Source organism: Vigna angularis, chromosome 3, assembly GCF_016808095.1.
Source record: "Vigna angularis cultivar LongXiaoDou No.4 chromosome 3, ASM1680809v1, whole genome shotgun sequence".
Classification (NCBI taxonomy): Eukaryota; Viridiplantae; Streptophyta; class Magnoliopsida; order Fabales; family Fabaceae; genus Vigna; species Vigna angularis.
The window spans coordinates 37,672,881-37,743,963 of NC_068972.1; the positions used below are offsets into that span (position 1 = coordinate 37,672,881).

General features: G+C 32.9%; 8 protein-coding genes across 11 annotated transcripts in view; 6 read left to right on the forward strand and 2 right to left on the reverse strand.

Moving 5' to 3' along the window:
- The first annotated feature begins 4,384 nt into the window (after positions 1 to 4,384).
- On the forward strand, positions 4,385 to 9,532 carry LOC108325410 (probable inactive purple acid phosphatase 16). 2 transcript variants are annotated; one of them, XM_052874705.1, is made up of 6 exons: positions 4,385 to 4,537; positions 4,645 to 4,789; positions 7,579 to 7,803; positions 7,935 to 8,208; positions 8,305 to 8,473; positions 9,221 to 9,532. In XM_052874705.1, exons 1-6 carry the CDS (start codon positions 4,418 to 4,420, stop codon positions 9,431 to 9,433), a joined length of 1,146 nt encoding a protein of 381 aa, XP_052730665.1. In that variant the 5' UTR covers positions 4,385 to 4,417; the 3' UTR covers positions 9,434 to 9,532. The 2 variants fall into 2 exon arrangements, with proteins under 2 accessions (XP_052730665.1, XP_017413967.1); XM_017558478.2 differs by having other exon boundaries at positions 4,453 to 4,789.
- Positions 9,533 to 13,347: 3,815 nt separating this feature from the next.
- On the forward strand, positions 13,348 to 16,961 carry LOC108325642 (protein IQ-DOMAIN 12). 2 transcript variants are annotated; one of them, XM_017558737.2, is made up of 6 exons: positions 13,348 to 13,529; positions 13,999 to 14,136; positions 14,225 to 14,509; positions 14,996 to 15,208; positions 15,453 to 15,584; positions 16,259 to 16,961. In XM_017558737.2, exons 2-6 carry the CDS (start codon positions 14,068 to 14,070, stop codon positions 16,715 to 16,717), a joined length of 1,158 nt encoding a protein of 385 aa, XP_017414226.1. In that variant the 5' UTR covers positions 13,348 to 13,529; positions 13,999 to 14,067; the 3' UTR covers positions 16,718 to 16,961. The 2 variants fall into 2 exon arrangements, with proteins under 2 accessions (XP_017414226.1, XP_017414227.1); XM_017558738.2 differs by having other exon boundaries at positions 14,004 to 14,136.
- Positions 16,962 to 18,935: 1,974 nt separating this feature from the next.
- On the forward strand, positions 18,936 to 20,499 carry LOC108325270 (probable glutathione S-transferase). The gene is made up of 2 exons (XM_017558316.2): positions 18,936 to 19,301; positions 19,945 to 20,499. Exons 1-2 carry the CDS (start codon positions 18,990 to 18,992, stop codon positions 20,311 to 20,313), a joined length of 681 nt encoding a protein of 226 aa, XP_017413805.1. The 5' UTR covers positions 18,936 to 18,989; the 3' UTR covers positions 20,314 to 20,499.
- Positions 20,500 to 24,541: 4,042 nt separating this feature from the next.
- On the reverse strand, positions 24,542 to 28,068 carry LOC108326516 (eukaryotic translation initiation factor 3 subunit E). Of its 2 annotated transcripts, none has more exons than XM_017560067.2 (8): positions 27,912 to 28,068; positions 27,360 to 27,764; positions 26,390 to 26,617; positions 26,174 to 26,295; positions 25,791 to 26,010; positions 25,490 to 25,632; positions 25,032 to 25,169; positions 24,542 to 24,883 (listed from the first exon to the last, which is right to left on the reverse strand). In XM_017560067.2, the coding sequence occupies exons 2-8, from the start codon at positions 27,720 to 27,722 to the stop codon at positions 24,784 to 24,786; spliced, it is 1,314 nt and encodes a 437-aa protein (XP_017415556.1). In that variant the 5' UTR covers positions 27,723 to 27,764; positions 27,912 to 28,068; the 3' UTR covers positions 24,542 to 24,783. The 2 variants fall into 2 exon arrangements, with proteins under 2 accessions (XP_017415556.1, XP_017415557.1); XM_017560068.2 differs by having other exon boundaries at positions 27,360 to 27,767; positions 27,912 to 28,051.
- Positions 28,069 to 38,974: 10,906 nt separating this feature from the next.
- LOC108324443 (disease resistance protein RGA2) lies at positions 38,975 to 41,960 on the forward strand. Its single transcript, XM_017557392.2, has 2 exons — positions 38,975 to 41,613; positions 41,724 to 41,960. Exon 1 carries the CDS (start codon positions 39,010 to 39,012, stop codon positions 41,593 to 41,595), a length of 2,586 nt encoding a protein of 861 aa, XP_017412881.1. The 5' UTR covers positions 38,975 to 39,009; the 3' UTR covers positions 41,596 to 41,613; positions 41,724 to 41,960.
- Positions 41,961 to 45,623: 3,663 nt separating this feature from the next.
- LOC108324442 (uncharacterized) lies at positions 45,624 to 46,722 on the forward strand. Its single transcript, XM_052874578.1, has 3 exons — positions 45,624 to 45,753; positions 45,853 to 46,110; positions 46,209 to 46,722. The coding sequence occupies exons 1-3, from the start codon at positions 45,644 to 45,646 to the stop codon at positions 46,720 to 46,722; spliced, it is 882 nt and encodes a 293-aa protein (XP_052730538.1). The 5' UTR covers positions 45,624 to 45,643.
- A 9,649-nt stretch (positions 46,723 to 56,371) lies between these two features.
- LOC108326590 (calcium-binding protein CBP) lies at positions 56,372 to 60,468 on the reverse strand. Its single transcript, XM_017560176.2, has 5 exons — positions 59,685 to 60,468; positions 58,098 to 58,144; positions 57,803 to 57,978; positions 57,223 to 57,241; positions 56,372 to 56,693 (listed from the first exon to the last, which is right to left on the reverse strand). Exons 1-5 carry the CDS (start codon positions 60,205 to 60,207, stop codon positions 56,589 to 56,591), a joined length of 870 nt encoding a protein of 289 aa, XP_017415665.1. The 5' UTR covers positions 60,208 to 60,468; the 3' UTR covers positions 56,372 to 56,588.
- Positions 60,469 to 69,883: 9,415 nt separating this feature from the next.
- LOC108324441 (uncharacterized) overlaps positions 69,884 to 71,083 on the forward strand; it is a 2,142-nt gene continuing 942 nt past the window's right edge. Inside the window, exon 1 of the mRNA XM_017557390.2 lies at positions 69,884 to 71,083. This exon is cut by the window's right edge and continues 942 nt beyond it. Within this exon, the coding sequence (XP_017412879.1) occupies positions 69,884 to 71,083 (1,200 nt within the window).

Genomic DNA, 71,083 nt, shown 5'->3' on the forward strand with positions numbered 1-71,083 from the left:
CTTACTTGAGATAGTTTGTGTGACATCTACAGGGTTGACCATCTCAACAACATTTGCATTCTTATCAAGTGAACTAAAAAATAATTTCACTTGGACTATGGAAAGGCTAAGTGGTTTATTTCTAACAAATGAGGGCGATCCATAAGTCCTTGTTAGTGACAAAGACTTGGTTTTGATTAATGTCATTGTCAATGGATTCCTTTAGTCTTATCAATTGTTGTCTAAAAAATCTCAAAGCCAAGTGTAAAGTGTCATGGATTGTGAACAGGAGTCCATATTTAGTGACTATGTGAATCGTCTTCAGTACGCCTACAGTTCATGGCCTTTATTATTTGAATATGTGAATCATACTTGGATTATTCCATATAAGTCATACTTTGTAAAAGTCTGAACAAACAGAGTTATGCATTTAGGGAACACAACAACAAACATGTATGTTTTAATGTTATTTTACTTAGTTGTTTTTGTTAAATATTTTGTGATATTGTTGACGTCATATTTTTCAATGTTGAGTCTGTCACTGAAGCCTCGAGAAAGTTTATGGAACAGTATAAGTGATCTTTGTTCTTGTTGGGATGTTATTCATAACGTCACTATCCTCTAACATAATAAGATAACAACATCCTTTGAAAAAAGTCTAAATCTTATGAGTGAGGCTTTTAAAGGAATGAGGTATAGAAGACTTGTTGGACGTGTATTCATATATGCTTTGAGACTCATTGCTAAAGAATTTGAATGAGTAAAGCATATAAAATTAGATAGTGGAAGATATGGATGAATATTGAGATGAACATACATTTGTCATGTGCTTATGAATTGACACAATATGACCCTAAGGTGATTCCTTTGGCTGAAATTCATATCTTGTGAACTAGATTTAGTTTTTCAAATATTGTATCAAACAAATCTCAATTAGAGTTATTCATTGAACGTAAACTTGATATGGCTCAAGAAATATTCAAAGAGATTGACATTTGAGGTAAAGTCAACATCAATCAAAAGTTACTTGAAATTGTTATTCCTACAATGACATTTATGGTACCTCTATTACATAACGTTAAGACAAAGGATACACAAAAGAGTAAACTTCAACGAACTGAAAGGTCTACAAAGAGTGAGTCGTCATATTTTGAGCACGTAGAATTCTTGCACTCAACAAATGAATCTTCATATGTGATAAAACAATAACAATCTAAGGCAAAATTTATGCAATGAAGGAGAGTACACATGATAAAGCAGTTTCATCCTATTTGTTACTCATACATTCTTGATGTTGTTGATGTCATGATTGATGGCCATTATGGCTATAAATGAATTACTACATCATTGGGGTTGGGGGAAGAGTAATAGCCCTTTATCCGACATGATCTCTACAAAGAACTTGGCCAGTAGTGTGATGAATACGTAATATTAGTGGGAAGTTATGAGCGACTCGAAGAACTAAGGAAGTCTTTGCTAATAGAGTCACAATCAGCAATACACTTTCGTATATTTCACAGTGTATTAATTGTTTGTTTCATTTTTCTTTCATAACAGTTTGTTTCATTTTTCTTTCATAACAGTTTGTTTCATTCTTTACACGCTAATGCGAACAAGTCGATGACTATGCCCGACATTGACTATGTAAGTACTAATCGATATAATGTCATCTTAGTATGTTTGTCATATGGTTCAAATTATACTATCTTTCCACTACATATCATACCGTTTTTTGATACAACATCAATTAATATGTATAGGACACATTCATGTATGTCATTTTATGCAGGTAATGTTATTATTTTTTGCTTGCATTTCAAAATAAGACACGAATATGGTCATCTTTTTCTACAAGGATGCAAAGATTTACACATTTCATAAGTGTTACTACCTTTTATATTGACATAATTAAACTATGATATTTGTGTAATGTGAAGAGATATATAATTAAATATTGATAGTTGTTGTTAATTTATTATAAAGTGTTCCACTCATGCATATAAATCTCACATTTTCTCCACTGTCAAATAAAGTATATATAAATGAACAAGTACGTACATATGTACTAAAATGATTAATTATATAAATAAAATGTTATTTCAGTCAAAATATTACATAAAAATTCATAATAAAATAAATACATAATAGAAAGTATCATTATCGAGATGAAGATGATCGATTGTCACATATATTTCGACGACTTCTACTGTTCGCTGTATGTTTTTCAGTCGATAAAAGATCATTGTCAGTAAAATTTTGGCCACGTTACTCAAATAATCATATTCACGATGACAAAAAAGTTAATAAACATTCCCAAATAAATTTTATAACAAACATTATAGAATTACATACTAACAAACCTTCATATGTAAGCAATATATGACCGATAAACATGTCATTTGGAATATGTTGTCAGAGTTAAGAAACAAGATTGAGTCAATCCTCATCTTCAGCAAGAATAACTAAATTGATCCATTAAAAATATCATTAATTTATAAAAATTAAAATACAAAATTTCGGAAAAAATTAAAAAAAACTTCAAAATATAATGAAGGCCAAAAACAAATTTACAACCGATTTTAAAATTCATTAATACTTCAATTCAACGGTTCCCACAATCCGTTTAACATTTAGAAATTGATTGGCCTCACATTTTGCTTAAAGCATACAACCCATTCTCTCTCTCTATATATAGTGTTCCGTTCACTCAATGAAAACAGACACACAACTAGAGCTGTTAAAACAGACACACGGATTGGTCACTTAGTGAGCCAATCCAACCCGACTCATTTATCAGTGAGCTAGAAAAATTCGAACCCGGCTCGACCCACCACGGGTTGGTGGGTAAACGGGTTGGTGGGTAAACGGGTTGGCTCACTGACTCACTTAATTACAACTTTTTTTAAATAAAAAAAATTATAAACTTTGTATAATATAAATCTAAACAAATTTCATTCTCAGATTTCACTCCCCAACATGTGTGTTTTATTAATTTTGAAAATAAGGAAATTAAATAATTTTTTCAAGCAAAAACAAAATAATAAATACTTTTTTATTTTATTAAAATTAAATTTTAATAAAATTAAATTAGGTAGGTGGGTTGGTGGGTCAACCTGACCCACCACAGGTTCAACCCGCATGAGTCAGATTTAAATGATCCGGATTGAAATCTGATCCACATAAAAAAAATATAATTTTTTCTAACCCAATCCAACTCAAACTCATAGTAGACCGGATTGACTCGCGGATTATGATCAATTTTGACAACTCTACAAATAACGAGCTCACAAAGGAAGGAAAGACGAAGAAGTCAAAACAAAAATCGAATAGATCTGTCCATTTATCGAGGGACTACTGGGTGCACTGACCATTTATTAACATGGTCAAACAGTGAAATGTAATAAAATATTTACCTTCAGTTAAAAGATTTTCACCCAAAGTCACTTTTGTCATTTTAAAAAAAATTAAGGATATAAAGAGAAAGACTTGGATGTGCAGAAAAAAACACTCTTATTTTTTTTTCCATGTTCTTGATTGTTAGAATTGGGCCAATACAATCTTATTTGCATTATTGCTCTCTCCTTTATTTGGGTTTTGTGACAGTCTCTACATTCGAGTGTTTCAAATCTCAAATATTTACATTGTTCTTTCATTTTCATCAACTTCAATGTAACCAATATTTTCAAATTTCTTTAAGTTTTTTAAATACATTAAAGATATTGTCAATAAGAGATAAATATTAAAACTACATCAAAATATCTTATTTATGACTCACACGATTGGCACTGCAATCACCACATAGATGATCATAAATAAAATTTTGTGTTTACATTTTTATTTAGTATGTGTTTATAGTAAAGATAAGAGTATTTATAAGTAATCTACAAATGAACTTTTTTAATAAAATACTTAAATGAAACTAATGTTTTATATTCTTAATAGTTTATATTTTTCGTCATGAAATTTTAAATTTTTTAATACTGTACAAGTTATGTGAAGTCATACTTATATATTTATGTCATTCTTCGTTCTAATTGCACCGTTCTTGAAGACAACATGGAATATGCTAAGATAAGGTTCGTAAACATGGAATATGCCAACCTAAGGTTTTGTTCTTGTTACCAACTTATCGGTAACCATAGAAACACAGTACGAACTTCTACAAAATAACAAAACTTCGTATCTTTCATTAATAAAAAAATATCGGTATATTTCTTTTTTCTACTGTCTCCTTTTATTTTTATTTTCCGAATATTGTGCTATGAATTAGGTAACTGTTTTCAAATTTTACTGACTCATAAAAGAATGTTTTATTTTTTTTTTTATTCAGTAAGCAACAGAGACGTGGCTGGGTGCAAGAAAGCGAGACAGTGGTGACAAACAATTGCCAAAGGGTGTTCCCGTCATTTCGTACAATGCCATCAAGTAATCTGTCCACATGCATTATAATGCACTCAGAAAAGTGCAACGAACCGTATTTCTATTATCTGAAGAGGTTTCATTTGAGACGCTCTTTGAGGTTTTCTCTCTCACACAGCAATGGAAAGTCACGGAGGAGGTAAGTGGAAGATACTGTTGCCCTTACTTTTTCTCTCTCTGATCTCCACCGTCCGATCATCATCCGCCTTACGATTCCGACCGGTGTGCGGTGTGTCGGAGAGACAGGTTCGGATGCCGGAGGGTGCAGCCTTCAAGATTGGGCTCTTCGCGGACCTTCATTTTGGGGAGGACGCGTGGACGGAGTGGGGCCCACGCCAAGACCTGAACTCCATCAACGTCATGAACTCGGTGCTCCACCATGAAAATCCAGGTGACGTCACGTTACCCGTTACTGCATTCACTCTTCACCTCACACACTCTGTCCTGATTACTCACTGTTTTAGAAATGACAACCGGTGGATGCGAGTTTCACTGTTTGCACTTCATATTTCATCTTTGTCAAGGAATACGTAAACATCTATTAATATTAATTTTCAAAATAAAAACTTAATAATTTTTTATAAAGTAATTTCTTTTATAATATATATATATATATATATATATATATATTATATTATAAAAATATATATTTAATGACATACTTTTTACAACAAAAATGTCATAATAACATCGATTTTTGAAATAAAATATTAAATTAATGAAGAGTTTTCTATAATATAAAATAGTAAAGAATGTAAAAATGGGAATTAGATAAATATAGAGGTTTAATAAGAAATGTTATACTTACTATCATATTGAACGATCTTAATATTTAACAGTAATCATGTTTAATATCAGAACAAGTTCGAAAAATATTTACAAATTCAAGTTTATTTAGTATTCAGTAAATTTTCATAAATAGAATTATATTCTATAACCCTTTTGTTATATTAAACTAAGGGTGATGGATTAATATCTTGGATCCAAGATGGAATAAGCACCGTGAAATTAGATTGTTGACTAAATTAATTGTTATTCAGAATTTGTTTACTTCACGGGAATATTGATTTGTGTAAGAGAAAATATTGAAATTGGGGATCTATTCTTATAAAAGAATATTGCAACAAAAAAAACGTATAATTCATTAAAATATTTTTTTACAACTGCGTTCGGTAATAAATCTTTACGTGCACCAAAGGAACCATGGCATGAAGTTGCAATTTTAACGATGAATATTATTGTAAGGTTGGATAGTTTTCATCGCTAGCTTTATCCGTGTGTATACACACTCTTTTGGCTATTGTTTCTTTTAATACCAAAATATGTTTTATTTTTATTTTTTATGGAAATGGTGTAATTTGTTAAAAGTGTCATATTTTGAAAATTTTATAACTTCTTGATAAGTCCGTGATTAGGAATGATAATCAATAGAAAAAGTCGTCTTTCACTTGAAAATTTTATCATATTTTTTTATTTATTTTAAATTGGTTTATTCATTTCATTATGAAAACTAGTGGTTGATCTTTATGATGCGAGGGTCTGATATGAATTGGTCCGGTATAAGTTGTCCAAAAATCTTGATTTCTTTTAATTGGATGAAATTAGACTTGATAAACCTGGTGTGTGAGTGAGTTGTAGATATGATCTGATAAATGTTGTTAGTTGTAAATAACAAAATAAACAACCGACTATAAGATGATAACAAAGGAGTTAAAAAGTTAAAAGATGTTCACAATTACATTATCAATTTTCTCGTTATGTTAGAAGTGAACTTTAAGTCTACAAATATTACTAGGATAAGCTCTAATCATGGCTCTGATACCATGTTAGAAGTGAACTTTAAGCCTAACTCAATCTCACAAAACCGGCTTGTAACTTATAAACTATGAATTAGCTTTATCTTTAGTCGATATGTGACTTTCAACACGTTGAAGTAGTGATATCTTTAGGAAATCGATGATCTAGTCGTAACATGGACTCTCTTTTTAACACTTGTAAAAAATAATTAGTGAAGTAGTGATATCTTTAGGGTTGAATCCCAATTTTCGTGATCATAAAAAATAACGGTTGACAAATAAGCTTTATTAAAACAAGCTTGTATACACCATTGACATCCATTGTTATAATGCATGCTTTGTGTGACATACTGTCTATCTTGGATTCCACCACCACAAATTCGTAGCCATTATCTATTCAAGGAATCTCTAAATTAAGTCCATTTAACTTTTAGGAATCAATGCACCAATGCAAAGACATGCATGGAATCAATGCATAAACAATGAGCACATACATGTGAACAAAGAGGAGATCCACTTCAAAAGTAGTGAGGGTTTGGAACACCTTCATGTAGATTGAAGTCATGTGGGATATTAATGAACTCGAAAAACTATTCTGATTAAAGGTTTAATTATGATTAGCCATGAATTGTAATTAGACTTATTTTAATTAAAAAAAGTTTATAAATAGAAATTCGAAGTAAGGTATATTACACATTTATTGACTTTATTATCTAAACTGAACTAGTTATACTGACAATGTTGATGAACAAGAATTGGATTTATAGTTTTGTTATAGGAATTTATTTAAGATTTCAAAGGATTTATTGTAATTGAAAAATAATTAACTATGATAGTTTGTAGTCACGAATAAAGACTTATTTAAAATGATTTGAAACCATGATAATTTCCTTAAAAAATTTAAACTTTAAGAAACAAGTTAAAAATATTTAAAATTTGAATAGCAGAACAATTCAACAAGATAATATAAAAATATCTGTTGCTTTGGAATAAATGATCAAGCATCAGTACAGATGCTTAGATCAGTACATATGCTTAGAGATAGTTACATAATAGTGAGGAAATTAGAATGCAAGAGAACTTTTTCAAAAGTTGAATAACATATAATAAAGAAATTAAGATTTTAAATAGAAGGAGACATCAATATCTTATATCTTATATGATTAGGCTCATCTTTAATTTGTGTTGTTTTTGTCTAATAAATTCTTCCTTAAGAACTCAAAAATGGTATCAGAGCCATCTTGATAAGGAACATAATTCATTTCCTTGAGATTTTGGATTTAAGGACTTATGTCTCAATTTCTAAATATCCATCATTTTGTAGTGCCATGAACTTCAAATTTTATTAAAACCAAGTTCTAATGAAGTTAACTCTGGATGACAGATTTGGTGATATATCTTGGTGATGTCATCACGGCAAACAACATAATGATTGCGAATGCAAGCTTGTATTGGAATCAGGCAATCTCCCCAACAAGAAACAGGGGCATACCATGGGTTAGTGTATTTGGAAACCATGATGATGCTGCATTTCAGTGGCCATTGGAGTGGTTCTCTCCGCCTGGCATTCCTCCAATTCACTGCCCTCTAACCACAACTTCATATTCAGGTACCAAGTATTAAGTAATAGATAATGGAGAATAGAAGATACCTGATTTTGTTTCATTGTATCTCTCATGCTCCTCATAAGATTAAGTTTTTGAGATATTTTCAGTGAAGGGCATATTGGATAAATTTCAGGAGACGATGAATGTAGCTTCAAAGGAACAGGACGATTGGAGCTGATGTCAAATGAGATGAAGCACAATGGATCATTTTCTAGCTATGGCCCAAGAAATCTTTGGCCAAGTGTATCCAACTATGTCCTTCAAGTTTCATCGCCTGATTATCCACCATCACCAGTGGCTTTCCTTTACTTTCTTGATTCTGGTGGTGGTTCCTATCCAGAACTCATATCTAATGACCAGGTAGAATGGTTCCGCCGAAAAGCTGAAGAAATTAACCCTGACAAAAGGTAGAATCAAAGTGCACGAAACCACAACTTATTTTGATTTAAATAACTTGTTTAAGCGTTGTTCAATTAATTCAAATAACACATATTGCGTGACAGAGTTCCGGAGATTGTTTTCTGGCATATTCCAAGTACGGCTTATAAGGTGGTGGCTCCCAAGTTTGAGATACGAAAACCTTGTGTAGGATCGATCAACAAGGAAAGTGTCGCTGCTCAAGAAGTTGAAACGGGTATCATGGATCTTCTTCTCAACAGAACTTCTGTCAAGGTAATGTCTGTATGCTATACTTGTCAAATTCTCCAGAGCTATCTGTATACAACAAAAATCAAATCCTCAAAGATGCTAGTTGTTAGGTTTGAACCAGCATATGTGTTTGTTTAATGATTAATTTGTTGATATATGTTGAGATTGAGGTTATCAGTTCACTCTGTCCGAAGTGTCCAAATGTAAAATCATTCTTAAAGTTGACCGTTTTTATAAGTTAGAGTTGTTAAGAAGTAGATTTTAAGTCTATCTCAATTCTACAAAACTGTAAGTTGAGGTTTGCATCCATTTATATACTCTAAATTGATTTTATTTCTAGCCAGGACTTTCAATATACCATCTTACGCCATGTATATACATTTCATGTATGAAACTAGACATTAGTAGATGGTCTGATAAACAGTCTAAGAGTGGATGAAATGATATATCCAACAAATATAAATTTTGTTAGGATAAATTCTAACTCATCACTTTTATATCATGTTAAAAAATAAACTTTAACTCTAATTACAATCGTTTGATGTTTGAATGGTCCTTATGATCACTCTTGTATTCCCGAGTGTATGGACCATCTGATCAATAGTTAGCCAGACTTACAATTTCTATGATTGCAATGATATTTTTTGGTTGTCAAATAAGTCTTTTGGGGTTTACTGAGGAATTGTCTCAAGTATATGGGTTTTGAGATGTTCATTTTTCATCATCATCATGATAATTTTTGTTTGCAACTTTTTGTTTTGACAACCTCAGGCAATTTTTGTTGGACACAACCATGGATTGGACTGGTGCTGCCCATACAATAATCTATGGTTATGCTATGCTAGGCACACTGGTTACGGTGGCTATGGAGATTGGCCCAGAGGAGCACGAATTTTACAGATCAACCAAACACCATTTTCTCTTCATTCTTGGATAAGGATGGAGGATGGTCAAGTGCACAGTAAAGTTATCTTGAGTTCATAATTATGATATATGGATCTGATATACGTTTATGTGCTTATTTTAAAATATTAAAATATGATATGCAATATATGCATACTAAAATGTACAAATTTATTAAAAATATGATAAATATATAATTATTATTGTACATTCAAATTAAAATTAAATAAATTATATTTTATTAAAATAAAATTTATAAATTATTAAAATCGTAAAAATATTATTGTTTTTATAAATTAGATATTTATTATTAAAGTATCTGATACAGATACAAGATCAGTTACACAAATTAAAATACGTAACATCACAAGTTAACCAGCAAATATAGAGAAAAAAGTGTAGCTATAAATTGTAAATGAACATATGGCAATTATCTACATTCTAACATATCAGATTATTGGTATCTGATTGATGGAGAAATTGGATTTGTTTGTTTTTTTTTTTTCTTTCTGAAAGTATGTTTAGAGGAAGAAAAGAGAAGTATGTATAAACTAATTTGAACTTACAAAAAAGATTATTCTTTTTTTTTCTTAAAAGTTTAGGGAGAAAACTTGTTTAATCTTTCTCTTATCATGAAAAATGTTTAACACTGTGAGAGTCCAAATCAAAGAAAAAATGGAGAAAGTTCAAACTAGTCCATTGTGATTGATGTAGATTTTCTTTAATTAAAATTAAGAATAGTTTCTTCAAACTTAAAAACAATAATATGAATATCCAAATGAATAATCAACAATCAATATTTAACAAGTATCTGTAGGTAAGAATTTATTCAGTTTTTTTTACTGAATAATAACGAAGGGACATTTTCTATTTTTTTTTCCATGAATTGTCACATTTATTTTTCATGTATTCATGATTATAAAAAGACTAAGAAAAAAATTAATATATTGTATATAACCGTATGATTTTTTTTTTAATTTCAAAACCACAATTACTCCAAATATTTCACACCATCAAGGAGAAGTATATGTTTTGCCAACAACTATATATACTTCCTCCAGTCTTAAATATAAACAAAATAAAAACGTTTTGGATCAGTTTTAAATATAAGCAAATCTCAAGTAATTTTACTTCATTTAATGAGTTTATTTCCAAACTATATCTTTCATTTAATTGATATTTTTTTTAAAATAATTCTATTTTATTCTTAATACCAAGTTTGTAGTAAAGGAATGCTTGTTTTCATTTGACAAACCTATGCTTATAATTGCTTAGAAAATCCAATCTATATTAATAGATATCATAGAGGCTAACAAAGACATGTTATGAAAATTTTAAAATATTCTCACATACTTTTTTTTTCTTTTTTTTATTACGTTCGAGGAAGAGAAGTTGCTAGAATGTATGGCTATTGATTTTATTATCCAACATATTTATGTTGTCATTTTTCTTTTGACCAAAGAAGATGATTGGTTGACCATAATTTGATGTTTTTTATTGCATACTTTCATGATGAGAGATGAAGCAAAGTTCATTGCCATGATCTATAAGCTTATAAAGCAAAAGCAGTGTTGTATTAAACTGATAAACCTTGATGGCCAAATGATCTTTAGCCAAACCATAATATAATTTAGAGAGTTCAATGAACTTTACTTGATAATCATAGTCTAAAATAAGGTGCCAAGTTACTAGATATTATTGTTATTAGAAAAAGGGTATATATAATTCATCAACTTTAACTAAGAAATAAGGCACAACATTAATGAGGGATTGCTTTTCTGGTTCAATTAACATGTTTTTTTGCTATGTCCCAGTACAAAGAAACTCACAACTCATGTAACTACATAAAGCAAAGTTTCCTCAACTTTTCTCATTAGAACACCTTGTTGGGACAATGAAACAACACCAAAGTCACCTTTTTTTTTCTCTCATTTTGTTCGATAACTCGTGGAAAAGCATTCATGACTTTTATTTCCTTGCATGGACCACCATCAATCACCCTTTTAAATTCTTTCTCAAGTCAAAAACGTGCTTACATCAAGTACACTGGGGCCAAATTTCTATATAAAAATTAGACCAAGTTATATGGACATATATCATTCTTCTGAGAATGACTCTTCCGAATAGTATGCATGAAAGTTTCACATTCAGTAAAAACAAAACAAAAAATTGAATAATATCTTTTAAAAAGAAAAAAATAAAATCTACAATAATAAATTTTAAAGTTTTATCTTGAAAATGGTTCTTGGTATCTTGTATAGACAATTTATATCTTGTTGATTATAAATTTGGCAATGTATCTCACTAAAATAATTCCAACACTCTTAATATTATACTCACCTCCAATTTTTGACCCTGAAATATAGTTATTTAGTTGAACATAAGAGGGTGATATAAGGTGAACATGTCTATTTAATGCATTTTCATGTCTAAAGTGTTTGTTTAATGTATTTTCATAAAACTATTCATAGCTTATTTGAATAAGTTATAAGTTATTAAAATCTTTTAATATAGTTATAATATAAAATTAAAATGATACGAGGTAATATAGTTACAACATTGTGGATTAAAAAAATATAATTGTAGAGAATTTTTTTTTGAAAAAGATGCAAGTTTAATATTGGCCAAAAGAGAAAAAAAATGTAAATGTGCTATTAAATATTAAAGGATTTGTCATGAAATTTTTTGAAAAGTCAATGCAACAATCAAAATTTGACTATGTTAAATGAGGCAGTGATTATGATAAATTGATTGATGTGCCAATTCTATGTTTGCATTGCATGGTATTTTGGTGAATTTGTTATTATTGTATATGATATGTCACTCTCACTTGCTATTATTTCTGAAATATAACACATGAAGAATTTAACCCCATCCATACATTAATGGGAAGAGATAAATGCCACCTCAACCTAAAGCATTCCTTATGATATCAAAGCCTATGATTGAAAGTAAAAAACTTACAAACAAAACTCCAAATAGTGTTCATATTCTGAGCTAGCTCATAATGACCATGAATTGATAAACATATTGTACAAAGAAATTTCAATGTTTGAGTTACAAGAAAGTGAGACTTTTAGTTGTGTTACAATTAATTCGACTATGACAAAAAAAATCACTTCAATAAAGGTGGTTAAATAAAGATGACATTTTTCATTAAAACAAACTAATGGGAACTCGTGTTGGCCCTATAACCACACATTTAAAAGAAAACCATTTAGTTGTCATATTTTACCAATATGTTTTCATGCTTGATTTGGTTGTGACCACCACCATCATTTTCTTTATGAAGAAGAAATAAAGAAAACTATTCTCTTTTTCACAACACATTGGCCTAAGAATTATATATCTATAACTTTTTGTTCAATTAATGCTAAAATTTGAATGAGAGATTGATGTTTGAAGGAGTTCGATTGTTATACATGTTGCACAATATTACTCAAACACAACTAAAATTACTATATATATACATATGGTTAGATACTTTATCATATATACAAGATTGTTTGCACAAAATACAACCCACTATAGAAATAAAATAGTGATTAACTTTTGTATTTATAAAGAAAAATAAAAAAAGAAAAATAAAAAAAAGTAAAAGATAATGAAAGGTAATGTGATAACAATAAAAAAAAATTAGATGTGAAAATATGATTTGTCCATAAGATTATTATAATGTAAAGCATATCTTTATTTATTGAACAACTCAAATTGTCCCCTTTCATTTTCAATTCTAACTGCCATGGCCAGTTCCCTGTCCCCATGCTCCTTCCGGAGGGAATGGAAGGTAGAAAACCAAATACTCATTTTACTGACTTTGACTAAACCAAACATTTGATAGATGAAATTGACAGTAGCAACAGCAGAGGGACAAGAGAGACCCCATGGAGTTCAATGGAGTTTGCCTTTTCAGCAACCACAAGTCATCCAAGTAGGCTAACTCCATTTTCCACATCATTACAACAATACTCATCCTTATGGCTTTCCCAATGCAAACTTCTCTCACACTATTATCACCATGTATTATATATACAACAAAAGAATCAAAACATATGGTGCTCAGTGTCAAAACACATTGATATCAAGCAAAGAATTTTGAGGCACCCCCCACCCAAAGGACAAAAAACCTCACTTGGGGAATCATCAACTTGCTTAAAAGTTTGGAATATCCAAAAGGGTATGTATGGATTTCATCTCTTTTCAATCACCAAGCCATTCTGTTTCTTCATGCAACATAAGTCACTAGGTGTAGCATGCTTTACGAAAAGGGTAATTTCTTGAAGTGGCCTAACTTTTAGCATTGATATGACCATGCTTGAGAAATATTCTTGTGTGCACTTTACATGTGGTTTTTTTTCTTTCTTTTACCTTTTTTATGATTGAAAAGCATTACTGTTCATGGTATATTTCAGTTCTATTGGGCCAATAAATGATTGTTACTGAAAATGAAAGTTGATCAGTGGCAGTTTTGGTCCTTATTGGGGGTAGGTTTCTTTTATGTTGACAAATGAATAGAACAGCTAGGTGAGAAAATAAAATAGAATGATGACTAAAGCATCTTAATTGTTTAGTAGGAACAATGAAATTTGTATTTTAAATCTCTAAATTTGACTCTTTGCTTTCCCCCCTTTTTCTTCAATATCAAGAGCAGAAATGTGCTTCAAGAACAGAAATGTTGTGTGAAGAATTCGGTTTGAATGATGCCATAAATCTTCATGGCAAAGAGAAAGAGCTGGTTTGGATGGGTGAAAAGGCTATTTACTTCTGAGCCAAAGGGCAACAAAGTAAGGCTATTCACATTTACAAACTTAACAATTGTCTAACAATGGTGAAGTACTCATTTTGGTTAAAAATTTTCCTTCTGTACTTCAGAAGCCAAACAAGTGGGGGTGGAGTTTTGGAAGGATCAAGCAGAGACAGTATCCTACAATTACAGCTCCAAATAAGACATTGATTGAAGCAAGTGCAGAACAGAGAAAACATGCTTTAACTGTGGCTATTGCAACTGCAGCAGCTGCTGAAGCTGCAGTTGCTGCTGCACATGCTGCTGCTGAGGTTGTCAAGCTCACAGGTGCTTCTCGTTCTTATTCATATCTTTCCAAGGGAGACAGAAGTTTAGCTGCCATCAAGATCCAAAGCGCATACCGTGCACATCTTGTGAGTTTTCTCAAAACCCTCTACTTCATCTTCTGCAATCTTCACTGAATTGTCAATATGCTTCAAAGTTTAGGTTTGTTGTTTGGAAGAGATTTATGTAGACATAAGTAAACTGATTCCAAATTGAACAAAGTCTTCTTTTCTCTTCCTTTTAGTAGCATACTTGTCAATTTTATTGGGAAGAAATGGATGAACCGAATGAAAAAGGGTAATCGCGTCTGGTATACTGTTAGAAGTATGAGTCTAACTTTCATATCAATAGAAATAAGTTAAACACCATATAAAAAAGAAACTCATAAATCTAATCTTTCGAGATTTCGAGTTAAAAGTTGTGTCAATTCCGTATGTGGATTGAAGTAATGTCACGCGTATATAAACTCCCTTCAAAAAAGACCATCATTTACTTTTTCTTTTTCTACAAAGAATTTGAGTTGAGTTTCAGTTTTGATCATTTTGATTCTCTTTAAGAAGCTGGAAATGTAACAGGCTAGGAAAGCATTAAGAGCATTGAAGGGAGTCATAAGACTGCAAGCCATAATTCGTGGACAAGCTGTGAGACGTCAAGTGTCAAACACTATACAGAATTTTCACTCCAATGCAAGAAATCAAGTGGAAATTCTGGAAAAAAGTAGCCATATGGCTGAACATACCAAGCAAAATCCTAAGCAAAAGAAAAAGTTAGAAGATAAGGAACTGAAGGTAAAGTTTGTGACATTTGTTTTAGTAGAAGAGAAACCATGAGAAACAACCAAAAAGAATGAAGGAAATGTATAAAAAAATTAACTGAACATTGATTTCTCTGGCTTACTTTGTGTCAGTGGTTCAATTCATTTGACTTGGTGCATATGTTAGTTAGGTGGAATAGCTTTTTCTTTTGATATCAGAGTTTCTACTAAGTTTGAACAATTCCATTTGATTAATCCACTAAAGAATTTTGGTGCAGTCTGAATGCGATAGTCAAAGAACATGGGATTGTAGCTTGCTATCTAGAGAAGACATTGAAGCTATATGGTACAGAAAACAAGATGCCATGGTCAAAAGAGAGCGTATGAAACAGTACTCTTCTTCACAAAGGGTAACACTGATCACAGTTGAATTTTATTTTACTTTTGCCATTGATACAGTACTCTCTACACAGAATTCCAAAACTAATAACTAATGAGTAGTTTATGCTTGCTTGATGTAACTTTCACCCCACAAACATTATTTAAATGTTACGGAACCTCAATGTGATTTGATATTTATCTCATTCTTTAGAAAAAGTTGGAGAGAGAAAGAAAGAATTTTAAGATAAAAGAAAAGGTCAAGCCATTTGAAAAATGAACCTACCTTTTCAAACATTGCTACTAGTGATCTTTGCACATAGGAGCTTTAAGTATTTTAAGAAAAAAAAGTTGACATGGAAAAAACTTATATACATAGTCAATTAATTTCATTTATCTTTCTTCTAAAAGTGGTTGGCAAAGAGTTTGTTCAAACATTCCATGAGTATTTCTTATTGTATATAATATGTTAAAATAATCAAAACGTGAATCTAGGATGGTAGAAATGACAAAGTTAAACACCATAAAAAAAAAAACTTATAAAATCCATTGTCTTAATGTTATAGGTTAAAAGTACTGATAATTCTTTATCTGGGTTGAACTGATGTCACATACATATAATATCTCTCTAATAAATTCTCTTCAAAAATATGAATCAGCAATATCAGAGCTAATAACATAATGATGATGCATTAATCCTTTTCAGGAGAGAAAAAATCCAGAAATGGTGGAAGAATGTATGCAGAACATGAAGTTTGGAAGAGAGAGCTGTCGTACACTTGGAGAGTGGCTGCATAAAGAAACATGCGATTTGAATATGATGTATAAGCCAATAACTCTTCCTACAAACTTGATGACAGCAAAACAAGAATGGCAAGAAGGATTGAGTCCACAGATTTCAATCCCAAGGAAATCATTTTCTGTTGTAAAAAGAAGTTTAAATGGGGATGAAAATTCAATGTCAAATTCTCCAGTTTTTCCTACATACATGGCTGTTACTGAATCCAGCAAAGCAAAAATGAGGTCTGTTAGCACACCAAAGCAAAGAACAGGAATTCTTGACATATGCTCCAATCACAATGAAGGAATTTCCTTTTACTCTTCTTGTTATGGTGAAACTAGCAGCACCAATGAAAACCATGCAAGTTACCAACAAAGATGCTAAAGTGAAAATAGCCTTTTGTTATCACTGTAAGATGTAAAATCTGCTTCAATGCATCATCTGCTGAAGTCTCATCACAAGGGAAAACTAAGGTTATTTGATGTTTGGTCTTTCACATACATGTATGGAGTGCTTTGTCTGACTGTTACATTTTTTTTTTCTGGTTTTGAAGATGAGAAATTGTCACTACTTACTTACTATTGAAAATGGTGTATACATGTTTTATTTTTCATTTTTCTAGTGTTATGGTGGGATTATTTGAGATTTAAAAAATATAAGATATAAAAAATATGTTATATGAATGAACTTTATTTTATTCTTATATTAATATAATACTAAATATTTATCACATTTCAATCTTCATTTTTAATCTAAATAATAATTAAACGATTCTCTAAAAGCTAATTTGAATAAAAAAGATATTAAAAAAATATAACAGATAAGTCAAAATTCTGTATTATTATAATAATAATTTTTTAGTATATATGTTTTGCTGATAAAAAAAAAATTATAATCCGATTTTTTCTTCTTCAAAATATATTAACTTTTTTGTTGTCCCCTGGATAGCTACATCTTGCTGAAAATTTTTACTTCTGCATTTGAGTTTCAAGGGTGTGGGACACTCACAATTAATCAACTAACAAAAATTGCAGGTGATATATTTCTACATTATTTGACTTTTGGAAAATTTTACAAAAGATTGAATTGATGAAATAAAATTAAATGTTGATTTAAAAGTATTTTAATTAAGTTTGATATTTGAGCCTTTTGAAGTTATTTTACATAGTGAACTTTGAATTTCAGATACGTATATAAAGTATAATTAATAAGCCCACTTAAACGATGGTTTAAGAATTTTACCAATGAGTTTTGATAAATTAAAGTTAAATATTGATTTTGAGTGATTTTATTAATCAAATTTCATGTTTGAATTTTTTTTAAGTTATTGTTTGTATTCAACATTGAATTTAAGATATATATACTTTATTTATAATTTAGTTTTATTTAAATTTTTTATATGTTATGATAATAACTATGATTATAATAAAAAAATTGTATCTTACAACTAAATGAGTTGAACTGGTTACACCAACATATCTAATTTATATATAAATTTGTTTGAACCTTTAATTACCGAATCTAACATATCTTTGGATTAGATAAACACATGAGAGACCAAGTTTGTAATGATTAGGTATTTAACTAATATCTTCAATTGTCTAATCAAACATGTACGCACGTATTTCTTTTTTATTTAGCAAAAAATACATTATTTTCTTAATTTAGTCAAATTAAAAAAAAAAAACATATTCACACCTGGTCAAATTTGGACAAATGCTTATTTTCCATATATTCTTCTAAAACAACACAGGAATAATATATACAAAATTTTTGAGTGAACATTTTCACCCTTTAAAGGTGCTTACGTTTCAAGTCTTTTGTAGATTTAGTACTTTTATCTGAGATTTTATTAAATATTTTTTATATCGAATAATAAGTCTTTGTTATTTAATATTTTTACATGATTTTTATTTTATGTCATCATTTTATTTATTTTTCTAAGAAATATAAGCTATGTGGACAATATTAGGTTAATATAAGATAATGAGTGATTTTTATTATTCGGACCAAAAATATATTATATAACAACATCATATTCAATCACTTTCGTATTTACACCCTGATGAGACCTAGTTTTTATTACGTTTCCTAATAGATAAAGATAAATAATCAAAATAACAAATCAATATATCCTATCACCTTCTTAATATAATAATTAAACCTATTTAATATAATAATTAAATGACATTAAATAAACTAAAACTATAAAAAATTAAACACTTAATAGATTAAAATAAATTTAAATAAAAAAAATCTAAACAAATTGAAATAAACTTGAAAGACTACCTGCTACCAAGTCCCAGTTTTTCAAGTTCATCTATGATCAAACAAATTTCTCTATAAACAATTTTAGAAGGAAAAAAAAGGGCAAGAAGAAAAACATAAAATAAGTTTAATTTAATGTAAAATCTAAAAATAAAAATTTAACAAACATATCTTATGAAAAAACCTAACTTTTTTTTTCTGGTTTTACTATGGTAAAATGGCTTAGGGAAAAGTTTGTTTATTGATGTGATAATTTGGTTTGACTTGGCTTGTGAGTGAATGTGAATATTGAATTTTGGAAGGAAATAAAATAAAAGAATGGTGATGAGTATAAAAGGGTGAAAAAGATGAGATTTGAAGCGAAGGGTTTTGAAGATTTGGCAAAAGAATGGGAGAAGAAGTGAAGCTGATTGCTACCCATGAAAGCTTCCCCTGTGCAAGGATTGAGTGGGCATTAAGGATAAAGGGTGTGGAATATGAATACTTGAAAGAAGATTTGGCAAATAAGAGTCCTTTGCTTCTTCAATCTAACCCTGTTCATAAGAAAGTTCCAGTCTTTCTTCACAATGAGAAAACAATTGCCGAATCACTTGTGATCCTTGAATACATAGATGAGACCTGGAAGAACAACCCTCTGCTACCTCTTGATCCTTATCAGAGAGCACATGCTCGCTTCTGGGCCAGGTTTATTGATGAGAAGGTACAATATCATTCAACCTTTTCATTACCCTTTTCCTTATTTCATTTCATTTCACCATATAACTTACAACGTATGAGAGTTGATTCTGAGACTGAAGTGAGTTTCAATTTGTTCAAGATCTGGTCTAAATTTATAGTTTCATTTTGGTTATGGTATCTCTGAAACAGGGTGAATTTGTTCTCTGACTGTTCTTTGTTTTTGACTTTATTGAAAACTGAAGTTTTAATTTTATAAGGTTAAATGTGATGTGAAAATGTAATTTTTACAATAAATGAATGAATGAAATGGTGTAAACTGTTCCAACTTTAGTCTTGAGTAGAGTATAACACATCAAAATTATACTAGTTGGTTTAGAAGAATTATATTTAATTTTTAAAAAATTTGAAGATCAAATGGTATAAAATTTTGATGAATGTTTTAAGACTTTATAAACTAAAACTAGTTTTAATGAAGACATCACATAGTTAAAGATCTGCTGTGAAAAACACAGTTTCATAGACTTTCTTGCATTTGTTTAGTGCTATGTATGTGTAATTTAGAAGTTGGAGAAAATTTGAGATTATAAATGATAGGATTTAGATTGATTGTGATGCTGAGAAGATGATGAAAAAGTGTGTGATGAAGGTAGTTTTTTTGGAAACAGTGTTTGTATGGTGTGTGGGGAGCAGCTGTGGCTGAAGGAGAAGAGAAGGAAAAGGCTGTGGAGGGTGCATTGGAGTCACTGAGATTTCTTGAAAAAGAAATTGAAGGGAAGAAGTATTTTGGAGGAGAGAAGATTGGTTATCTTGATATAGCAGCTGGATGGTTGTCTCATTGGCTCAGTGTTCTTGAAGAGCTTGGAGAGATGGAACTTCTCAATGCACAGAGATTCCCTTCTCTTCATCAATGGACTCAAAACTTCATTCAGACTTCACCTGTCAAAGATTGCATTCCATCTAGACAAAGTGTTGTTGAATATTTCAGCTTTGGCATCAACTATACTCGTTCCTTGGCATCCAATAAATCTTCTTAGTTTATAATTCGTTCATGTTGTTTGTATTGGAATTCAGTTTTTCTTTATATGGGGTTGCTTCTGTTATCATATGTAATTGTCTGTCATCAATACTTAATAAGTTTTATGTGCAGTGAGGTTTCATGTAATAATGCAATTGTTGGTGATTTACTACTGATTTCTCAAGAGAGAATCTTTGTTTTCTTTAGAATTGTTTATCATCAAAGATATATAGTATTCAAATTTATTATATTTAAGTGAACAAATTTATATAAGAGATCAATACATTATATTTAATTTAAAATTTTGAGATAATATATTATATAGTATATATTATTTATTTGGTTTAATATCATTTTTTTTCTAAGTTTCGCTTGAAAATGTCAAATTAGTCTATCTTTTAAAAAATGCGCCAATTATGTCCTCATTTAATAAAATTTATGTCCTCATTTAATAAAATTTGCATCAATGAAATCCCTCCCGTTAAATCCATACAAACGGCGTTAACTATTTTTCTCTCTCTTCTACTTTTCTTCTATTTTTTTCTGTGCAATGCAGGTTTTTGTCAGTTTTTTTTTCTCTTCTACTTTTCTTCTACTTTAAATACTCTCTCTTCTACTTTTATTCTATTTTTTTGCATACTCTTCTTTACTTTCCATTGGCAATTATTTTGTATCAAAATGTTCTTCTACTTTTCTTCTATTTTTTTGCATACTCTTCTTTACTTTCTATTGGCAATTATTTTGTATCAAAATGTTGTTTGTCCCTTTCGTACACAAAAATTAATGTGGCCCGTTTATTTACTTGCACATATTTATTTCTTGTAATGTCTATTGCATTGTGATAGAAATTGTTTTTATATATTTTGGTTTCAAACGGTAAAAAAATTATTTTAGGAGACGTTTAAGAGACGTTTGACTTAAGTTAATTTGTTGCTATTAAATGTTTTGAAAGAAAAAATAATTTTTTTAAATAAATATAAGTTGAAGTTAGAATTCATCATTTAATTTCATATTTAAAAAAATAAATTTACATTACTAGATGTATGTAATGAAGACTTAAATAATTAAAATTAATTTTATTTATAATCATTAGTATTACTTTTTTTATGACTTTATTATTAAGTAATATTTTACCAACTTATTTTATGTGTAATTCAAAGTTGTTTTTATAAATATAATAAAAAACCACTCTAATAAAATAGTATAATTTTTTCTCTTACACATTTTTCTTCTTCTAATACATTAAATACATGTCTAAATTAAATAAATAAATTTATTATAAGGGTAGCAGGACAAAAAGTAATAAATATGTTTGAAAAGAGAAAGAACAATTTAAAATCAAGAACAGGAATAATAAACAAAATCTTTTTTTTATCTGATTTTAATAACATTCATTATCTTTTTTATTATTAATTAAAATAAGAGTTAAATATGTTTTTAGTTCCTAAACTATTGGCCGTTTCTGGTTTTCGTCCCTCTTTCAAAATAAGGTACAATTTGGTTCTCATTCTTTTAGAAACTTTGGTTTTAGTCCTCGAAACTTTGGTTTTAGTCCTCGAAACTTTGGTTTTAGTAAAAATTTGGTCCTCAATTAGTCAACAAAATGAGGACTAAAACCAAAGCTTCGAGGACTAAAACCAAAGTTTCGAAAAGAATAAGAATCAAATTGTACCTTATTTTGAAAGAGGAAGGAAAACCAGAAACAACCAATAGTTTAGGGACTAAAAACATATTTAACCCTTAAAATAATATATATTTACAAAAAGATTAAATTATTTAATATTATGAACGATAAATATTTAATAAAAGCAAAAGTTATTGGAGAAATGAGTTATTGGGAAGTGAAATTAGAATAGTATGAGAAGTATAAATGGTCCAAAGTGGCACACTATTCCACGCACCTAGGAATTTGTATTAAGGAAAATGAATGAGAGAAATATATTTATAAAATAATGTTACCATTGTTTACTGCCAAATAATCAAATCCTTAACGCCGTTGGTTTATATTTAACGGAAGAAGGGACTAATTTGACTCAAAATTTTAAAAATGAGAATTTATTTCAAAACACTTTTAAAACGACTAAATTGAGATTTTTCAACGAAACTAAGGAAAAAATTGACTATTAAACCTATTTATTTTATTTATTCTTATTTAATATGAGATTTTCAAGTCGTTTTAAATTTCTAAGGATATTTTTTCAAGTGTTAGTTTTTTTTTTATATTAGAACACATCTCTTTTGAGGTGAATTTTTTTTTAACCACAAATATGATTTTTCTTTTGTACTATCATTTTATAATGAGACACATTTGGAAAACTTTTGCTAGGAGAAATCTTCAAATTATATAAATTTTCACCTACTTTATAATATGATTAAGATAGTCGTTAAAATAAATTGTTCGTTCTACCGTTTATGAGTTCTTTGAAAAGAGATTCTAAAGAGATTGAGTACTAAAAAATTTAAAAAAAAAACTATTAAGGTAATAAACATATTGACATTTATACTTATAAATTGTACATTTTACTCTTTGTTACTCAAATAATATTGAGTTTCTAATTTATGTTTAATTTCCAATTGTACAATCTTTTATGGACATCAATTTTAATTGAAACCATGAATATGAAAGTATTTTAATTCTAAAAGTATCACAATTTAAATACTTTATAATACAATTCACTTGTGAACAAAATAATCATTGAAATGTCTAAATAAATGTGCATGAAATTTAGTCATAAAAGTAAAACCAAATAAAATAAAGTAAAATAAAACATGAAATTCAATCACAAAAATAAAGTCAAATAAAAGAAGGTAATCAAGCATCATCAACCACATATTTTCTGAAACAAAGAAAAGTTATGTGAGGGAATAATATCATATTGTGTTATATATATATATATATATATATATATATATATATATATATATACATACATATATATATATATACATACATACATATATATATATACATACATATATATATATACATACATATATATATATATACATATATATATATATATATACATATATATATATATATACATATATATATATATATATGTATGTATGTATATGAAGGATATCTTGTAAAACTCAAGAGGCAATAACAAAACGTCTTTGTGTATTATTCAATGTTTTCTTTCAAAATAAAATTTGCTAGTTGTCCTTGAATGCATGATATTTACATAATATCAGAAATATGAATTGGTCATCTGAGAGAAAGGTTCAGAAACTATTTTGAATGAGATGATTCTGAATAAATTAGATTCATTATCATTAAATTTCATATCTTTATTCTATATTTAAACATTTAATTTTGTTTTAAAACTTTCCTTTCAAATATATTTTCAATTTATTATTTTAATTAGTTTAACAATTAGAATTTTACGGCATGTTTCTCTAGTATTGAATCTATCTATATGCTATATCTTTTAATTATTAACACTTTTAATTTATCTTTTCATCTTTATTTCTAAATTAAATTTGAATAATTTAAACAATATCAAATAGTTAAAAATAACGTTATATCACAAAGTAAACCATTTTTCATAAATATAAAATATTGTATATTTAACATCTTTATTCATTTAAAGTTGTTATATGAATATTATAATTTTGTGCATATATCATGCTATTTCTTTGAACTTCATAGGAATCCCAACAAAACACAAATGTAAAACATTTATCTTTTGTCTTAGAGCACCCATTTCAAACTAAACAGCAAGAAAAATGTTTGCAAAGCCGAAGTTATATATAAAGTTTAATTATCTATTTAAACTCAATTTTCATCATTCAACGTAATTTACCAATTCTATTTAGTGATAATATAATATATGAAAAATATAAATACAAAACAAGTTAACAAAAAACAACGTTGATCTTTTCTACACAACATCCTCTCATACAAATTTAATGGATTCATAATATTTACAAAATTTGAAAAATAAAGATGATGAGGAATAAAATATGAAAGTTAGCTAATACACGTAATCAACAATCAATTTGATCCCTCAAGTATTACTCTGCTTCTACAGTGTCTAAAGTACTAGAATTACACATGTAATCCATGAAATATTCAATATCCATCAATTTAGTCACTACGTCCATTTTTTAAACATTTGAACAATGCACATGATTTCTAATATTTTTGGATCTGCTTATATAATTTCACATGTTTAAGATTGACTTCGTGAAACATTAGGGAGATGGTTTACTCAGCAGATATTAGGAAGAGACAAATGAAATGAAAAGGAAAAACTGACTTCTGCAGCTGCGATGATAAGTGAGGAAGTTAATGGCAAACGTTTTAACCAAAATGGTTATCAATACTAGTTGTTTGGATCCACAAGTAACATCAGGAGAACCTACTCCAAGAGGTATATAGCCCACAAATTTGAATTCTAAATCCAAAATAAATAAAACCAAAAACAAAATGATGCATCCGGAAAGATAAAACAAATACTCTCTCATCGATCTACCTACAGAGTTATCGGGCTGCTTGACCTTGTGCATGCTCCAGAAGTTGACTAACCAATTTGTAGGTGCGCCCGTTAAGGGCCTTGGTATGGTCTATCAGTTGCTCATACCTGCGGAGGTAGTAATTAAAGATCAATGGCCATAAAAACTGACACACATGTAGATAAAAGAGTCAACATGACTGAGGCAGAAAAGTATAATACATGAATAACCAAGAAAAGCCCTTGTCTCTCAAATTAGTGATCAATGTTAACTTACACGTTTGGATGATTAGGCTCCATGATAACGGTTCCAGTGTGAGAGTCAATTTTCGCATCAAGCTTTGAGCTACGGATGAGATTAACAATCCATCTCTCAGCCTCCTCATAATTCAGATTTAACTTCTCAGCAAGCACTCTGAAAAATATCACAAGTGAGCAACCCTATCTTATAATTTTGGTTACAGATCCCCAATATGTCATTTAGGTGCGTAACATGAAAAGTAGACCACAGGAAACCGTATATAATAAAACATAACATCATATAACAAAAAAGATATAAATTTGGGAAATACAGTCAAGACCTAGAGTAAAACCTTTCAAGGCCACAAAATAAGAGGAACAAAAGATCAATGGCAGAGCTACATTGTGTTTTCACAGGTGCAAAGTTATTGCATATTGGAAAAATTATAAAGCCAGATAGATAGCTATGACTTCTTATACTAGAAAAGTGCATACCCCATGTCAATACGTTGATGTATTCTACAGTATGTCTCAAAGATAAATAGCCTAGCATTTTCAAGGAACTCATCCCTCAGTGGTACAGTTGAAAAGTTGCTTTCTTCAACCCTTTTCCCAAGGAAGGGATCATTGAGAATTACCTGCAATTTAAAAATGAGTAAGTATAATATAATCAAGCCACATGAATACAGGTATCATGGACATATATGAAAAAAGGGAAACTGAACAAGCCACTTGAGTTACATCATTCCTATAGTTGATATATGTTATCTAGCAAAAGAAAAAAAAACAAGCTTACTTCTTCACATTCCCTCATCTTCTTCTGTGCCCCATCAAAGTCATAGTTGACGTAAACACAAGCCAAAAACTCAGTGATGGGATCTTTATATGAATGCTGCTCTTGTTGAATAACTTTAATAAAGTCTTTGAATTGTGGCCTCCTTCTCTTGTTAACAATGAATGCTGTGGCCAAGTATCGTAAAAGGTGTGGGGCACTAGTTTGGATAGCATTTAGATACCTGAAAATTATATCATATTTAGATGAAGCAACACCGCAAATACTAAGCCCAGAAGAGACAGCCATAAACCATCCCCAAAGAAAGGAAATAATTGATCAGTTTGACAAGGATTAACAATAAAAGTAAATCTACAGTATCCTAAGAAAGGATAGGTGTGACATACTTGTCCTGATTGAACAGATCAATTATTTGTGTTCTTCCATTGTCATGATTAAAAAAGATGAATAGACTCCAATGCATCAGCCATATTCTGCTCTGCACCTGGTTCAAAGGCGATGCAAAACTCTGCAACAAAGTTCTCGAATTTGTATTAATATAATAAGCATAACAAACAAGTACATGTATCCACTTCAAAAATCAACTGACAAAAGAGAACAACCTTTGAGTCAATGATTTCCTTCAAGCGATTGAGCTCTTCAAGAGCAATGTCCCAGTTCTGCATCAAAATTTCAGCTGCCAGCTTCCCCCACAATGCACTCAAGCTCCTCTCACTATTTGTGCACAAAGCTCTGTACTGATAAAGATAGTCAGCAGCACCAGAGTAGTTCCCACACTCAAACTGAAACTTGGCATATTGGTAAAGTGCCTCTATTTGTGCAGGACCAATCTGTTCCAACAAACACATAATTTAAGCAGTCAGCAAAACAACAAAATTCAAACTTCAAAACTGAAACAAATCTTTTAAGAACCACTAAATATAACAGCAAACAACTAAGAAAACAAAATGCTTAAATAAGATTAGGAAACAATCAAAGCAATCACATTACCAATATACAATCTCTATCAAAAGCTTATAAGAGAGAAATTATTAAAAAAAGTGTAGTCAGTTACCTTAAATAATTTTCTAAAGCTTAGTAGTCTAAAGAACCTTTTGGGTATCTAGTACTCCTATCCCACCATCCAAAGCTGCTAAAAATAACCTTATAATTCTTGTACAAAGACTCCAGTCCTAGTATACCAAACCCGACAAGCAATAAAATCCTTCAAAAAAAATCAACACATTTTATCCAAACTCTATGTAATCAAAGGCATGTCAATTGTTATAAAAAAAATATTCGACTGTTTCGCGACAGCTTCGTATCCTCATTAACAAGGGGCAATTCTAAACCTTACTAGCATAATAAAATCACTAAAAACCTTTAGAGCAACTATTATATCCTATCCTACCACTACCAGCCAAAGCTTACCTAAAGTTATCAATTTGTTCTCAACATTCCAATCCTAATCCACCAACTCCAATTCTTTTCCAAACACCACTAACTAAAGCGACGTTTAAAACCCAATTGCCATGCAACACTCTCATAGGAATATCTAGCCATGTGAGGACTGATTATTATTTTGCTTCAAACCTGATATCGCTCATTGAGCATCTGGAGGTTATACTGCTTGTCAGCACGAAGCTCCTGCACGGCGGCAGCGTTCTGGAGGAAGGAGACGAGGGGCGCGGCGGCCTCCTCGAGGGACTTGAGGCGGGCGACAACCTCGGCTCGGCGCTCAACCATGTCATGAGGAACATCCTCGGTGTGGTAGAGACTCTTGTGGATGTCCATGGCGTAATCAACCATGTTGGTGTTGTTGAGGAGGTCGATCTTCGCCTTCAGGATGAGGTCATCGTCGTATAGCTGGCGCTCCTGCAGAAACTCCAGGAGAGGGAACACCAAATGCCTGTCGAGGTTCGGCGCCATCCGAGGGGTAAGGTCGTAATCAGCCATTTTTCTCCACACGTCGGATTCGATTCCAAATTCTTACTTCTTCTGCTGGCGCACAGGCAAATACTGATTCAAACACTGATTGATACAATACAATAAAATAATCTATTTGTGATGTGTTCCGATAAATCGGAGTGTTGAGGAAAGGAAACGTGTTTTCCGTGCGACGGTGGTGGATGAGCGAAAACCTACCTCCTACTGCTGCTGCTGCGGCGTCGTGTGGAGATAGGGCTCCGACAGAGGCAAGATGCAGAGACGCAACACTGAGTATTCGAGAATAGGGTTTAAAAGCAAGAAGACTAAACGGTATCGTTTAAGACTTTGGTAAAATGAGAGAAAAATATCTAACACTATTGCCTTATGAAAAAACAATGCATCTATCAATAACTGCAAAATACTATTGGGCTTTGGAATGTTAATATTTTGGGCTTTTAGGCTTTCTTTTCATATGAAGAATATTGCTTCTAGCACCCCATAAAGCGCTGCAGAGGATGAAGAAGAGAAAAAAAGCAAAAAAAAAAAGAAAAGCAAAAGCCTTCAAAGAACTTTTTCTGAAATGCATTTCATATGAAGTGTTTCGAAAAACTCTTTTCAAAAGGTATTGTAGGTGTTTTGGAAATATTTAAAAATTCTATGGCTTTCAAAATATATTTCAACTCTTTTGAAAATTTTAATTCAAAAATCTTATTCCAAAAATCTCGTTCCATAAATCTTATTCCAAAAATCTCCAAAAAAAACGTAATTCATAAGTTATTTTTACAAAAATAAAATATAATTTCGAAAATTTGGGGGTGTGTAAGGAAATTGTGAGTGTGCAGAAACTAAAAGCTTTATATGAAATTGGGAAACTTTTTCTTCCTTGTTTTTTTTTCACTTTATAGCTATATTGCATTTACTAAAATATTTTTGTCTATTATTTAAATTTAAAATCTCATCTATATTGGAAGACATTGAAAACTTCCCAGATTACATATTTGGGAACATCTACATGCAGTAATGCATTCTGAATATTGTTTTGTTTTTTTGGAGTTTGTAATTATTATCTTAATCGTGATTTATAAATTAAATAATTATTTTCTTAAAATTATATTATAAAGTGGACAATCTAAAATAATAAAATTAAGAAAAATAATCTCGAATCTAATATTTTGTTGAAAGAGATTTACTTTAGTATCACTTAAAAAAAATTCTTTAAAAAGAGGGGTCAAATTTATAGTGAGAATAAACTTTTTGTTTTCCCTCATCTAACTTGATTAATAAAAAATAAGCTAAAATCTTCTTTTCACTTGATTTTGATTTCGATTATTTAATTTGATTATCTTGTTTTCTTTTTCAATTTTATCGTTTCATGTGACAGTGATATTAATATTACGTGTTAATTCTATATTCGAATCTTAAATTATTAACTTTGTTTTTAAATGAAGCAAAATTTTCCATTACAAATTAATAATTTAAGGATGTTTGTCCAAGGACATTTCAGGGGTGTAAAAAGTAAATAAAGCCTAAATCAATATAAAATGTACATTTGTCTACTTACCTGAACTACTAACTCTACTGATTATTGTCCAGCTATAAATAAAGGAAATATCTCACTAGCAAATTTTATTATTTTTAAAATATTTGAATATATTAATTTTGAATTGATTTTATTTTAAATATTTTACATGGATAAAAAATTTATTTAAATAAAATGTTTCGAATATTATAAAATTCAAAAGATTATTTTGATATCTAATAATTGTTAAAATTTTAATATTAATAATTTTTTTAATCAATTTTGATTAATGTTATATATTTTTTTTTTGTCAAAATTTGTCTAAGATTTTTTCATCTGATATTTATAAATAAAGAATTCAATTGATGTTGAGTTCAACTATGATAATTTAACTGATATCTATCACAGTTCTGTTCACAATGTTGACAGTTGGGGTTTTAGACAATTTTTTTTATTAATGTTGGTCGAATTTTTTTCTTAATTAACATTGATAAAAAGAAGTAATTCTAGTTATTATTACTGGCCCAAAAGTTAATTAACATTAGAAAATAAATCCTAACTACAGAAAAAAAATAACATCTATATTAATGATGAAAAAATCATTACATAAGTACAAAAATTCTATAACAAATATTTGGTGTGAGAATCTTATTTTTACATATACAAAAATAATACTCTTAACATTGACAGGAAGAACTCTAATTAATAAAGTAAAAAATAATAACAATTTACGTTCCAACTAAAATTATTAACAACGATTTAAAAACAATAATATGTGGTATTGAGATTCAATTATTTTAATATTAAAAATCTAAGATATAAATACAGTTTTTATAGACGAGTTTTATTATTTTAAAACATATCATTTTTATAAAACTCTTTCCGTTATAGTTCTATTCCTTTCCTCTATGTTTTTTAACCGTTTGTTCATTTATTTTAAAATCGCAAATCACTAGGATGATTCTTGCGACGATTTCTTCACTTTTGTCTTACTAGTTTCTTCAACAGAGTAAGTTGATTTTTTTGTCCATTTTCTTGATCCGTTCGTTTTTTCTTTGTGTGTGGTCTTTTTGGCTTGCATGTAATGTTTGAGTTTTCTTTACTAATCTATGTTAATCAATAAACCTAATGATGTGTCCATATCGTGTTTGTGTTGTTTATAGGGACAGATAGAGCATTCTGTGTGTATGAAAGTGTTTGAAGGATTTTTTTATCAATCTAGTTTGTCTTTTAGATAAGGAAAACTAATTGCGCAATTTTCATGTGATTGATATATTGATAATTGTATACTTGTATGGTGTTTTACCTGTAAGAAAAAGAATTTGTGACTGGAATTGACATTAGGATTAAAAATTGGTTAGTTGAATTACATGATGAAATTGAGAATGTTGCCTGATTCATATTGCAAAGAATGTTATTTGAATCATTGAATGTTGTGTTATTTGATTTGGTCATCTGTGTTGGTTGTTGGACTGAAATTGCAAGGCTAAACTATCATAAATCTACAAAATTATGTTCAATAAAATTATGCAAACTTGTTGAAATAAAATACACTCATTGGGTGAAGTCAAAGTTAGAGAACTACTAACTTGGTGTTCGTTGGGCAATAAATACTCACTGAGTGAAATCAAAGTTAAAGAGCTCACTAACATGATAATGGATAGGTGAGATAGGTCTCGTTGGGCGCCTTTTATGAGAGTTTAAGTCTGTGAGTTCTGGTGATAATCTTGTTGGGCAAAGATTAACAAAGTCTAACTATATTTTTCATATGTTCTCTTATGGAATGTTTAATGCGTAATTTTGTAAATGTTTCCTTTAAAACAAAAACGAAAACTAACCTTCAAAAGGTGGGTTCGTCGAAATAAAGTGTTTCCACCAGTAAGAGAGAAAGCATAATACGCCTATGAAGAACAAGAACACGAAAATAATCGATCAAAACAAACAAAAATTATACATAAAGTAGTTAATTAACATGCATTTGTATCAAATGAAAGCAAGATTACATGTGATGGTCGTTAAACTTCGTTCGAGAAAAGTTTGAGAAGAGAAGATGGTCTCGCGCACTAAGATAAAGTGAATGAATTTTCAATATCCCGCTCAAACTAAAAAGGGGAAACTTTTTGCTGACAAATAATACGTCGAAGCTCCTACAAAATTCGACGTATTATATGTGGCTTAAAAGAAAAAAAGAAAAAAAGAATTAAAAAGGACTTACTTTTTGGCTTATGGCTAACAAATAATACATTGAAGACCTTACAAAATTCGACGTATTATTTATTGTTTAAAGGAAAAAAGAAAAAAAAATTAAAAAGAGTAATTCTTTGGCTTCTTAGTGACAAATATTACGTCGAACACCTACAAGATTCAACGTACTATTGGTGGTTTAAAAGAAGGTTTAATCATTTCAAACATCCCTATTTTTGTAGGATCGTCTCAAGTAGGTCCTCGTATTGTAAATGTTCTCGATTAGGTCCCTTATTGTGAAAAATTAAATCAATTTAGGCCTTGCCGTTAGTTCCATACTAACACTGTTAAAGGGGGTGACACGTGTCAGTTCGTGATTTTTTTTGAATTATATTTTTATTATTTTTATTTTTATTTTTTATTTTATTTTTTAAAAGTAAAATTTAAAAATGCCACGTGTCAAACTGATAGTATGCCACGTGACAATGGCAGTGTGACATGGCACTGACAGTGCCACATGTCATTGTCAGGCCACGTGTTATTGCATTAGTCTCAATTTGGTCCCTGTATTTTTATTGTGTCTCAATTTGATCCATGTATTTTTATTTTGTCTCAATTTAGTCTTAATTTTAAAAATTAAACAATTTTTCCCTCCTCAAATTTAAACAAAGTTTATATTGTATATAAATCTTAACAAATATTTTTATTAAAATTGATATTTTTAATAAATATTTTTAACAATATTAAGTTTAATTATATTTATATTTACTTAATCATATAAATGTTAATTATGTTATTTAAATATACCTATAAGGGTTTAATAAAAAGTGACATACCATGGTGGTGTGAATTTTTCAAACGAGTTAGCTCATTGAACAAATTATTAATATGAAATTTCACTTTTTTTTTCAATAAAAAATTGGAGAAAGTTTTCGTGACAACGGTAATTAATTCTTTCATGATTTTCCATGGAAACTTTCACTACAAAAATTCACCAGCATGTTATGTCACTCTCTTTTTTAAACCCTTATAGATATATTTAAATAACATAATTAACATTTATATGATTAAGTAAATATAAATATAATTAAACTTAATCTTGTTAAAAATATTTATTAAAAATATTAACTTTGATAAAAATATTTGTTAAGATTTATATACAATTTAAATTTTGTTTGAATTTAAGGAGGAAAAACATTGTTTAATTTTTAAAATTAAGACTAAATTGAGACAAAATAAAAATACAGGGATCAAATTGCAACATAATAAAAATACAGGGACCAAATTGAGACTAATGCAATGACACGTGGCCTGACAATGACATGTGGCACTTTCAGTGCCATGTCACACTACCATTGCCACGTGGCACACTATTAGTTTGACACGTGGCTTACTTTTAAAAAAATAAAAAATAAAAATAAAAATAATAAAAATATAATTAAAAAATTCAAAAAAACCACAAACTGACTCGTGTCACCTCCTTTAACGGTGTTAGTATGAAACTAATGGTAAGGTCTAAATTGATTCAATTTTTCACAATAAGGAACCTAATCGAGAACATTTACAATACGAGGACCTACTTGAGACGATCCTACAGAACTGATTTAAATAATTACCATCACAGAACGTCGAATTGAATGAGGCTTCGACGTTCTACAATTGCATTTATTTACAAAAATGTCACCGGTCATTTTTATCGTTGACTATTCAGTGGTTGGACATTGAATGTGACGTTATATGTTATTTTTGCACTAGTGTTACTTCAAGTAATAATAAAGTAGTTAATAATAATAAAATAATTAATAATAATATTAAACTGGCGAGATTAGTTATTATTTGTACATATTGTCTCAATAGACATAGATTTAGACTACTCTAAAACAAAGAGACTTAATGAATCTGATTAGGTTATACTCTTTAAAATGTCTATTTAGTATGATAGAAACAACAATATTTATTTTAAAAAAATGAAACCAAATTGAAAATATTCAAAACAATGCAATGAATTTTTTTATTTAAAAAAATACCATCATTATATTGAGATAAAAATAATCATATTAAATGAATTTATGCAAGCATTTATGACAATTTTTCACAAGAAAACCAGTTAAAAAAGTAGACACAAAAAGAAATTCACGCGTAGATCTTGCTTTTCCAAACATGAAAAATACATAAGATATGAATGTTTAAACTTCTGAAGTCCACCTATACTAACAGTCGCGACTAGATAAGCTAAATTGACGATCTTTTTTCTAACATAACACATATTGGATTTACAATTTTCGAGGATAACATACTGTGATTTATATTTCCATAACTAGCACACTTTTCCTTTTAGGTCAGAATTCGGTTTCTAAACCGAATTCTGAGTTATATATTTTAATAATCTTAGGTTAGAATCCGGCTTCTGGAAAATTGAATTCCAAATTAATTTTTTTTTATAATCTTAGGTTATAATTTTATATTTTAATATTTTTTATAAAAACTTTTATTTTTTAAGCATTTATAGGAAAAGCATATTGGAATTGATTTTCAGTAAACCGAATTTTGACTTATATTTTAAACTATTTACCCGGTCTTCTTCAAAGGGAACATTAATTATGCACATCGCTTCAATTGGAGCAAACCACCTTATAAATGGACATTTTTTTTAAGAAACCAATGGCTTAACCTCATCATTGGTGCAGGGAACACACCCAATAACATTGAACTGACTCACCCATATCAAAAATTGGAAAACTTGTACAAAAATAGAGCAAAAACCATCTTAGGGAGTGCTATTGTTCCAACTGGGGAGTATAGTTGAACTTTCTGTACAAATGACCATCCTTGGGAAATCTATTACAGGAACCCTGTAATCGATTACTTGAAGAAAAATGGTCATTTGTACAAAAAGTTGAACTATACTTCCCAACTGGAACAAGAGCACTCCCCATGGTGGTTTTTGTTCTCTTTTGGGTCAACTTTTTCTTTTTTTGACAGAAGACACAATAATTAACTTTAATAGAGGACAAAGTCATTGACATCAGTGAATGAAACATTTTTTTTAATTTTAACATAATTGTCTTGCATAACAAAGTCTGAAATACAGTTGACATCATGACTACATTGAACATTAATACTAATAATTAACTAATCATTCTCCATAATGGGATGTGGACCCTCTAATGCCTGGATTGTGAGGACAATGATTTTTTGTCTGGCCCGACAGTATGAACAATTTCGTGGGTGTGCTCGTTCCCTAATGTCCATTTTAGTCCTGATTCTGGATGATTTTGGTCGACCCTTTGCATTCCTTTTTGTGGTTGGATGACGCCAAATTTTTGTGCCTTGGTATGGTGGCTAATATTCTTCATGTCATAGCTCCCTAAGCATTATTATACACTTTCATGATGACATCCAACCTATAGTAGGGACTGATATAAATGTTAAAGTCGTGATGAACATGTTTGCAAGCTGCTAAGACATGTGAACATGGTTGATGAATCTGTTGAAACTTGCCACAATCCCATTATGGAGAATGACCCGTTGTTAGGGATTACACCGATTAAGAGGGAGTCCCTCGTTGGATCTACGGTAAAGCTAAATGGTTGCAGAAAAATATGTTGCCTTTACATGACGACTCAAGTCTAGACGAAATACATGCCCATGCAAGGGCATATATCTTAGGACTAATTGGAGGGGTTCTTATGCCTGATATAACAGGTAATAAAGTACACTTAATGTACTTAAATTTCTTAAGTAATATTTGCAAAACTCGACGATATAATTGGGGTAGCTTGTTTAGATGTGTTGTACAGGGAGATGTGTAGAGCAACAAATTGACATTCAAAGACCATGGATGATTGTGCATCGTTGTTACAATCGTGGGCATGGTTTCGTATGCCCTTTATTGCACCAATTTCGCGACTGCAATTTAGTTTCTCACTTGTATGTCGATGGAGCGGAGGTCGTGTTTTGACCTTTCGAAATGTTCCCCACAATGATTTAATCGGATACAGATCAAGGTTAGACCATATAGAACATAACCAGGTAACATTGTATTTGTCATTTAAATCTTTTTTGATAAAAAAATGAATCAGACAATAATGGTCCGTTGATGCAGTTTACATGGGCTCCGTATGAGGGATTAAAATCAATTATTCATGCCCAAGCTTATAGAGACCAGGCATTGTGGACGTCATGCACATCTTTAATTTGTTTTGCAATTGTTAAATGGCACTAGTCAGACCGGGTCAAGTTACAATTTCGCCTATCACAACATGTTCCTGAATAGACGTATGGAACAACAAGTGTGACCTAATATTGATGGGAATTCCACTTCTAGGGCCACTTGTCCACACAAGCGAGTACATGTTTTGGTGTTTTGAGAATGCAATTTTGTTTTTGTCCATTCCACAAATGTTGAATGACCCTAGGATGCATCGTGCCTCGACATCGACACATCTTCATTCTCCTGAATTCCATAAAAGTAGGGACCATGAAAACATTCTTCATGCAGAGGCAAGTATGGATGCAAGAAGACATTTTATTTCATCGTTCTCTGATCTAGGCATGCCAAACTTGTTTGGAACTTATGTCCCTACTCCACCTTCGACCCACGATGTTGGCGGACCTTATGATAACTCATTTGTTTTTTGTTGAAAGCCATAACCAAATAGGTACTTCCTCTACTGCTTGTGCAGGAGATGAAGATGAAGAACATATTGAAGCACAACCTTCAAGGAAGAACCACATAGACCTCCACAGGAAGAACCACCAAGACCCCATAGGGAAGGAGAAATCTAACTAGGAACAGGTGGCGACCTCGTTGTGAAACTGGACACCATTATGGGGAATGATTAGTTAATTATTACTTTTAATGTTCGATGTAGTAATAATGTCAACTATGTTTCAGACATTGTTATGCAAGACAATTATGATAAAATTAAAGAAAGTTTTTCATTCACTAATTTCAATCACTTCATCCTCTATTAAAGTTAATTATTGTCTCTTGGGTCAAAAAATGGAAAAATTGACCCAAAATAAACCTAATTTTTCATTTTTCAGAGTGTCAAAGGAATATTTTTCATTTTATTAATTAAGAAATATGACATATAATGTTGTTACAGTGTACAAATTTTAAAAGGCATTTTCGATAAATAATAGATCTGTGAACAAGAAGGAAAGATATACGTATAAGATAACATGCTATCAACTTTGATCTTTGTCGACTATTTTAATCACAACTTTTCCCACAGACCTCCAAATGATGTGATTCTTTTTTATTAGAAAATAGATTGAAAAAGGTTTTCAATGACTACTAATTTGTAATTTTTGGACATCTAAGTAGGTACAGTTAATCCTTAAAGCTAATGTTTTATGTATTCCTGTTAGTTATGACCTTTGTTTGTTGTTTTGCTCTTAACTTTCTCCCCAAACCTCAATTTTCAAGCTCTATTCACACTTAAACACTAAAAAGAAGTCTCGTCCAATGAAAAAAATATGAAAAAATTACGAAAAATCTCTTTGGCTACTTATGTGCCTACAGTTGGGTCCTGCAGCACAAGTTTTTGTACAAAGGCATATTTTTTTTTCGTATAATTGTTTACAGGGCCGTTGTAATCGATTACCAGGGACAAAATAGCTAACATGATCATCACACCAACATTGGGTCTTTCTCCCACCATGGACTGCTCAAACCTTAGTTTTTAGGCTCTACTCACACTTAAACACTAAAAGAAAGTCTCATCCATTCAAGAAATATGAAAAAATTACGAAAAATATCTTTGGCTACTTATGTGCCCAGAGTTGGGTGCACAAGTTTTTGTAGAAAACCAGATTTTTGTTCGTGTAATCGTTTACAAGACCTTTGTAATCGATTAACAAGGACAAAATGGCCTAAACTAGTTTCAAGACTTAGCTAACATGATCATCACACCAACATTGGGTCTTTCGTCCACCATGGGCTGCCCAAACCTTAGTTTTCAGGCTCTACTCATACTTAAACACTAAAAACAAGTCTCATCTATTGAAGAAATTTGAAAAAAAAAAAACTTAAATTGCCTTTGGGGAGTGATGTTCTCACAGTTGGGTACTGTAATACAAGTTTTTTTACAAAACTAAATTTTTGTACGTGTAATCGTTTATATGGTCGTTGTAATCGATTACAAGGGACTACATGGCCTACACATGCCTGAAATGCAATACAATTTTGTTATATCTCGTTATTGATGGATGATACTCAATCACATTGGACACTTTGTTTATTAACATTCCAAACAATAGCTCATTTGACAATGACAATAAACAGCTCATTTGACAATGACAATAACAAAGGGAATAACAGTTCAAATAACATTCACAATAATGAAGGAAAATAAAGCTGCATCTTTTTTAACATTCACAAAATTTGGTACAATACATTTTTTTGTTCATCTATGTACAATGATCTCTTATTTTTAATAACAACTACATATACAAATCACTCATGTTTCGCACAATTTCTCTTGTGCGAAATTCTAAGCGTTTTACTCTTATAACACTTTCGTGATCCGAAGAAAAATTAATTTCAAATGAACCAATCATTTGTTAACACATTGCGTTGTCAGAAAGTTAGGAAAAATTGAATGACAAAATTTAGCTGTCAACATTCGGTTTGTTGGAAACTCAATTCCAATATACTTTTCCTATAATACTTAAAAAATAAAAACTTTTATAAAAATAATATAAAATATAAAATTCTTATCTAAGATTATAAAAAATATATATAAGAACCGGATTCTAACCTTAAAAAAAAAGTGTGCTACAGTATCTCGTAATTGTATGTCAAAAAGAAAAATCCTAAATTAACCCTAACAAACGTTTGTGGATAACAAAAATTATCTCATTAATAATAGATGAAAACAATTTCTTGCTCGTTCGTTGGTGATAAAAGCAATAAGTATGACGACTTTCTTATCCAATACATTAAAAAGTTGTTCATATTCTACATTAATTGCACTATTGTTATTTTAACCACAATTCTTAACATATATAGAGATAATAAAAAAAACTATGGAACAAGATAATATCTAATTAACAGAAAAGAATAGAGATTTAATTGAAAAAATATAAACATATAAAAATTTTAAATACCTAATAGATAAACAAAAAATAAAAACTAAAATTCAAAATAGACATAAAACTTAATTAAGCCAATTTAATGTAATAATTTCTTATCTATTTTAAAAAATAAATGAAATCGTGGCTTTCATTATAATTAACTATAAATTTACATGATGACATGTTTATTTTTTTAGTATTAATGAAGGGTGATTTATACTCTAATATTAAATAATTAAAAAATTTAGCGGAAGCAATGAAAATGAGTTTATATGTCAAATTGCACTCTTTTATATGTCTTTGACTTTGTGTGCTAATATACAATATACCAAACATCCATAATCCAGCTCATGGTATATATAAAATTACAATTCCATTGACTAGACTTCAATTATTACTCGTATTTTACTAAAACAAATGAAGTTTTGCAGCAGACTTTTATAAAAACCGTAATGCCTTGAAATGATTGATCAACCAAGTATTGTACTCACAACAAATTTCCAATTGCATTCTTCTCTTCCTAAACTCATGGCCGAATCACTTCTTTTCAGCTTCGCAGAATCGCTCATTGGGAAGCTTGCCACTCCTGCCGTTCAAGAAGCTTCTTTGGCGTTTGGTGTACATAGTGAGTTACAGCAGATGAAAGCAACTATGGCACTCATCAAAGGTGTGCTTTTAGATGTTGAGCTGAAGAATTCGCATAGCAGTGCGCTGAGTGAATGGCTGAGACAGGTCAAGGGCGTGTTTTCTGATGCTGAAGACATAGTCGATGATTTTGAGTGCGAAGCATTAAGGAAGCATGTTGTCAACACCTACGGTAGCTGCTCAACAAAGGTACGCCGTTTCTTCTCATCAAGTAATCATGTTGTTTATCGTCTTAGAATGGCACATCACATTCAAGACATCAACACCAGGTTGGCCAAACTTGCAGCTGATAGGAACATGTTTGGCCTTCAAATCATTGACCATGATACACGTGTTGTGCACATGAGGGAAATGACTCATTCTCATGTAAACCCTTCCAATGTTATCGGGAGGGAACATGATAAACAAGAAATAATAAAACTTCTCTTGAAAGATGATCATGGCCAAAGTCTCTCTGTTATTCCCATTGTTGGAATGGGAGGCTTGGGAAAAACCACACTTGCTAAGTTGGTCTTCAATGACACAAACATTGGTTGTTTTCAGTTGAAGAGGTGGGTATGTGTCTCTAATGATTTTGAACTTAGGAATGTGCTCATTAAAATCCTCAATTCTGCTCCAAACCCAACTCGGGAAAACTTCAATAACTTTGAGACGGAGCAACTTCAAAACCTTCTGAGAACTATACTTGAAGATAAGAAGTTCTTGCTTGTGTTGGATGACGTGTGGAACGAGAATCCTGCACGATGGCATGAGTTGAAGGAAATAATAGATGTGGGTGTTAAAGGGAGTAAAGTCCTAGTGACCACTCGTAGTCATGCAGTAGCTGCCACAATGCGCACTAAACCATCAAATTTGTACCTTCTTCGATGTCTCTCTGAAGAGGATTCTCTTTCTCTATTTGTGAAATATGCTTTTGATGATGGAGAAGAAAACAAGCATCCACAACTATTGGAGATTGGGAAAGAAATAGTGGAAAAATGTGGTGGGTTACCTTTAGCAGTGAAAACGGTTGGGAGTTCATTGTTCTCAAGGTTTGATAAGAAAGAGTGGGAGTCTATAAGAGAAAATGAGATTTGGAATTTAAAACAAAATGAAGAAGGCATTTTGCCTGCTCTCAAACTAAGTTACGATCAACTCCCTTCATATTTAAAACCTTGTTTTGCTCTTTTCTCCCTTTTCCCTAAGGATGTTACTATTCGTTGTTCTCAAATTTCTACCATGTGGGATGCACTTGGTTTTCTTCCGCCCCCAAAGGACAGTGAATCAATGGTGGATGTTTCAAATCATCTTCTGTATGAGCTATGGTCAAGATCTTTTCTTTCAGGGTATGTTGACTTGGGGGGCGATTCCGCATTTACGTTACATGACTTGGTGTATGATCTTGCAGTTCATATTGCAAAAGGTGAGTTTGAAAGAATAGATCTCCGCAATAAAAAAAATTCTGAGAATGCCCGACATTTAGTCTTTATGGAAAATAATTTGCTTGCTCAAGCTTTTCCTCACGAGGGTTTAAGAAGTGCGTACCTTCCGCTGGAAATGAACAATGAAGCTTTCTTGATTAGATTGGTGTCAAGATGCAAATACTTGAGGATTTTAGAATTATATTCTTCTGAATTCGAGAGTTTGCCTTACTTTATTGGAGAGTTGAAACATTTAAGATATCTTAATCTCCATGATAGTAAAAAACTCAGGAGACTCCCTGATTCAGTCTGCGAACTTCAAAATTTGCAAACTTTGGATCTCTTAGGATGTGTAGAGCTACAAGAACTACCCAAAGGAATGAAAAATCTAATCAGCCTTCGGAATCTTCGTATAACCACCAAACAAGTTGATTTTCCAGAGAAAGACATTGCAGTTTTGACTTCTTTAGAAATTTTAAATATTAGTTATTGTAATAATTTGGAGTCATTGTTCAATGGTATACAACTATCCACTCTTCAAAGATTAACCTTAATTGGATGTGAAAGTCTAAAGTGGGTGTCGTTTCAGGCCATTAGAAATATAAATGTTTTGATTATCTCTGGGTGCGACAAGTTGGAATTGTCAATGGGTATTGGAAGTAAAATCCCCTGTTCAAGGTTAAAGTATGTTTTTCTTAAAGACTTGCCGCAACTGGTCACGTTGCCTCAGTGGATTCAAGGATCTGCAAACTCTTTACAAAGCTTATTTATTGATGGTTGCATCAATCTTAAGGAGCTTCCCGATTGGCTACCAACTCTAATTTATCTCAAAATTCTTAGTATTAGCAGATGTCCAAATCTGTTGTCACTGCCTGACAACATGCATCAGCTCACAAATCTTGAATATTTAAGAATCAGTGGTTGTCCTGAATTATGGAAAAGATTCAAGCCAGGAGTTGGGCAGGATTGGTACAAGATATCACACATCAAACATGTTTACAATCTTCAAGAAAAACAAGATGAAGAGGAAGAAGAAGAAGATGACGAAAGAAGAATATTCTCGGAATAACACGATAAAAAGTTGAAGGTACTGATTTTAATTCTTTGACTTTTCTATTACATTATTATTTTTGACAATTTATCTTTTTATTTTAAATTTTAAAGGAAAGGATTTTTTATTTTTCTTTTCTTTTACAGGGGCTATACCACTTTCTCGGTCTCTCCAACTCATAAGGGACAAATCTAGCAGGAAGCTGTGAAATATCTTATTTACATATAAATTTTATAAACGTGTGCAATTTCTTTTTCACTTATGAACTTTCAGACCAATGTGTTTTTTATACAAAAAGTGTTGATAAGGTCAATATTTTGTAATAGTACAGTGCAAACATCCATTGTATATCAAATAAAGAACAATATTATATGTCTCTTTTAGATGATTCTTGAGATCCTAGATGCTGAAATAATAATTTCTATAAAAATAATTTTTATAAAAATTAATTCAAGATTTGAGATAAACTAATAAATTAATAAATCAAGCCATATAACCCTTTATCTAAACTAGTTTAAGACACGAATATATATATATATATATATATATATATATATATATATATATATATATATATATATATATATATAAAATACAATTTGTTTATAACACAAATATTATGTGAATTGAATTTGAAATCATCATGAATAGAATTATTCAACCCAATTTCATAAACATTCCTATTCTTATATAATTTACATTAATGGTGATTAAAAAAATAAATATTTTTCTAGACTAATCAAATAAAAAAAGTTTCATGTTTAAATTGATTTTCGAAATAACCAATTTAAAATATAATTTTTTAAAATTTTTTTAATTATTTTTTTCATATTTTCAGAATATGTAAAATGCAATTATTTTTCTAAAATTTTAATTATTTTTCTAAAATTTTAATTATTTATAAACTGAAAAAAGTTTACATATATAAATTTAATACATGTTCAACTTCTAGATAATTTCATCTTTTCGCACCAAATACACCAAAATCATTATTTTTAAAATGAAAATGAAAACTAAAACCAAATGATTATAGTCAGACAATATGATAATATTATTATCGCACCCAAAATCGAAAATCGTGACGATACAGTAAAAGAAATTATATATTAAAAACGGAAAGGGGTCTCTTTTATACTTTCAATAAGAAAATCATGTAAAAATCTAAAATAAAAAAGTTTTAGAAACTGGAACTAGTCCATAAGTTAATTATAGGTTTAATGTCTCCGTAGGTCCCTATTTTCGTCATGAATTTCAAATAGGTCCTCGTCATTTTCGGCGTATCAATTGAGTCCTTGTTTTTGTAAAATTGAATCAATTACAGGCCTGCCGTTAATTTGGACAAACGGTCGTTACGGTATTGGTTAGGTGGCATGGTTGAGTGCAGACGTGGCATTTAAAACGGTTATTGTATAAAATAATTGGTATGCACGTGTGTTTATTCAGTTTTGGGTAAGGGCAAAGTAGGAAATTTGAAAAAATTAAAAGGGCAACTGAGATTGGGGAAAGAATTAAACCTTTTTATTATTAGGGTTCGCGTGAGAGGCCAAAAATCGCGATCGTAAGTTCGAGACTGAAGCGGCAGAGTGCATGCAGTGGGCGGTGTCTGTGGGTCCTTTTGTTGTTGGAAGCAAGAAGCTGAAGCACGTGGTCAGTGGAGGTTCATCTAAAGGAAGGTAAGTGTTTCTGCTTTATTGTATTCGTTTTTATTCAATCGAAACTACAATCACTTGTGGTGGTCCCCCATTGATGTATGGTTTGGTCTCTGGTTTTGATTGCATTTTGGTGGTCCCCCATGTATGTTTAAAGTTATTTGACTTTGTTTGAGTGCGTATGTTTAAAGTTATTTGATCTCTGTGCCTGTTTTAATATATATTTTTTTTGTCGTGATATGTTTTCATAATAGGTCTGTAGATATATTTATTTTGTGTTGTGCGTAATGGAGGACGCTATTGTGTGTGTGTTCCACCATGGAGGAAAGTTCATTAATGATAGTACCCTAAAGTATGAAGGGGAGACAACAACTTTGTCCTTTGACCCTGACACGTGGAGTTTTTTTGTGGTTGTCAGTGTAGTCAAAAGTTTAGGATATGAGAATTTTAAAGATTTATGGTACTGTTTAGGAGGGGATTTAATGTTGGAAAATAGGTTGGAACAATTGATTGATGACAGAGGTGCCATGCATATGGCTAACTTAGCTAGGCTTAATGGTGAAGTTCACTTATACGTTGTCCATGTAGTTTCTGATCCCGAAGTCATTCATATGCTTGAAGACATTACTAATGATGAAGGAGAAGTTGAAGGTAATGGTACAGTACAAAAAGAGGTTGAAGAAGATGGTGATTCTGTTAAAGTAAATGGTGAAGGTGATGGTGACTTACAAGAGGTCAATGTTTGTGAAGAAGATGGTGACGGTGTTGAAGTAAATGGTGTAGTTGATGGTGACTTACAAGAGGTCAATGTTTGTGAAGAAGATGGTGACGGTGTTGAAGTAAATGATGTAGTTGATGGTGACTTACAAGAGGTGAATGTTTGACAAGAAGATGGTGACGGTGTTGAAGTAAATGGTGTAGTTGATGGTGACTTACAAGAGGTGAACGAGGGTGAAGAAGATGGTGGTGCTGTTGAAGTAGAGGTTGAAGGTCATGGTCACGTACAAGAGTTGCATGAGGTTGAAGAAGAGCAAGAGTTGAATGTGTGTGAAGGAGTCGTGGAGGATGAAGTTTATCTTTGTAGTTGGAGTACATCTACTGAAGAAGGTGATGTACATGGAATTAATGAGTGCTTAGAGGGCCTAGTAGATGTGAGTGTTGAATGTGATATAGATGGTGATGTAGATTGTAATGTCGAAGTAGACGTAGAAGTAGAAAGTCTTTATGATAGTGATGATGACCGTGATAATGTCAGTGTTGAATGTGATGATCATGACGATAGAGGATTGTCAGATTTTGAGTGGAAATCTGAGGAATTTCTTAGTGCAACAGATAGTGATGAAGAGGTTAATGACAGTGAAGGTTATGAGAGGTTTGGTATTTTTTGTATGCCAAAAAGTATGGTAGACTTTACATGGGAAGTTGGGACTTTTTTTGCAGAAAAGCAAGATATTTTAGATGCTGTAAAAGGGTATGCATTGGAAAATGGGAGGAATATAAAGTTTGTAAAAAATGACAAGAGAAGATTGAGGATGAAGTGCTTTGGTGCAAAAGGAGAATGCCCATGGACCATATACTTTGGTTATATGGAGGCTGTAAAATCATGGCAGCTGAGAACTAAAAAAGACATTCATACATGCAGCAGGGAGTTCAACCTGAAGTTAGTTGACGCCAAGTGGTTAAGCAAAAAGTTGGTGAAAACAGTTCAGGAAAATCCTAAGATGAAGGGTGTTGATATTCGTGAAAAAGTTCAAAGGAAGTGGAACATAGGTATATCAAGGTCTATGGCTTATAGAGCCAAAGCTATTGCTTCTAATGAAATTGATGGGTCCTTTAATGAACAATATAAGAGGATATATGATTATGCGCATGAGTTGTTGGAAAGAAATCCAGGATCTACAGTTAAGGTCCATGTTGAGAATAATGAGGGTGAGTTAATTTTCAAGAGATTTTACTGTTGTCTGAAGGCATGCAAAGACAGTTTTGTTTGCTGTAGGCCAATAATTGGATTAGATGGAGCCTTTTTGAAAGGGAATTATGGTGGTGAGCTGTTGACGACTGTTGGGAGGGATGAAAATGATCAAATGTTGCCCATTGCATATGCGGTGGTAGAAGTCGAAAACAAAGATTCATGGATGTGGTTTTTGGAACTTTTGATTGATGATCTTGGTGGTGGAGAAGTGTGTTCTTCAATTACTTTTGTCTCCGACCAACAAAAGGTAATAATCATATTTAAATTGCTTCTTTCGTATATTGGTTCATTAATTTGATATGGTGATAAATCATTTACGTTAACACCACAGGGTCTACTACCAGCCATACAACAGTTACTCCCAGGTGTTGACCAGAGATTTTGTGTCAGACACTTATATTCAAACTTTAGGAAAAGATTTCCTGGTAAAAATCTGAAACAGCTGATGTGGAGGGCAGCTACTGCCACTCATCCACAAAACTGGGAAAGGGAGATGAGAAACATTAAAGATATAAATGAAGACGCATTCAAGCATTTGATTGCCATCCCTCCAAGGTTGACAATTTGTATTAATTATTTTTGCCCTTTGTATATTATTTTATGTTTGTCCATATTAGTTGCAGTTTTAACATGTGTATATATCATCTGTTGTAGATATTGGTCAAGGTCCAGATTCAGTCCAACACCAAAATGTGACACATTGGTCAACAATATCAGTGAGGCTTTCAACAGTGTCTTGGTTCACACCAGGACTAAACCAATCATAACAATGCTGGAAGAAATTAGGGTATACATAATGCAAAGATGGGCAAAAAACAGGTCTAAGATACAATCATTTTCAGGACCAATTTGTCCAAAGATCCATGCCAGATTTACAAAGGAATCCCAAGCAACCAAGAATTGGATACCTAGGTAACTTTCTTCATAACTTCATAAATGTTTATTCATTCCTTGGTAAACTTTATGTCAGACACTTAAATGTGTTGTTTAAATTTTTTATTTCTTTATAGCTGGTCAGCACACAAACTGTTTGAAGTAAGACACGTCTCCCAAAGTGGAGAAAAATTTGTTGTAAACATAGACGAGTTCTCATGCTCGTGCAGGAGATGGAGCATCACAGGAATTCCATGTTGTCACTCCCTTGCCGCAATGAAGTTTCTTAATATTGATGGCCAGCAGTTCATTCCGGCTTGCTTTCTAAAGTCCACCTATGAAGAAACGAATGCATCAATCGTATATCCCATCAACGGCAACAACATGTGGGACCTAACACCATATCCGGATGTCATGCCTCCTAGGAAAAAGGTTATGCCTGGAAGACCTAAAAGGAAAAGAAGACTGAAGCAGTGGGAGATAAGAAAGGATGATTCACGAGTGAGCAAGGGTGGTTTGCGGAAGAGATGCGGGATATGTAGGGAGGTTGGGCACAACAGGAGTCGTTGCCCGAAAGCAACCCAAGAACCAATCATGCCATCATCGCAATTATCTGAAGTGTGTATGAATGATGAGGAAGCTGAACTATAGATGAGTGTATAAATGACAATGATGCCAAGTTTAAGGAACTTTGGTTATGTAATAGTCTAAGGAACAAGGTTGATTGTTTTACTGCTATGTAATTTAATGAATGACAATGATGCCAACTATGTATGGTTTTGGATGTATTACAATGATGCCAACTATGTATGGTTTTGGATGTATTACACTGTTTTGGATGTATTACAATGAGCAGGAACTATTTTGTCAATGACTAGGAACTGTTTTGGATGTATTACAATGAGCAGGAACTATTTTGTCAATGACCAGGAACTGTTTTGGATGTATTAAAATGTTTTGGTTATATTACAATTTCCTTCTTGGACGAACGTCTTATATACAACGATACAGGACGACCAGACCGAACGGTCTGCAGCACGGAGGTTGTTGGAAGAGCGATGCACGAGGGTGGACGACCAGACCGAACAGTCTTGAACACGGACGTAGTTGGACGAGCGCTAGACAAGGGAGGACCACCAGACCGAACGCTCTTCAGCACGGACGTAGTTGGACGAGCGCTAGACAAGGGAGGACGACCACACCGAACGGTCTTCAGCACGCACGTAGTTGGACGAGCGCTAGACAAGGGAGGACGACCACACCGAAAGGTCTTGAGCACGGACGTAGGTGGACGAGTGGTACACGAGGGAGGACGACTAAACCGAACGCTAGGGAACAGGGACCTAGTTTGACGAGCGATACACACGGTAGAAAAAACGCTCAGTGGACGCGCGTCCAGCGAAGACGCGCAGTGGACGCTCGTCCAGCGAGGACCCGTAGTGGACGCTCGTCCAGCGAGCTAAGAGGGCGCTCGTAATTTAGCTATCAAATGAAACTGCTTATGCAATAGTATCTCAGCAATGTAACAATCAAATTGTGGTCTGATCAGGATAACAATGCTGTAATTTAGCATTTCAACAATGAAACTGCTTATTCTATAAATTGAAACTGCTTATTCTATAAATATGATTTAGCATTATAACAATTGTGTAATTTAGCAGTAATTTTGTACACAGTATATGGACTGAATTTATAACAACTCTTCCATTTCATTCATTTCATTAATTTCATTACAACAGACCAAACCTACAACAAAGTTACAAGGAATCATCCTTTCGTCATCAACATTGAAACTAAAACTATCTGTATTACACATAAAACAGACACCAACAACATCACCACCTTCATCAACTTTTCAACAATGAAAACTGATTTTTGTAAATTCAGTATCATTTTCCTAGTACTATCCATGTCTTCACTCTTCACTAGTGTTTCTTTCTTTCCTTCACTGTTGAACAAACTTCCCCTTTCGTCACCACCAATATCATTGCACCATTCGAAGAAGTTGCAACCACTTTCCTCACCACCATTCTGTAAAGACAGCATTCAACTTCATTAGGGAGTACCACCTTCTTCTCACAAACAGTACCAGAACTTAATTAGGTTGAGTTGAATCTAACATACCTTATACTTGGAGCATCCCCAAAATTGCTTGCCCCGATTCTTCGTAGTTTTGGCAGTTCTCACCACACAACTTTGACCACAGTAGCATATCGGTGAAGGCGTACCATTTTCCTTCCGCCTGGCACTGCAACTCGATGAATACCAAGAGTGCTCCTTCGACATTCTCTTCGAACAACCACAAGCACTACACCCAGCTGCGTCGCAAAACTACAACTTCGACCTCCTACTTTGAATCGAACAAAGAACGCGCACCCTCCCACTTCGAATCGAACAAAGAACGCGCACCCTCCAACTTCGAATCGAACAAAGAACGCGCACCCTCCAACTTCGAATCGAACAAAGAACGCGCACCCTCCCACTTCGAATCGAACAAAGAACGCGCACCCTCCCACTTCGAATCGAACAAAGATACACCTGATTTTTGGATCCAACTTAGGATCCCATTTTTGGCCTCTCACGCGAACCCTAATATTAAAAACCCTCAATTTCTTCCCTCAATCTCATGTGCATTCGTCAATTAAAACCTGTTGGCCTTGAATTTTTTCAAATTTCCTAGTATGCCCTTACCCAAAACTGAATAATCAGACGTGCATACCAATTATTTAATACAAAAACCGTTTTAAATGCCACGTCTGATTAGCTACTGCACTCAACCATGCCACCTAACCAATACCGTAACGGCCGTTTGTCCAAATTAACGGCAGGCCTGTAATTGATTCAATTTTACAAAAACAAGGACTCAATTGATACGCCGAAAATGACGAGGACCTATTTGAAATTCATGACCAAAATAGGGACCTACGGAGACATTAAACCTTAATTATATATTAGATGGTATTAGCACCCGAACACATTCGTCCAATCACAATTCTCTTTAATTAGGTATCCAAAATTAATGTAATTCTTAGAATATTTGCTTCTTTTTTCTAAAAATCAAACTAAACAAACAAATATGAAATAATAAGAAAAGTATTTTTAAAATTTTTATTTGGACTCAACAAGCTAGTTGTAGGTTGAAATTCTTTTAATTTTGAAATTTTAATATTTTTAAAATCTTTACTTGAAAAATTTTAACTATCAATTAAATTCAAAACTTAATATGATAATTAAATTTCTAAATTTTAAATGAATACAAATTTCAATTATTCAGTAAATTCAAGATTTAATATGATAACTAACTTTTTTTAAAATTTTAAATGAATAAATTTAATTATCAAATAAATTCAAAACTTAACATGATAATTAAAATTATTAAATTTTAAATAAATAAAAAGTTTAATCATCAAATAAGTCCAAGAATTAGCATTCATAATTTTTGTTTTGTAAAAACTTATAAAATAAAGTATTAAAGTTGATAGGTGTATTAATATAATGAGACTAAGTGTAATATTTTAAAATAACTCAATATTATAAATAAAAGTTTCTAAACTAGTCTCATTACTTAAAACACAGTTTATCTCTCTAAAACTCTTTCTCTCAGTTTTCTCTACCTTCTCTCTACACTTTCTTACTCTCTGATTATATGTTTGACGATCGAAAAGTTCCTACGTGATCACCGCTAAGTTGTCTTCAATATCCATCGATCAATTTCAGTAATAGAGCAAGTAAGTTTTTATCCCTTTTTCTCCTTCTATTCTTGGGCTTTGATCTTACATGTAAATATGTTTTTGCATGTACAAGAAGGGTTTTTCCTAAAACTTTTAGTCAATTTGAGGTTTTAAGGTTCCTTTCCAATCATCAATTGGTGATGTATAGGTATTTCTAGAGTTTTCCTTGCAGTAGGAGCAACGATCGGGTGTTAGAGAGCCGGGGTAGTTCTAACTAAGATAAGGGAAACTAGAGTTTTCTTTAATTGATAGTTGTGGTGTAAGTTTGATCTTTATTTGTGTATTAAACTCAGTTGGTGTAATTTTTGTTGTTGTGCTAGTTTTAACTACTTTAATTGAGTATATTTGAGTGGTTAATGATGAAATGCTAAGATGAGGTATATTGGATGATATTTTGGTATGGATTTGTATGTAAATATATTGCATTACTGATTTGAATGTGTGTTGTAATGTTTATGGAATAAGGAGTTGAAAATCTAGGAGTTTTGGTAGTTAAAATGGGGGTTTTTGATGTGCATCTGAGTAAGATAGTGTTTGGTTGGAGAAATCTGGTATTGTTGGTTTATTTGTATGTCATTTGAAGTTTGTTAGCATCATGAGTCGGTATAAATCTGCTTAGGAAACTTGGTATGGGTCAATATGATTGTTTTAGAAGGTTGAAGTTCAAATAAGGGGGTTTTGACAAGTGAATTTTGATATAAGAGTTAGGAAGGAAAATTAGAGGTTTGGGGGTTAGTTATTTGGTATTTTAGAATTGGTTTTGATGTTGAAATGGAGGAAATATGATAAAATAATGTTTGGTGGTTGATATATGGAGTTTAATTTGGTTTGGAACTAGTTTTTAGGGGTTTGGACTAGTGATAATTTGAATAAATGGTTTTGTGCCCAAATAGAAAATTTTGGGTGTGTTAGTAAGTCATTTTTCACTTGTTAGAGTTCTAAGTTACTTAAAAATGAGCTAGAAATTGTAGAATTCAATTTTGGTCTCTAAAGTGAGGTTTTGATTAAGTTTGGATTGAAATCTTGTGATTAATCAATTTAAAATAAGTTTAAGTTGGTTTAGAAACGTTTATTTAGGTATATTTGAGTCTAGAATACAATATAGGGGTGTTAGACGTTGGAAAATATGCATAGGATAGGTCATGAGGAGTTGAGGGATGCAAATTCTGCAGATTTAATGTTGCAGAACTATGTAGTCTTGTCGAGCGAACTCCCCACTGAGCTAGCAAAACACTTCTAGCTGAGCGAACTCCCCGCTGAGCAAGAGGTGAGTGAGCAGAACCCACTGTTTCTGTTTTCGCACAGCGAGTCTTGGTGCGCAGAGCGAGTGGGCTTTAGCTAAGCGAACAAACTTAGTGGTTGAGCGAAAATATTAGATTTTCAACTAAGCTTTTATATATTTTCTTAGAGTGAGTGTGTTCAATGTATGGCATTGTTTGAATGGTTGATTTATAATAATTATTTTGAAATATGAATTGATTTATAATGTTGTATGGAAATAAAGTTATGAATATGATTATGTATGAGATGTGATAATGATGTTAAAATAATGTGAGGTGTGAATTTCAAGTATCATGTGAGAAAGGAATTCCAAGGAGGAATATCCAAAGTTGGTTATGTTGTGTTATGTATTGAAGTAGGAACTCCTAGATTGGGGAATGATCCTGACACTCTCAGTAACCTTATTTCATGTAGAGATGGGTGATTATGTCGTGGAGAGTAGCAGGAGGTCCTAGTTTATGATCACTGGTTAGGGTCATATATGTTTGATGGATTAACCTTGGTGTATGGTTGAGGATGTGGTTATTGTTATTTCTGAGCAAGGTTGCTCCACCATACACGGGTGCAGGTTCCTTATGAGTCCAACGTCAATGCATTTATCCGATAGTAAAGGTTTCAAAGTTGAAGGAATTAGTTTCTGTGTTGCTTGATTTATAATATGCATGTGTATTGTGTTTGTTCTTTTTAAATGTATGTATAATCTTTTGACACTTTAGTTTACCCTTGCTTTTGTGTTGTGTGTCTTTGGTATGTGGTTTCTCTTTTGCAATGATCACCTTATGGTGTGAGCTTAGGTGTTATCTCCGGGGAGCAGGTGCTAGTTGGTAGCGGAACTGAAGTTTAGAGTAGGACGTTCCTACCTTTCCTTCTGTTTTAAAAGTTTTCTTTTGTTTCATTGTAAGACATATTTTTATAGTATGTCTGTAGTATACATATAAAGTTTTCTATTATAAATTATTTATGGATAATTGTAATAGGAATTTATATGTTTTCCTTGAATTAACTGTTGTGTAATATCAATATTTATGATGTATCCTATAGTAGTTAAATACTATGAAAAATTGGGATGTTACAATTTTTAATAATATTGTAAAATTTTATAATTTATAATTTTGATTTTAAAAGAATTGTGTAAAATATAGATGGTAATTAAAAATAGGGGTAATAATGGAATAGAATGTATGTGGAGTGGGTAAAAACGGAACAAGGAGGGATGAATGTAAGAATATATTAGGTGTCAATAATCTTGTGGTGTAAAAAGTAAACGTGAGGTGTAAGGAGCAAGTGAAATGTGTAGCCCATATCTGATCTATTCTTCTCAATAAACAATTTTTTATTATTATTTAATTTTATTATATTTTTATTATTTAATTTTATTATTATTTTTTTTACTCATTTTATTACTTATTCTTTTAAATTACTTCCGAAATAATATATTTTATAGTAAAAGAGTTTTAAATTTTCTAAAATTAAATAAATTACTCTTCTTTTTTCTTACCGAAATCCATTATAAAGAATATATGTAAGTCCTGGGTTCTGGAGTTTGGTATAATAATTTCTGTATATTTAATTTTTGTAAATATAGGTTTCTTTCCCGTCAATCCCTAAGAAATGAAATAGTTGAACTCATTTAAGTAGGCCTCATCAATTCATCCGTGTTAGGTTGAAATAATAAAGTTCAACAACTCCATAATAATGGAGAAACTCGTACAGAACCTTTTTCAAAAATAAAATAAAATTTGGTCAACTTATTTGTGATTATTTGGTTTATAAAAGCGTTAGGTGTTGTAAAATCCCTGAAAATAACGAAGTAATGGTAGTCTAAAAATAGTGAAACTAATATTATACGATTTTATTATAAATAGTTTTATTTATAAAAAGTTTTATTATTTTAAAACCTATCATCTCTCTAGAAATCACTTTTTTAGAGTTCTTTATCCTTTCTTTAAGAGTTCTTGATCTCAAGTCATCTATTTGATGATCAGGAGGTGCCTAGACGATCACGACGTCAAGGTCTACAACCTCAATCGATCAATTTGTTATTTAGAGCAAGTAAGTCAAAAACCATTTTCTTTGGTATTTTAGGGTTCTTGATAATGCACGACGTTTATGTTTTGCATGAATCAAGACTCTCTCTTTTTTGTCTCTTGGTTCAATTGAGGTTCTAAGGTTTCTCTTTAATCGTCAATCAGTGATTTGTAGGTGTTCCTTTTTAGAAATTCCTTGCTGTGCAAGTCTCGGTCGGGGTATTTCTAGAGCTGTGCGAGTTGGATAGAGGTAAGGAAAGTTAGATAACTGTTTTTAATTAAAGTGTGTGGTATAAGTTTAATGGTATATGACCACTAAACTATTTGGATGAAAAATGTTATTGTGTTAGTGATAATTGAACTAATTTGGTGATATTGATGATTTGAGTGATAATGAATGTTGTATACATGTTAATCTGTTGTATGTATGTTTGTGATGATGAAATTTGATATTGATGAAGTGAATTGTGTTAATTGTATTGTTGAAGGAAAATATTAATACTAGTTGAACAGGATTTGGTTGAAATTGGGGTTTTGAGTAGAAAATTGGTGAGCAAGAGTAGGTGAACTGTTTTGAGGTACTAGAGATTAGTTATGAACTGGTTTGATGCAGGTTGAACATCTTGGAAGTGGTAGAAATCTAAATTGTCAGTAGATAATGAGGATGCAGTATAGTCTATTTGTGTTAGAACTCAATTTGAAGGAAGTGAAGTGGTGAAAATTGGAGTTTGGAGTTTTGTGTGCAAATGGTTAGTTTAGGTAGTTTTGGTAAGTCATTTGGAACTTGTTAGAGCCCATAATTTACTTGAAATTGTGTCACAAATGGTAGAATTCAATTTGGGTCCCTAAGATGAGTTTTTGGGTGAGATTTTGAGTTTCTTTGTTTAGATTTAGGTTAGAAGTGTTTAGACAATCTTGGTTAAGTATAATTAGGTATATAATACAATCTAGAAGAGTTACAAGTTGGGAAAAATAGTTGGAATTGATAAACTTGGTGTAGGTTGCGTAATTATGCAGATTTGGTGTTGCAGAATTATGCAGACTCGCTGAGCAAGTGGATTCGTTGAGCGAGTGGATTCGCTGAGCGAGTGGATTCGTTGAGCGAGTAGTGATAGAGGTGGGTTGTTTGTCTAAGGACATTCACTAAGTGAATGGTGTGCGCTGAGCAAATTGTTGGGGTCTGGGAGCATTGTCAGTTTTATTTGCTTAGCGAATGACGTGCGCTGAGCGAATGGTCCAGGTTTTAGTTTACTCTTTTCTTATTTGTTCTTGTTTGATTTAAAAGATGTGGTGAATTACTTGGGACTATGTATGAGTACGTAATGGATTTTATAATCATCAAAGACTTGAGTTGTGATTCAAATGGAAGTAAAGTATGGTTTCAAAGTATGATTTCAAGTGGTGTGGAAGAGAATTCCAAGGAGGAATTTCTTAGTGATTGTTTCAAAGGTTGTGAGTATGAATATGGGAAACTCAGTCTTGAAGTTTATCCTGACATTCTAATGATCACCTATTCTCAAGTAGAGAGGGGTGAAGCATGTCGTGAGAATAGCAGGAGGTCCTAGTCTAAGGGCTTTTTCTTGGCGTAAGGTGAGTGATAACGAATTAACCTTGTGTGGTAGCTTGGGGTGGGCCAGCTCTTTCACCACAACAAGTACACGAACTACCATAGCTACATATTCATACTAATCTAGATAATTAAGTCTAAGGTCTTTACAGGTTAAGATGTTTGGAATGATGTATGTGATATAAATAATTTATGTATGTTATGTTATAAATGTGATATGATTTCTTTGGTTTCTAGCTTATCCTTGCTCCTGTGTTGTATGTTGTGTGTTGTTTTCTCTTTTGCAATGATCACCTTAACCGGTGTGAGCTTAGAGAGGACATTTTTCAGGAGATTCAATGTTTGGTTGAAGAAAAAAACAATAGGATTTTTGGTTCGTCAAGGATAAGATCTCTCGTACTAGTAGTCTCAAATTACTTGTAAGTTCTCATTTATTTACGTCTTATTTTAGTAGTCTTATACTATTAGAATGAGATGTTATAGATTTCAACACTAGTCCAACAACTAACAATTTTTTCTTATTTATGATAATAAAAAATAATTTTTTTTGGGATTTATTATTTAAAATAATGGGTAGAAATTAAGTTCAAATAAATTATGAGTAAATAATTAGTTTAAATAAAATTATTATTATCATTATAAAATATAAATTATTATTTAAAATAGAAAATTAAAATTAAAATTATATTAAAATATTTTTTAAAATGAATTAAGTAATAATTTGAACTGGTAATACTGTATATTTCCTGTATTCTCTTCCGCTATGAAAGAGAAGCTCAATCCCTCTCTATCGAAACCACTGCAAACAAACAATTTTGACACCTACATTATTTTCCTCTGTGAATAAGGTAATATATAGTGGTACAAAACATAGGTGTGTGGGACCAACAAAATCGGTATATGGAAACATAATGGCTATAAAACTTATCTTTTCCATTTATTTTTATTGATTTCAATATGTAAATTTGTTATTCGGTTCATTTTAGTAAAAATGTAATATAGTTATTTATTTATCGTTTATTGTCAAACACGTGTTCCGATATTAGTCCCCATGACTAGTCAAAGGTAAGACGTGTATTTTTCTAACAAAAAAGAATTGCATTAACATAAATTACTAATCAATTCATAAACTATAATTACATTTGTATTTAATGTTTATATGTAATACATTGACGAATTAAATATCTCTTAATATTATCAATCAGTTAAAGTCATCTGAGATCCATATTTTATTTTATTTTTTTACAAAAAAGCAACAAGTTTAAAATTCATAATCAAATATGTCTACAGAATATAACCAACATCATTTCACTTTGTCTCTATGCGATATATTTATAACATGAAAAGAAAACATTTATGTAATTATTTTGTATAATATACAGAAAACTAGCATGAAATTCTCTAAAATTATTTCCTTAAAAAATTGTAAATGATTGTGTACCTATTTCTGTCTATATGGAAGAAGGATAACGATGCAGTGCAGCATGACAACATTTTGAAATTCATTGAATTTTTTTTATCATATCACGGATAAATATTTTAAAACATAATTAACATAAATGTTTTTGCATATGTAATAAAGTAATTATAAAGGATAATAGAGTACCAAGTACTCTTGACTCTTTGAAGAAAATCAGAGAGGTTATCTTGTAAATAAATATAGCCTAATTATTATCTGGTGATATGTATTAGCATTAGAAGGGAATCTCATTTTTCTGGCTTCATTCACAAACAGCAGCCCCCAAAGAAAAATTTACTAAGAGGCAGAAAACATAGTGTTTAATTATTTATAAAGTAAACAAGAGAGGAATACTAGCATATTTAAAGGCATGCAATAGTAAAGCAATTCAACCACACATTTTCAAACCAAATACAGAGCTTGGCCATACCCAACCACACACCATTACTTTCCTAGGCTATTAGGAATGGCAGGACTGTCAGCATAAAGGCTTCATAGGAGAAGGTTGCAGAGCCCGTATACGCAGTATCTTTCTCCTTGAATTTATCAGTTAGTCCCTGCAATAGGAAATTGGATAAATAAATTCAATTAGATGCATCCCTTTGATTTCAATTTTTCAAATTTAGCCGTTTCATTAGACAAAAATTTGTGATTCACACTAAGAAATAGGACCAAGTTGAATATGTTTCAATAATCATCTAAATAAAACAGTAAATTTCACGAAAAGGATCATATGCTTTTGCAAAGATTACTATCTTAGAGTCAACTTATCTAAGAAACAGTATATTCATGTCTCATTTGTCAGCCTGTGATAATAGTTATAAAACTTATCCAAGACGTACCGAACACTGCTAATTTTTACTGACCAAGATCAACAAAAAAACATTGGCAATAAAGCAAATTTTTAAAAGGTTATGTATCGTTTGAGTAAATATGCATGCAGTTTGATAATGCCGCAGCACCGCTATCACTAGAATTGTCATTTTACTTCTGTTTATTTCGGATTTCGGTATCAGATGAGAACAATTAGATGTTTATTTGCACAAACTAAAGAATAATAAATAAATCAATGATTTGTTTGCTCACCTTAACAGTAAGACAACACCTGCATCAGTAAACATGGAAAGAAATCAGTTTATATATTCAAGTTATACACACACAACACAACACAACAAGAAAAAAGTAAGCACAATGTTCCTGTAAAGAGAAATTTTACTGTAAGTTGCTCCATTTTAAATCTGGAAAATGCAGTTCCTTAACTAACAATATATAACAAATTAAAAATAGAAGAGTCTAAGCCTATTGTACAAGGACGATGCTCTGTCTTTTCGGTCATAGTAAGGCAAAACATTGGACTTTTAACAAAAAAAAAATAGAAGAGATATCGAGGGGAGGATCCACTAAGTGGATATGGTTTCTCCAAAGTGAACAACTTATTTAACATGATAAAGTAAATGACCTCATGATCGGAAAATCAATAGCTGAAATTATAGACATGTACATAACAAACCATCGTCAATTTACTGAAGCATTAATTGTCAATTTTCTACTCAACACTAAAACTACTTATTTTATCCTTACTTCAGATGAGCTAAATTTTGATTTTCATAATATAAAATAAATTTGTATCCAGAATAAAAAGACAAGATTTGTAGGAATGTTATACTCGATGAAGTTGTCATATTCTATAGCCTTGCTTTTTCCCCCAGTTTTGTCAAACTTTGAAACCAGCAAATCCAATACTACAGGAGAAACAGCATAACCCAAACTCAATAGAGCATCTCGCAACTCATTGGAATCGATTTTTCCACTTCTGTCCTTGTCAAATCTCTCAAAAATGGACTGCAACAAATATCGGTGAGTTAGAAGAATAACTTTCCAATTTAAAGACAGGATAATTGGCAAACTTGAAAAATCATAATTAACAGTGAATAAAAGTAAAAGGGGAAAAGGACATATACCCTCCAGTTCTGCAGACTGTAAAATAGAGATGTGAATTCCTTGGGTCCTGCAATGCATTATGACGAAGTCAAAAGTTGAAAAACTTTCCTTTAATTTAATCATATTAGTAATACCAAACATTACGAACTATTATTTACTATCTATAATAAGAGAAGAGTGACGGTAACAAAACTGCTCCAACACTTTGCCTGCTACAATCTTAAATAATTTATTACGGAGTTGCTAGAAATTTCAGATAGACTATACAGTTTCAAAATAATTTTTCAAGTTTAAAAAAATTTATTCAAGAGGGCACATGATTTTCCAAACCAAATCCTTACAGTCAACATCAAATCAACAGTACGAAATAAAATTTTAACGGGTGAGACCCAGTAATTTTTCAGAACCATTTAATCGTTCAAAAGATATAGTCGAACTAAAAGAAAGTCATGACATAGGGCCACTATACCCACGTCAAGTAATCACGTTGGAAAATGATACTTGAACAACCATTTTTGACAACATTTAGACACGCGCATACGTGTCTAAATTTGAGTGATCCAGTTGGAAAAATTAAATGAAAATGGACCACTCAAATTTAGACACGTGTGCGCATGTCTAAATATTGTCAAAAATAGTTGTTCAAGTGTCATTTTCCAATCACGTTAGCCAACTTTTTAACCTTAATTGTATTACACTTTTCCAATATAAGTTTAATATTAATATCTCTACGTGTATGGCTTCTATTGGAAACAAAAATCTTCTTGCTCTATTTATCTTTTGTTTCAAAATTGTATTCAAGATAAGATTAATTATTATTTTACCAATTATAGCCTTAGAGTTTACCAACTTTTAAATATTTTAAGTGAAAAATGAAATTGTGTGGGCAATTATAAATTAGTCAACAAATTTTTCATGGAAGTATAAATGTAAAGCTACTATTATGCATTTATTGTGAAATAATAACAAACTTTTTCCACATTTTGTTGTTTCCATATTTAAAAAACCCTTAGCTCCTTTTATAAGTTGTTTGTTTTATTAGTATATTTGAAAGCATTTAACCCCACTGCAATACTCTAACTACTTTAAAGAAAGCACTTGAATACAAATTCTATTTTCTAAAGTTCGTAATTTTCAGTAAAACAAAATTCGCTTAAAATAAATGACCAGTTAACTTAATGACATTAAAAAAGTATCTGAACCACTAGTGAGTGCTACTAATTATACAAGTCAACAGTGGTACAACAATCTATGAAATGGTTAATTAAACCACGCTTCACCAATTAGTAATTAATTAATTAAGTTAATTTAATATTATTAAATTTCCATAAACCAGACGCGGAAATAAAGCAACCAGCACATAGAGTGGATCCTTCGTGCTACCAAGAAGGTGCTCCCTCGAAAAGTCATATACCCAAAATTAAACTGGCAAGCCACAACGCGTAAAAAAATAACTGCATTCGCATTCAAAGCACACGACACGCGTTTCGCATGCAGGTAAACTAAAACGCGCAAATAACAAAACGACAAAACAAAAAAAACAAACACCGGCGCAGCTTAGCACCGTGCGCCGGAAAACCTAAAATTTTCAAGAGTTGAAATGGTACCTATCTTCTTGACGTTGGAATTGGTAAAGTGATACATGAGAAGATGAACGGTCCTGAGGCTGAAGCTTTGGTTATAGGAAGACAACGCTCTCTGCAATTCTTTGTCGTCGATGAAGCCGCTTCCGTCTTGATCCGCAATCTGGAAGCACGCCACTATGCTCGGGTCCGTGCCCGGCGGAAAGGCCGACGGAACCAGCGACGCGAACGGGCTCCCGTAAGACGCTGCTGGAGGATAACCTCCTCCGCTGCCTTGGGAGTGGGACCCCTCCTTCGGTGGTTTGCTGTAAGGAGCCGCGTAGGGAGCGGACGGCTGGCTGTAGGGGGATGCGCTGTAGGATTGGCCAGACGACGGAGCGCCGTAGGACTGGCCGGACGGAGGGGCGCCGTATGATTGCGACGGCGGAGGAGCACCGTATTGTGATGGCGGAGGAGCACCGTATTGTGATGGCGGAGGAGCACCGTATTGTGACGGCGGAGGGGCACCGTAGCCGTAGCCAGTGGGCTGGTTAGGGTAGCCGGACATGTCGAAGGGAATTTGAGTGAGAAAAGTTGGATGTTACGATTTGGTGAAGAAAAGGACGGAGATGAAAGTGTTTGATGTTTGGAGTACGAATTCACCTTACTGTTTAGTTTATATTTGCAGGACCGGTTTTGGCGTGTTGCCACTTGCGTGTGCAAAATTTAGCATGGTATCTTTTTTTTACGGAGTTTTAGAAATATGTAAAAATGTATATTTTTGTGCTGGTTTAATAAGTTTTTTTTTTTTACTTAATAAATTACCACATTTTTCTTTTAGTTCCTCTTAATTTTTTTTATGTTTAATTTTTTTTAATGTGTGCACCATTTGTTTTCTAAGTTGGTAATGTATAATTTACTTTTATGGAAATTTTATTGGTACTAGTAGATAGAAATGAAGATTGATAGGATGATAAAAATTTAACCTGAATTAGTATATTATACTTAAGAAACTTAAATTTGTCTTATTTTTTCATAATTTAGAATACAAAAATATATTACTCAATTATGTTTACCATTGTATATATTTATGTTTGAAAATTTAAGTGAAAATCTAAATTTTACATTAAATAAAAATGAAAAATTACAAGTTATATATGGATAAATATTCATTAATTTATTATTTTAAAGTTTTGGATCTATGAATATTTTTTTTTATTACATTCATGTTTTGTATTTAAAACTAGAATGAGAAAATAAAAAATTAACTGGTTAACTTAAAAGAATGAAAAGACAAAATAGAAAAGAAGAGCTTACGAGAAAATGAAAGTTGTCATGTCCCTTAAAGAAAACATAGACAAGTGTTAATAGAATCGCTAACATCCGAAGTGTTTTTCTAAAAAAAAAAGTGATCTATTTATATTTCTAAGAGTGTTTTAGAAAATGAAATTATTTTTCTAAAAAATAATTTACTTGCGATGCAAATACTTCCTAAATGAAATGAAATTCTAACCTTATTACATTTAAAGTAAATTGAGGGAATATTTTAATTTCATAATTCAAAAGACAATGATGATTAAATTATTAAGAGAATTCAATGTTGAAGAGAATTCTTTCACAAATTTAAAAACACTTGTAAAGGTAAAAGTCTTATTAAAATGCCCATATCAAAATAAAATGTTTCATTTCTTTTTATTCATACGAAAAAAAATTCTTTCAAAAACAATTTATTTGAAAAGATTTTTGTCTTTTCCATTCCTCCAAAATTTCTTAAAATGAAATGAACTCCATCATCTGAACAGGAGGAGTTTTTCCAAATAAGAGGAAATTTTAGAAACTTGTCTTTAAAGATCTTATTCCGAAAGGTTTTAGTAGGGGTAAAAGACTAGTATTTATCTTTTCATTATGACAAAGTTCATTGTAGATAGTTTTTTTAGTATAAAAATCTTTACAAAAATTAAAAAGGTAAATAGTCCCTCAATAATATTTTGTTTTAGTACAAGGAGAAAAATAATACAGTTTCATTAAAATATTTTTAATTGCATCAATTAATTCTTTTTTTCAATAAACACATTTGATAATTGTTAAATATTAATGTGTTTGTCAACACTCAATTTCGTCCGGATTGACTAAATAATTTGTTTTATTGTTTTACCCTCATAAAAGGAAAAATTAAAAAATGTGTGTATATAAAAAGAAAAATATATATAATAATAAAAAAAAAAGAAGAAGAATAGAGGACGTCCGTCCCAAGCGCCCATCTAGCGCTCCAATTGTTGAACGCTCGTTCATCTTCCACTGTAGTTATAGGACGAGCGTTATTAGTCGTTCTCGAGGATCGTTCGTCCTCTGCATGGCGCGATCGTTCGTCCTCCATTGAGCGCGTTCGGTTCTTCCCACTGTTGCTGTGGCCGCTCGTCCAAACGGTTCAACCGTTCGTCCTCAACCGTTCGGCCTAGCAGTTTGATCAGGCGCTCGTCAAAACAGTGACCGTTCGTCCTTCCCCACTGTGGCCGCTCGTCCAAACAGTGACCGTTCGTCCTTCCTCACTGTAGCCGCTCGTCCAAACAGTGACCGTTCGTCCTATGCCTATTGCGAACGTTCGTCCTCATCTTAAAGCGTTCGTCTAGGTCTGTTCAACCGTTCGGCATTTCGTTTCCTCTGGACGTTCGTCATCAACCGTTCGGCCTGACAAGTTTACCGTTCGGTCGTGTTTCGTGTTAGTGAACGTTCGGTCTTGTTTTGTGTTAGTGAACGTTCGGTTTTGAAGTTATTTTATTCTCATTTGAGCGTTCGGTCTTGGTGACTGATGATTAGAGTTCGGTTGTGGACGTTCGTTATTGGTGTATGAGTGGTAATTAGCGTGCGGTTTTGAACGTTTGGTCACTTACGTATTAGTGGCATTCGTTCTTGATTTGGCTTTGTTCTCAGTTTTAGCGAGCGTCCATGGTCACCACTCGGTCTTATATTCGGTTTGAATCTTAAGAGTTCGGTCTCTGGAGTAGTGATTTGTGAGCGTTCGGTTTTCTTTGGTTGACCTTCGTGGACGTTCGTTCTTTTCTACTGTTTGCGTTCGGCTTGTATCAGTTGTTTTACCTTACGAACGTTCGGTATGGGCGTTCGTTCATTTTCGTGAACGGTCGTTTGTTTGCGTTATTGACCGAGCGTCCATAAAGTTGGTGGCTACATTTAATATTGGTCTAAGATTTCCATCAAGGGTTCCCATCTCCAACATCACCATCCAGCATGCACAGAGGAGGAAGCAACCACACGCACAGGGTGTCCACAGTATGAAGAAGAAGACAAGATTGAGGGGCCCTCACCCTATTTTCTCACGGCCAAAAACTGTAGCTCAGCATGCAAAGAAAAGAGGATCACGGGAGGAATTCTGAACAGATTGGGAGGCTCACAGGTTCTGAGATTTGGCTATAAAAGAAAGCAAGCAGCAGAGGAAAAGGAAAAAAAAAAACATCTTTTTTGGGCTTTTGATCACTCCACAGATTCAGAGAATCCTTCTATTTTCCAGTGCTTCCTTTTCACTCATCAAAATCCAGCTCAAACTTCCAGTTCGACCTCTCTCTGTCCCTAAAGGAACCATCCCGGTGTACCTCACCATCGTCCTTTCCCTCATCATTCCGCATTAACTTCTTCATCCTTACACCACCTCGGGACCAACTTCATTCCAGCTCCCAGCCCGTAACCAATCAACCACACCTCACGGCCAACGCCTGTTATACCCGTACCTCCCTACCATCACTTCACAGGCGTTTTTGTTTATCCCCTCAAACCTGCATGAAATAGGATCCAACAATCTAATCAAAAGGGAACAAGAGACATCTCTCCGAGAAGAGAGGAGAAGGAGAATCCAAGAGGAGAAACGTCTTAAAGCTGCGCGGGTATGTTCTTTATCTAAACTCTCAGCTTTTTCTGTGTGAACGCATGCCCTCTGTTTAAATATGAACGAATGAGGTTGAGCATGAATAGATGATGTCGTATGTATGAAAGATGTTTGATCAGTACGTACTAGTTTGCTTCACCTGTGACTTCACGTGTCGATCAAGAACACACACCAAAATGTAATTTCAATATCCACTAGATTCACTAAGTGTAAGTAATAATAGTTGAAACATGCGAGAACTGAAAGGCAGCCATACACTCATCAAACAGAAACCTCTAGAGAAACCGATTTCCTCCATCAAGCATCATCATCTCTAACACGACCACCAACACCTCACGGCTAAACATCCATCCTCCATATTCACGACCACACCCATCATCTTCACCTATAACCCACGGCCACTACCAACCCTATCACACGACCACACCCATCATCTTCATCATTATAGGACCTCCAGTATCATCATCTCCAACACGACCACCAACACCTCACGGCTAAACACCCATCCTCCATATTCACGGCCATCACCTTCGTCTTCATCCCTCTCTTTTCCATATTCATCTCTGAACCAAAACCTCCAAACAACCCATCATCTTACTCTTTATTCATCTGGAGCACCGTTGATGGACATATCCCTTCCCTCTTTGTTTTTACCTCCCAGCCAACATCATCATCTTCACCTTACCTCACGGCCTCCAACCCACCATCCTCCCCAGTCCCAAGCTTCGGTAGCTCTCTCTCTTAACCCCTGATTTTCATCTCCACCCCACACAGTACTCACTAGAAACCTATCCCTTCATCAAACCAGACTCAACCACCAACGTCCATCTTCTTCATCATTTTCATCACCAACACCCTAGATCTCCAACACTCGTTCAAGACTTACCCCGGCCCAACCTCACCTCTAGCACCCATCAAACACAGCCAAACACTCATCCCCCACATTCACACGCACACGGTGGCTCCCTCATCTCACGACCATCACCCTCACCTGCAACCATTCACTCAACAAAACCATACCCTCCAAAACCAGTTCACGCTAACAAACAGAAAACCAAATATACTTCAGCGGAGGCGGCGGCCCGTGTGCAGGTGCGGCGGAGATGAAACCCCTCCCTGGGTAGCCGGATCGAGGCGCGGCGTGGCGGCTGGTCCGAAGAGGCAGTGACGCGGGGGCTCGATTCCGGCGGTGAGCGGCGATGCTTCAAGCCACGACTCGCGGCGGCCAATTCCGGTGACGACGAACGGCATCGTCGGCGACGCCCTAGGCCGCGGCTCTTAATGACTGGTTCAGTGGGGAGGATAAACGTGAAGTAGGAGGCGGTGGAAGCAAGGTGGAATCAGAGAGACTGTGGTATGGGCGTGCACCAGATTCAGACTTAGGAAGTAGTGCTTCTAAAAAAACCCATGATGGGCCGGGTTCCCCCTTTTTTTTTTTAAAAAAAAATAAAATAAAATAAAAAAAATAATAATAAAATACAAACAATAATAGCCTTTTCTGCTTGCCACACCCTATTTTCTCATCCGCACACCCCCATCCATTCCCTTTGACAGATCCATCCAAACCCATAAACAAAAAATATGTTTTTCTTGCACCCTTTGCTTTCCATTCACACCTCCATTTCGTGTGGGTTTTAAAACCTAGCCTGTTTTGGCCAAAAAAAAAGAAGAAGAAGAAGAGTTGGGCCTGAACACTCTATGTCAATAGCACCCCCAAATTTCATCCTTACACTCCTGACAAGGACAAAAAAGAAGGGTTTTGGTCCAAATTAAAGAGCTTAAATTTTACTCCGCACGTCACTCCTGGTTTTATCTCTACATCCCTGATTTGTTTCTTTTGTTTTATTTTTAGGCTTTTGTTTCTTTATTTTTATTATTATTTGTTTGGTTATTAGTTTTTACTGATGTAACCCCTTGTATGATAACCCCCATTCCTATATATCTGGTATTTTATTTTTATTGGATTTGATTTATTTGTTGCATTTTAAAAATAAAAAAAAAAGAGACAAAAATAAATAAATAATTAAAATTACAAAAAAAATATGTTTTAAAGGTTTAGGCACATGTGTGATCGCACGCATCGTCCTTGTGCTAAAAACCTTTTCTCTTTCTTCAAAATACCAAAAAATATGTTTCAAAGGTTTAGGCACATGTGTGATCGCACACATCGTCCTTGTGCTAAAAACCTTTTCTTCCTCTTTTCTTCAAAAATTAAAAAATATGTTTTAAAGGTTTAGGCACATGTGTGATCGCACGCATAGTCCTTGTGCCAAAGACCTTTTCTTTTTTCTTCAAAAATGCCAAAAATATGTTTCTAAGGTTTAGGCACATGTGTGATCGCACGCATCGTCCTTGTGCTAAAAACCTTTTCTTCCTCTTTTCTTCAAAAATTAAAAAATATGTTTTAAAGGTTTAGGCACATGTGTGATCGCACGCATAGTCCTTGTGCCAAAGACCTTTTCTTTTTTCTTCAAAAATGCCAAAAATATGTTTCTAAGGTTTAGGCACATGTGTGATCGCACGCATCGTCCTTGTGCTAAAAACCTTTCCTGTTTCATAAAAATACAAAAAAAACATAAAATCATCAAAAACTAAAAACATCAACAATTTCAAACAACAAACAATATTGCTTGCCAGAACTACGTGATCCTTGATTCTCCATCAAAAGTGGAGATACGTAGGAGCAAGGCCAGTCCTTGTCAGGCTCACTTTCCCAAAAATCCAAATTATCCATAACAAATTTTCAAACAAGTTTCTCAAACAGTTTCTAAATGAACTACGGAACCTTGATTTCTCATTCTGCATGAGAATACGTAGGAGCAAGGTCAATCCTTGTCGGGCCCAAAAAGCTAAAAAATATTGTTTGTTTCTTTTGAGTTTTATTTTAAGGGAAAGTTAAACACTTTGAAAACCACATCCACATTCGCGCATTTAGTTAAAGGTACTGCCTTAGGGCAGGCGTTGTAGGGTACTAATACCTTCCCTACACGTAATCGACTCCCGAACCAAGAATCTGGTTCAATTTGACCATGCCTTATCATTTTATGGTTTTTCCGTGGTTTTCCAGAATAAACTATGGTGGCGACTCCAAAATCTCTTTTTCAAAATTAATATTCTATCTTTTTATTGGATCGTCGTCCCGTCGCGATTCCGGTTGCGACAGATGGCGACTCCACTGGGGATTGCCAGAGAGTCAGGCCATTTAATTAGATGTGCGAATTTAATGTGGTTTTTCTTTGTGTTTTTCTTTCCTTTCTTTTTCTTTATCTTTGTTTGATATTTGTCATAATTGTATATGGGTTTGTTTTGATTACATTGAACCCTAGGATAGAAAACATGTTATATCTGCCTGGGAATTTTCTGGTTGTTTTGCAGGTGAGGGTTTGGGGTGTACGATTGCATTCTCCCTTCACACACACACAATATGCATATCATGAGTGGGGCCCTATACCCGGGTCTGAGCGCAACTTAGAAATAGAGGGGTTGTGTAGCGGTGTCATTTGGGACATACTTCCTGTTTGGCTATCGTGAGAACCCCAGCCAGAGTCTGTTCTCTTCATTTGTGTCTCCACATCTAGTTGATTACTCTGACTGTTGTGGAGAAACAGTGAAAAGAGCCATAGCTCTGGTGGCCTGACTTAAGCATTAGGAAGCTATCCTTGTGAGTGCATATATTTTGCCTTAGAACTTTGGTCCTTCAACGTTTGATAGGGCACTAAGGGAGAAATGTGTACTGCTACCCGCATCCTGTTTGTTCCTTTCGAAAGTATTGACTTTGCATTTCATGTTACGCATGCATTTGTGTTGATTGGTCATGTTTTACTTTGTTATGTTATCATGCATCGTGTTCATACATCATTTGGTGACATGCTGGTTTTAGACGCCTCCTGTTTGTTCTTTTCGAAAGTATTGACTTTGCATTTCTTGTTACGCATGCATTTGTGTTGATTGGTCATGTTTTACTTTGTTATGTTATCATGCATCGTGTTCATACATCATTTGGTGACATGCTGGTTTTAGGGGAAATCACAAGTGTTCACTTTGTCTTTTACAAGATGGAAGTTGATACAAGAGCTGATGCCACACAACATATCGATTCTGTCGTGTTGAGAAAGAAACCTCGCCTGAGGATTCATGGGGGTAATCTGACAGGGCTGATAAGCCTAGGAAAACAACTAACGACCATAAAAAAAGAAACTTTCAGGAAAAAATATGGAAACCTGTTGAGCCTAATGGAAGTGGAGGTACAGTTGCCTGCCATCACAGCCTTAGCACAGTATTATGACTCCCCACTAAGATGCTTCACCTTCCTAGACTTTCAGTTAGCACCGACTATAGAAGAGTTTGAGCATATCCTCGGTTTACCACTTGAGGGTACCACGCCATATCAGCATTTGGAGCATCATGCCTCTATCGCGACCATTGCTACCATAATGAAACTACAGCCCCAGGAACTTGAAGACAAGTTGGTAACAAGACATCAAGAGCTTGGGCTGACGCAAGGGTATCTGGAACAGTACCTACAGCATCTGGCTGATAAGGGAGAGTGGGAGACTTTTATGGATGTGTTAGCTCTTACCATATACGACATTGTTTTATTCCCTAGAATAGAAGACTTTGTGGATTATATCGCAATAGATGTATTCGTGGCAAGAAAAATAAGATCGGAGAATCCTGTAACGGCAGTCCTTGCTGAGGTTTATGGGACCATGAGTTTCTGTCACGAAAGAAAGGGGAAGAAAATCCTTTGTTGTGTGTCAGCACTGTATGTTTGGATGACTGCGCGTTTCTTTAAAGGTGCGGTCAATATCAAGCGTCCGTCGGAAGAACTGGCATGCCAGGGGCTTACGAACAAAGAAGGAAGTGAGTGGGCTCATTTCTTTGCTAGTTTAAATGGAGGAAAAATAAAATGGCGTCTTCCTTGGTTTGAGCTCAGACAGCCTATCCAACATTGTGGCCGTTTTCCCAATGTACCTCTCATAGGGGCCCGGTATGGCATCAATTACAATCCTCTGTTGGTTCAAAGACAATTCGGACATCCCATGAAAGGGGCACCTTCACAGGACTATCTCACAGCATTTTTCATCTACTATGAAGATGGGCATTGCACTGAAATGCTGAGGAAAGCAAGAAGTGCTTGGGAAAATGTTGTGCGAGCAGAAAAGGATTTAAGACTGGGAGTGATGGACGACAAAATTAATTATCACACCTGGATCTGGGAAAGGGTAAAGGAAGTCAAATTGCCCTTCAAACCAATCGTTCATCAGCTAGCTAACGAAGAGCCATCCCAAGAACTAGAAAGCGAAGAGGTGAAGCAATTGAAGATAGAGATGAAAAAACTGAGGAAGCAGAATGGTAGGTTGGGAAAGGAATTACAAACTGCGCGCAACGATTTGGTTTATATGAGAAATGATAAAGAAGAAAAAGCGCAAGCCTATGAAGAAATTGTCAAAAGTCAAAAGGCTGAAAGAGTTTATGCATTCCAATTGAAACAGGACCTCTTAACCGCAAGCAAAGAACTGGCCATGAGAGTGGAGAAAAAGAACTCAGTATTAGAAGAAGGAAAACAATGGAGGCTCCTCTACGAAGAGGCTAAAAGAGATAAGCGAGAGGCTCTGAAGAGACTAAGAGAAGCGCAGGTTCAAGTAGAAAAGGTGGGACATGAGATGAAGGAAATGGCCTTGTCTTTTGAGACAGATATGAACCAAGAGCGTTGGAAGCTGGCAGAGGCCGAAGAAGAGCATCGCTCCATGATAAAACAAATGGAGGAGTACATTGAAGAGCAAGAGGAACGGTGGAGGTCAATGGAGTTTGGAGAAAGGCATCATGCCTTGGTAAAACAAATGAAAGACCACATCGCGATGCAAGAAGAGGCTGTGAACCATTGGAAGGAAAATTTTTCCCAACTGGCTATGTTGGCGAACGGAGCAATTGAAGATATCCCTAAGATGGTGTTGGACGCCGAAGCTATGACCCACTTTTGCAACCCGCCTCCCGAGATAATGCTTTTTATTAACCATTGTAAATGGCTAGTAGGCGAAATGAAGGCCTTCATTGCTCGGGCTAGGAAGTGATTCACGTCTTGTTAGATTTTCTCTATATGAAAGACTTAAGATGTTTTGTATGGTATCAACTTGTATCGATTTCCATCATTAACGTTGTCATGATCTTGTGATTTCCACCTATCATTAGCATACATCACATTTTTCCTTGTTCTTTCTCTCTCCCTTTTTCTTCCCTTTTTGTCTGGCGTATTTCATCTAACTTAAGTTAATAATAAAACAGTAAAAAAAAAACGGCCAACCTTCCACGACATCCCTACAGGACTCGAGCTAATTCAAGGATCATGGAAAGCTGGGAAGAGTCGCAAGAATCCATCAAAGCTGAAATGAGCCAGTTGAAAGACCAGGTTGGCCAAATCTTGGTTGCTCTTGAATCCCTGAAGGCTACTGGAGAGTCTTCATCTACACTGGTTGGCGGGAATGCCCATTTTTATCCCCCATTTTTCAATGCTACGAGCCAATCGATTCCTTTCCCGTCGTATGGGTTACCCTCGGGATATACTCCTCCCATAGGAGAATATTTGGAAGGGGGGCACGTGTCGTTTCCCATTCCCACAGCTGTTGATATCCCACCAGTCACCACTCATGGACCTACCTCTGTGTCAGCTCCCTTGATAAGTACTCAAACGAATGAACCAGTCACAGTTGAAGGAACACGAATGACTACGATACCGCATATGATTGTTAACCACGATTCTTCAGCAAGAGCCGCCTCACAAACCGCGGCGCGTGCAGGGACCGACATCAGTAACAGTGCTAAAAACAGACTGGAGATTCTGGAGGAAAAAATGAGGGCTATTGAAGGGATGAAAAATTATGAGTTCGGAAATGTTGCAAGACTAAGCTTGGTTCCTGGAGTAAAAATACCGTATAAGTTCAAGGCGCCAGAGTTCGAGAAGTACAAGGGTGATACATGCCCTAAAATCCATCTGGCCATGTATTGCAGAAAAATGGCTGCGTACGCATATGACGACCAGTTACTCATCCATGTTTTCCAAGACAGTTTGGTTGGGGTAGCATTAAACTGGTATACCCACTTGGAGCCCTCTCGAATCCATTGTTGGGCAGATCTAGCCGACGCCTTTGTAAAACGGTATATATACAACACGCATGTAGCACCGGACCGTCTGCAATTACAGAATATGGGAAAGAAAGACAATGAGACCTTCAAGGAATATGCCCAACGGTGGAGAGAATTGGCCAAACAAGTGGAGCCGCCTTTGTTTGAAAAAGAAATGGTGGCAATGTTCGTAAATACGCTTCAGCCACCATTTTATGAATATATGGTGGGGAATGTGTCCGCCAATTTCGCTGACGTCGTCATAATTGGCGAGAGGATAGAGATTGGGGTGAAGAGCGGGAAGATTGCAAGTGGTCCATCTACGATGGAGAACTCTAAAAAGAAGCCTTCTTTCAATCCAGGAAAGAAAAAAGAGGGAGACGTGCATGCAACATTGGCAATGCCTGTGTGGAGAGGTCAGGCT

Bases quoted from the DNA above. Each gene is read 5' to 3' on its own strand.
- LOC108325410 (XM_017558478.2), top strand. From the start codon at position 4,519: ATGGAAAGTCACGGAGGAGGTAAGTGGAAGATACTGTTGCCCTTACTT. The intron at 4,790-7,578 runs GTGACGTCACGT...TCTGGATGACAG, and splicing joins GCTCCACCATGAAAATCCAG to ATTTGGTGATATATCTTGGT. The intron at 8,474-9,220 runs GTAATGTCTGTA...TGACAACCTCAG, and splicing joins TCAACAGAACTTCTGTCAAG to GCAATTTTTGTTGGACACAA.
- LOC108325642 (XM_017558737.2), top strand. From the start codon at position 14,068: ATGGCAAAGAGAAAGAGCTGGTTTGGATGGGTGAAAAGGCTATTTACT. The intron at 14,510-14,995 runs GTGAGTTTTCTC...GAAATGTAACAG, and splicing joins GCGCATACCGTGCACATCTT to GCTAGGAAAGCATTAAGAGC. The intron at 15,585-16,258 runs GTAACACTGATC...AATCCTTTTCAG, and splicing joins AGTACTCTTCTTCACAAAGG to GAGAGAAAAAATCCAGAAAT.
- LOC108325270 (XM_017558316.2), top strand. From the start codon at position 18,990: ATGGGAGAAGAAGTGAAGCTGATTGCTACCCATGAAAGCTTCCCCTGT. The intron at 19,302-19,944 runs GTACAATATCAT...TTTTGGAAACAG, and splicing joins CCAGGTTTATTGATGAGAAG to TGTTTGTATGGTGTGTGGGG.
- LOC108326516 (XM_017560067.2), bottom strand. From the start codon at position 27,722: ATGGCTGATTACGACCTTACCCCTCGGATGGCGCCGAACCTCGACAGG. The intron at 26,296-26,389 runs GTTGTTCTCTTT...ACTTTGTTGCAG, and splicing joins AGGAAATCATTGACTCAAAG to AGTTTTGCATCGCCTTTGAA. The intron at 26,011-26,173 runs GTATGTCACACC...TATAATTTTCAG, and splicing joins GATCTGTTCAATCAGGACAA to GTATCTAAATGCTATCCAAA.
- LOC108324443 (XM_017557392.2), top strand. From the start codon at position 39,010: ATGGCCGAATCACTTCTTTTCAGCTTCGCAGAATCGCTCATTGGGAAG.
- LOC108324442 (XM_052874578.1), top strand. From the start codon at position 45,644: ATGTGGAGGGCAGCTACTGCCACTCATCCACAAAACTGGGAAAGGGAG. The intron at 45,754-45,852 runs GTTGACAATTTG...CATCTGTTGTAG, and splicing joins TTGATTGCCATCCCTCCAAG to ATATTGGTCAAGGTCCAGAT. The intron at 46,111-46,208 runs GTAACTTTCTTC...ATTTCTTTATAG, and splicing joins ACCAAGAATTGGATACCTAG to CTGGTCAGCACACAAACTGT.
- LOC108326590 (XM_017560176.2), bottom strand. From the start codon at position 60,207: ATGTCCGGCTACCCTAACCAGCCCACTGGCTACGGCTACGGTGCCCCT. The intron at 58,145-59,684 runs GTACCATTTCAA...AATGCATTGCAG, and splicing joins TTCCAACGTCAAGAAGATAG to GACCCAAGGAATTCACATCT. The intron at 57,979-58,097 runs GTATATGTCCTT...TATTTGTTGCAG, and splicing joins ACAGTCTGCAGAACTGGAGG to TCCATTTTTGAGAGATTTGA.